General features: G+C 40.1%; 1 protein-coding gene across 1 annotated transcript; it reads left to right on the top strand.

Moving 5' to 3' along the window:
* Positions 1-18,982: 18,982 nt before the first annotated feature.
* LTK (leukocyte receptor tyrosine kinase) lies at positions 18,983-70,192 on the top strand. The gene is made up of 29 exons (XM_041403095.1): positions 18,983-18,998; positions 19,140-19,253; positions 23,112-23,267; positions 23,896-24,118; positions 31,007-31,146; positions 32,913-33,047; positions 33,932-34,084; positions 34,960-35,060; positions 36,654-36,820; positions 41,999-42,093; positions 46,850-46,951; positions 48,532-48,709; positions 49,226-49,376; positions 51,529-51,660; positions 52,198-52,354; positions 53,211-53,393; positions 53,908-54,006; positions 54,492-54,644; positions 55,392-55,502; positions 56,155-56,341; positions 57,032-57,122; positions 58,371-58,435; positions 60,467-60,596; positions 61,822-61,919; positions 64,189-64,281; positions 64,883-64,984; positions 66,915-67,049; positions 67,396-67,486; positions 68,112-70,192. Exons 1-29 carry the CDS (start codon positions 18,983-18,985, stop codon positions 68,883-68,885), a joined length of 4,332 nt encoding a protein of 1,443 aa, XP_041259029.1. The 3' UTR covers positions 68,886-70,192.
* The last annotated feature ends 1,897 nt before the right edge of the window (positions 70,193-72,089 follow it).

Here is a 72,089-nt window from a genome sequence, read left to right as displayed (position 1 = left end):
TATTTTCTTTAAGATTGTGATCAGGATCTGGCATATCATTTGGCTCCCCTTTCACCCTTTTTAAAATGTCAAGCAAATGTTCCCTTTCTTTGCATACTGAGATTCTTTCAGCATTTTGAGAGTTTGTAAAATGAGTGTTATGGCAGAAGCAACACCAGCCAGTTTGTTAAGAACTTTTGAGTTCAAGCTCTGGATTTTTAAGCTGTTTATACCTGAGGAAGTAGTGCTCCTACATTCTTACATGGCATTTATGCACTGTGGGTTATTTTATCCGCTTGTAAATACAGAATCTTCTGTTAATGGAACAATTTTCCTTTTCTGCATGATTATTGAGAGTTTTATTATTTCTGTTTAGTAAATATTAATTTCTATTTAGTAAAAAAATACTTCCTCTTATGCTCTGTGCTACCTAATACTAAGCAAAGTGCATTCAAGTCTCCCAGACCTGAGGCACCAGTGATGTTACACAGCATGTTACTGATTCATCTCTTCTCTAATATAACTTTTCCTTCCTATGCAGGTTTATAATCTCACAGCAGCCCCTCTAATATCTCAAGGGTTCTGGAAAGATGTGTACCCAGGAGCTAATTACAGTGACAGATACACCAGTTGCTGGTTCACTGGATATCTGTTAATAATTTGATACTTCTAACCTTGTTGAATGACCTCAGATTCTCTTTCTCCTCTGCATTAGAGAACATGTATTCACTTCTTTTATTTCTGTACTGTGGTTATTTTATTGCTCATTTATATCCTTGTGGTTATCTGATATATATCACTGTCATATGAGAATAAAATCATCAACCATGACTTCTTAAAATCAGTCAAGGAAGTTTTGTGCATGCATCAGCAAAGAAAAGGGAATAGAAAAAATGTCAAATGGTAGATTTGTCAGACAGTACTTGCTGTTGTATATGTGATCACACAGATATTGGAGTTGTGTCAGTCAGTTTGTAGTGCAGGTGTTTGATCACTCTAAACTGTGCAACACAAATGAATGTTAGTTTGTGACTGGGCAGAGGGTGAATGTTGAATTCTGTGCTGCAACATGCCACCAAAAAAGCTTGAAAGTGACCAGGAATGGTTAGACAACATCTGCTATACTTTGTGGCAGAAATATTGCAAAAAAATGCATAGTTTATGTGGAAGTAGGTGAATCAGCAGTAAAACCTTAAATGGAAAAGGCAACAATACAGAATATGTTAACATCTAAGCATAATAATTTTTAGGTTAACATAATCAAAATTATGTAAAAAGAAGTTCTGGTAGTACAACAGGGCTTTAATGTGCCTGATGAAAGAATAAATTAAGCAAGGTTTTTAATTATTTTTCACAAAACCTGTGGAATTGGGGTAATTTTGAAATGAATGGAAAGCATTGAGTGAAACATAGAGTATTAACTGCTGACTTCTTGAGGATAGATTCATTAACATTGAGGACAGCAAAATAGAATTGTGACCAGACTGAGGAAAAAAAACTTTACAGACAAAGTGACATGTGTTTGTTTATGGGTAGAAATCACCGAATACTCAAAGCCTGTGCTACAGATATTGTAACAGCATCTATGTTTCAGGAAACAAACATCATGTTGCAGAAGTACTTGCTGAGAGTAGAGATCACAGGTTGTCTTAGAAGCATGCTTGAAAACAGACAAGCTATTACATAATGGAAGGGTTAACATGAATTTAAAGTTTGGGTTTGATCAGGCTGATGTCTAGTTCCAGGAGTATCATGTAATGAGGAGTGCCCCATCCTGTCCTTCTCAACCTTTAGGCCTGCCTCTCCCTCCCAAAATAAATATGTGTCTTAAGGATAGGAACAAGTTTAAATCGAAGACTTGGAAGGAAGACTCTTTCCTGCAGTACCCATTTCTGGAGAAAATGGCAGCATTGAGAAAACCGAATGATCTAATATATGCATTTAAGAGAGTATTTTATGCAACTGGCCATACTTCCAAGCATAAAAATGTACAGTGCATAACAGTATAAAGTTGCTGAATATTTAATGACAGTATACAAATGATTATATGAAAACATAACATAGCATACAATCAGAGATTTCATATCTTAGCTTCACTTACTACTGAGAAAAAGGCAGAAACTTCTAAATTTCATCAGTGTTTGTTCTGTTGATGTTACAAGTAAATATCAAGGTTAAGAAATATGTAGCCAATTCAGGAAGCTACATTAAATTCCTAACAGTGTTAATCCATGGCTTGTGTTAGTCTACTTGAAAGAAACAGGAAAAGGTTTCCTTTTATTAGCTGTTACTCCAGTTTATTTGCAACTGAGTTGGAATAATTCCTATCCAAATGCATCTGGATAAACTTTAATTTACATAAATTAAATGACATACTGAAAAAGGTGAGAGAAAAATTTATTCTCTCTTAATTCAGATGAAGCTCTCTCTACTTCCCTCATTTTCTCAGGTGCAGTGATTGGGTGGTGGTTAAGAGGTGTGTGAACATGCATATGAGGTTTGGGGAAGGTTGTTTTATTTATTTTCAGAACTGCTAGTAGGCTGTATGAATTTGGGTGAAGGATGGAAAGCAATGGTTCAACTGTGAGTTATAGCTATGAACATTCTGGGATCCTTTAAAATCAAGTTCATGCTGTCTGTACTGTCCAACTGTTACTCCAAAGAAAGAAGAAAAGGAGCATCCTTGATATTGTTTTCTGTTCACCCTAGCTCAATAGTGCTTTTGTCACATTCATGGCACTGTGGGCTCTTCTGGCAGTGTCATTGGGATTCTCTGTGGAGAGACAGACCAAGGTTTGGCAGGCAAGTGCCGAGGTACCATGGGTTTGTTTGTTTTACATGTGTTTAAAACTCCGGCTAATGTAGCAAAAAGCAGGGATCTTACAAGAGAATTAGATCACACCAGCTATTTCTAGGAAGCAGAAGTCACTTACCTGTTCCTGGATTTGATATAACAAGGTTCCTAAATCCCTTAGCAAGTGGAAGTCCATCCCAGTATTGATAATTTTTATTTATTTTTATTCTTCAATGAAAAATTATGCTTATTAGGCAGAGGGGGTCTTTCTCTTTATTATTGACCACTTGTATCAGCAGAATAATATTTCCAGTTGACTTTTGTTGGCTGGGAGGTTAAGATACTTGTCCTTGGCTATATCAGTGAAACATTTCAGTCCTGAAACACTGAGATTCATCCCACCTAGCCTGTCCAGAGAGGGTTCAGTTCTGTCACTAACCCACAGCTGGCAGACATGCAATGAACTGCTTTTAAGAGGGATTGCCCAATGTGTGTGCAGGGAGCCTCTAAACAGACCAGGTGATTTGGACACTTCTGTGTCTATAGAAAAGAAATCCCATTTAATTTCTAGTTTATTTTTCATCACAAGCTACTGTGCATTTAACTGCAGTCGTCTGCATCAAAGCTTTCAAGATGGCAAAGAAAAACCCTCCAAACCTAAGCCTCATTCTCCCTTTCTTTAACCTTGAAGGATAGAAACTTCCTTGTTCATTACCCTACAGAAATATGTGGAATGTCAGGATGGTTGAAGTGGTGGGAAAAAATGCTGTTAATAGTTCCCTGCATGTCAATGAGAACTGGATAGGCCTTTTGGAAACACATGAGGAGGTGAAGAACTGTTATTCAGAGCTAGTACTGTGAGCTAATGGCCTGTTTCAATAATGACTTCCATTAAATGTTCAGGGTTTTGTGTGCAACATCAGAAGTAAGACTAGAGGAGTAAGAGTCTGTGTAACAACAATGTGATACAAGAAAGAAGCTTGCTGGTCTCTCTTAAATCTCGTTTAACAGTCTAAATTCATCCTGGAATGTTGTGTTCCACAGCAGCTGCACCATGACCACAGTGCTAGAACGGAACTAAGGTGCAGCTTCAGATCAAAGGAAAACAGCCATCGCTTTCAATCTCCTGGTAGAGGATTGATGAAAAGCAATTCTGTGTGTGTTAACTTTGTGATTTGATTTGATTAGCTGATGCATTCATTCGGTGATTTCAGAATTTGATTATCTAAGACACCACCATTAACCTATTTGATTTATTGATCCATATTCTTTGTGACCTGGCTATAGTTAGATTTTAATTTAGAAAATTTAAACTAGTTTTGGCTTAGTAATATCTTGGTTTGTTAATATTTTCTTACTAATTTTTAGAGAGAAAGTCTCTGCAGAGTGCATAGATCTATGTTTTGTGTATTATTTGTTCTTTAAAACCCAGAAGCCTTCAGGGAAAAAATGTAATTTAGGTCTGGTGTTTGAAAGATATGGCTCTCTTTAAATTAAATTCTTTGTTCCCACATATTGCACAATATTTCAAGCAGCAGGGAAGTCATACCCTGTAAGTTGCAGTTTGCTCATTATAAAATCTGAAATTAACTAATAGCAGGTAATTATCCACAAACTGTCAGTCACTCATTTCAGTAAATCTCTTAAATACATCAGTCCATATGCATAAACCCCAGTCCTTACTGTACCGTGAACTGAGTAAGCAGAAATATAATTAGCTAAAGAAAATAGCATCTAAAATCCCAGCATTTAGTTCCACTGAAATATATTAATGATGCTCAAAATGAATCATCAAAGGCACTTATTTGGAGACCTGGTTGGAGGTCAAAAGCTTTTGTATTTAACAGGCTTCTTCAGTGAAAGTCAATTAATCCTGATATGGTAGTGAGTGAATGCAGTGTGCAAAGGAGCCAGAACAGAGAGAGAAAGCTACAAAAATGTCATCTGTGGGTGGGAATTGAGACTGGATTTCAGTGGAGAGGTGAAAGGCTCCTACAGATGAGGGCTGGCTCTGTAGGAAGTGGGAATATGTTCTGTGTCTAGGAGGGCACCTTGACTGTCTATTGCTTGGGAATATGCAAAACATTGCAAAGTGTTGCTGTGTCAGTAATGCCGAAGCAACCTTATACAGCCTGCTTTGTTCGTGGCTCTGCCTGGGTTGGCGTTCACGCCAGACTACATGGACTTATGTAATGGTGCTGTAGCCTGCCAAGGCAAGGAGTCCTCAAGTGTGTGACTTACTGACAGCAGACTTACTTGAGCAGCCAAGCCTGCTGCAAAAAAAGTCCGAGGAGTACAGGACCCACTGAGTCCCTTGGGTTACTGAGTACAAATTGTCACAGATCCAGGCAGCCCTGTCATGAAAATTTAGAGGAGAAAGGACCACAAAACATTCAGCCTATGCCAGGAGTGTTGGAAATGCAAAAAAAAAAAAAAAAAAAAAAAAAAAGGCAAGAGCTGGCTGAGACAGTAAACTCAAATCTGAGGCAATGGAGCAGAGCTGCCTGATGGGTTTTCTGACCCAGGCCAAGTGTCAGAGCCAAAGATTAAATCTGATTTCATTTTCATGTGCCAATTGCAGCATTCCACCTGAAAAAAACTAGTTGCTTCATTAAATAGTGATTTGAATTGTGTCACAAAGGCTGCCGTAGTGTTGCAGCAGTGTCAATTTAGGTTAACAGGACATGCTCTGATTGTGGGAGTAAGAAAAAGTAATTAGAATACTATGAGCTCTTTTCACTAGCTTGACTTTTCTAGACATCAGAAAACAATTTTGGGCAGCTTAAGTAAGAGCATCCCACAAGCTAAGATTCTTCCTGTTTAATGGAATATGCTGAAAGGAGATTTCTTTGCTTAATTTCTAAAATGCTGGTTTAAAACTTCTCGAGAAGATTTTTCTATATACCAGTCCTACCAGGAAGGAAACAAAGTATTAACTGTGCAGCATGCCTGCTGCCCTGGTTTTTAAGATAATAAAGAAATTAGGGTCATCTTTCTTTGTTCCTCTGTAACTCAGTTATTAGACTGATTTATAAAGAAAGAGCAGGCTTAGGATCTAATACCAATAGCAATGTTTTCCATGAATGTCTCTGCTAATGGCATAATACAATGAAAAAGATGAGCTTTTTTTTGCTGATCCCCATGCTATGAGCTGTGAGTTCAATTGGATGTTGACTGATCTGCCTCTTTCCTTCCCAGTGTCAAATAGCCATATTACAGGAAATAGCAGAAGCAGCATGGGCAGAAGAACCTTTATTCAGTCTTGGTTTATGTACTGAACGCAAAAACCATCAAGACAGGTTAGAGAAAATTGATCACGTGAATAAAATTAGCCTCTGCCTAACTACACGTTTTCATTACTTTCTGTTTTACCAAAAGCAAAAAGTGACAGGGTCTCAGTCACTAGTAGTGCAGACACACATAGGCACATTTACATGTGTGCTCAGTGATACCTCTAGGCGAAGGCTAGGAAATGTGTGAGCTGCAAGTAACAATACATACTCAGATACTGCCTTCTTGTGTGGAAGCCCACCATAATTACAATGTGGTGTATTTTTCCCTCATCAATGGGTTTAATAAAGAGTGGTGGGTGGGGCTTCTGAGACAAAGAATTCTGAGGAAGTCAGTATGGCAAAAAGCAGATGCCAAAGGCAGAGGTCTTGTACTGCTTTATGTGGTTCCCAAGGTCTAGCAGCTACAGCCTTTGGATGCCTGAAAATGAGAACCTGATGAGTACCTACTTGTGAATGAGAATGCAGCTTTGCCACCATACAGCAGTCAGTTTTATTAAGTACACTTTGCCACTAACACTCCTGGTGTGTTCTGTAATTTCCAGCAGGTACTTTATCTTCTACTTGGCAAAACAGGATGGCACAGCTTGTAACAGTTGGAGATTATTCACTTTAGGACTCACAGTGATGTATTCTTAAAACAATGAGCATTACCTGGGGCTCATTGCTCCAGGTTCTTAAAATCAAAACAAAACAACCCCAAACAAACACAACAACAACAAAACAACCCACAAAAACAAACAAAACTAAAACAAAAAAAAAAAACAAACCTCCCCCAAAAAAAGAAAAGACAAAATTTTTTAATATTTGAGTGCAATTCAGTTGTGTATGCCTCTTTTCCCATGTGAGTTTATTCTTCTTCTCTCCATGCAACTTTGTTTGCAGTGCTATTTCTTCATTGTTACTTATCTGAGAATGTGAGGTGTGAGCTGGGAATTTGGCTTCCTCTACATTAGATAGAGCCTGATTCTAATTATCTGTGTTATCTCTGTGGAATGTATTGTTGATCAGTGCTTCTGCCTATGCCTAGACTGTTAATAATCCATGGAAGAGCTGAGAATGGGACCCACTTCTTCAGGTCTTAAGGGTTTCTCTTCCCGTCCTGAGTTTCATAACAGATGTTTCATACAGCTCTAAGAAACCACAGTCTCATATAGCTTAAAAAGAGGTGGCCAGCAGCCAACTTTCAAATAAACAACCTCAGCTCTTTCATTAAAAGAAAACATTATCATAATATTAAATTACATGTCAAATGGTGAAGGTATCTTTCCTTGTGTACAAGATATTATCCTTTGAAGTCACAGAGCCCAGAGTGATTTTCACATGAGGGTGACCAAATAGGAAAGAGGGGAAAAAGTAAATAAAACAGTAACACTGGTTGCTTTTCACATTCCTCTCCTGGTTATAGAAACACATATGTTTGGATAACAAGTTTCTTGTTACCCACATCTTTTTCTTCCCCTGAACTTTAATGCTCTATATTCTTTATTTGTTATCTAGGATACGTTACATTTCTGGTATGCTTCTCCATATTGAGAAAAAAAGGTTAACTTTGCAGCTGTACCTTGGTGACATATTTTGAAGTCAGGTATTCTGCCCAAACTCTAGTTGATGCTGTTGGGGGAAATAGTAGGAGGCTTGCCAATGAATCTAGCTGCAATAAAGGAGAAATTTCATTAAACAGCTGATGAAAGGTCGATTTTTATCCTGGTGCTAGGTAGCATGCTTTTAGATGAAAGAGATGACTAACAACTAATTCTACTGACTATTCCTATTTTTCTTTATTTTCAAACTATGCAAATGAAACTGCTCACTCATAACACACCAGTACTTTGTAGAATACAGGAAAGTCAGGAAAGTGACTCGGCAAAGCAGTGTGAGAGTCTGCCTCCTTCTCCATTTGCACCAATAACTTATTTGAACTTTGGTTTCACACAGTTTCTTGTCCCCTGACCCCTTCCAGCTCAGCTGGGGGTTATTTCTGGGGCTGACAAGTGTTTTTGTTGGCAGCTACTGATTGACAGTCTGGATCACCAAGTATCACAATGTATTTAGCATTCTAGATGCTACAAGAAAAATAAATCTGGTGGTCCTTGAGTTTATTTTGTCTTTTTAGGTGCAGAAAGATCTCTTAAAAATTCTGGACACCTGCTTTTAATCCAAATTGTACAGTTGCTACCCTTTAAAGTTTGCTATTGACTATGTCTTGAGAATTCTGATATTCACTTCTGCTAACTGGGGAACTGAGTGACATTCTTAGTGAACTCTTTCTCGTTCTGGTTTCCCAGCATGTTAGTATTTTAACTACCTCCCATTTCATTTTTCTTCAGGGGTAAAGACATGAAATATAGGCAGTAACAACTGCATTGTCCTTCCTTTTGTGAGTCTGAATTGATAAGTCATGAATGATACATTGCAATAACTATCTGTCAAAATACTTGTTATTTGTTCAACTAACCTTGATACCTTTGAAATTCTTGTTCAAATGAATTAACCAAAATGAGCCTGTAGACATAACTATAGTAATCAAAATGCAGTTTACAGTGTTTTACTCTCTTAATGATGTGAAATTTTGCTACAGAAAAAAAAATTAATAGGACTAGCTCAGTAATAATAGGTACCATTTCTTAACAGATCTTATTCAAGTCAGACCAAAGCCAACCAGTAATGTCATGGTTCTAGCATGTCTCTCATTCTACACCCCATGGTCTGTACCTACTGCTGACTCCTCCTGTGGATGGTTTTTTTCTTAAGAGTATTTGTGTTATGATAAGAGTTTTGAGCCTCATTCTTACACTTCCGTATTCAGATCAGTACTTTAAATCACACATTGTGCTTCCGATACCAGACTACATTTCAGTACTGTCAGGAGGATTGTAGCTGGGAGCTTTTCCTGTTGCAAGATTTTCTGCCTTCTTTACAGAAGTTCATGCAAAAGCATAACATCAGGTGTAACCATTTAAGTATCATTAGAGGACTGATAGTTTAACAGCATTTTCCACAGTCTCCTAGGAAAAAAAATCAAGTATCTCGTAGCTCTGCATCTCCTCCCCATTTATTAACCACTCTGCTCAAGTTGTATGTGGGTGGGTGGGCTGTTGGCTTCTTTTTTGTTTTAAAGTTGCTTTTGGGAAGGGAAGGGATTTCTTGGGTTTGATTAATTTATTTGTTTGATGATGAATTGCAATACCTATGAGTTATACTTTTGCTAGGTTTATTTAGATCCTTAGTAAACAGTTGTTCCTCCTTGGATTGAGATGAACATCATCTCTGGGGCAGCATCTGGAGTGATTAAATCAAGATAAGTAGATGCAGCTAATTAGCAGGCTCTTTCAATCTTTGGTCTTTCTATAGGGGTGGTATAAGTTTTTCTTCTTCTTCCTTCTTTGTTTCTGCTCTTCAGCATAGAGTGGATTTTATTAAATTTTAATGAAAGTAGGAGATGATGTTATTTTTGATACAAAATGGATGGATTTATTTGCTGTATACACATTAGTTTCTGATCCCTCAGTAATCTCCAAACAGATTCATCAGAAGTTGAATTTTGGAGAAAAACTTGTAGGTTTTATTGACCAAAAGACCTGGAGAAGGAAATGAGTGTTGGCTGTGCTAGTTTTTTCCTTGTCCAGGTGAGCCAGGAGAGCTGATAAGACAACAGTAACCAAGTCTTTGCATCACATTTCCTTTGTTTTCTAAAACACCTTCCCCAAGAACTTGATCCCATCATTGTATTATTGCGCACAGTGGCTCAGAACATTAATAGCAGGATGGGAATGGGGACCCTTCTCTTGAGTAGTGTCTGCTCAACAATGCTGTACCTTGAGCCTCTATTCCTGTCTGGGAAGAGTTACCAGACAAAGGAATATACCCCCCCAAAAAAAAAATCTTTTAATGATATATGGGCATCCTTGTAGCTGTCCTGCACTGCTGTGCAAGGGTTAAGTACTCAAAAGGGAATCCTTAGATGATGAAGAGCTGTTGACAGTCATCCTTGTGTCAAAAGTAGATCAAGGAAAAAGAAGGGCAGGAAATGTGACTTTATGCTTGGATAGCCTCTGTGAGCAAAGCAGCCCCTGAGGGATTCTTAAAGCAGTGCATGCATTTTGAGCATTCCTAGGGTTCTTACTAGTAAAACAAGGATGGAAAGGGACATTAAGTAACCTCGAAGATCAATGGAGCTCAAGGACAGATTAAAGTCACTTTTGTCCTCTCCACTTATGTTGTGTGAAATCAAGTAATTGAAAATAATTTTATTTTTACTAAACTTAATTCTACAGAAAAAATTGATCTACAGGATCAATTTCATATTCATTGTAATAATTTAATCAATTCAATCAGGATCTGAAAATTATGGTTCTTTCACTTTCTTGCTGGCACACAATTCCTCTTTTTCTGTGAAATATTGCAGTGCTGTTATATGGAAGTTGAAAAGTGGGGAGACAGAGCTCCTGCACACACACTACAAAGGACAGAGGCATCCTGAAGATGGAAACAGCATCTCCTGAAGGACAGATGTCTAGCAATTATGTATCCCATTTCTCTCTCACCTATTTTTGCTGGTTGCTCTGGACAACATGCAGATTTTTTTTTTTTTTCCATGGGAAACTAATTTTAGAAATCTTTTTTCATTGTAATGATGATGAAGACTCATAATGTTAACATTTTTAACAAAACAAATTGTTCCAAATCGATGCATTGACTTTATCAAAAGTAGTCATTCAGTATGGCAAACAGTCTGTTTTGAGAACATTATTTTCCTTTAGCTAGATATTACATCATTTTACTGTATTAATGTTACCCCTAAATTCACAGCAGATTAGAGAAGATGACATGTTTCAACCTTAACAAAATGATGTAATATTTTCCACTTGATTCTTTGGAAGATAGTAATATTACATAACGGAACAGGCATTTCCATACAAATATATACCATGAGAAAATGGTCACTCGGCACTTTACTGTCATTAGCAGAGAGTGAGGCTTCAGGTAACCTTTTGAGGGATCCCATCCTTTCTGCTTTTGTCTGTGCATCCCGGTTTTATATCTTTCTTCACCTTCCTTTGTGATTATACCTGTCACCTCTGCATGTATGAATTCACACATACCTCCTTTTAAGCTGCAATTGAAAAACGCTACAGGTGCTGTTCTAAAACAATAAGCCAATTATATTTCTTCCTCTACATTTACGTGCAAGAGCACATCAGTTTGGAAGTGCTGTTCCCTTGGAAGGCAAAACATATTTCAGTCATGTATTCTTGGTTCTTTGTAGCTGCTTGAAATGCTTCATTAAGAATTGGACACATTCCCCTACATTTTATTCATCTCAGAGCAATACATCTAATGTAAGTCAGTCATCTAAGTTGCATTCCCTCTGGGAGGATGGGTCTTTGGCAATTTGCTATAAAGTAGGTGTCTTAGGGTGCAATTTCTTGTCTCTTTTCTTAAATGACAAAGCCAGACTGAAAGGCTTGAGTCCTTCCTCTCTCCCTGCCTTGTCGTCCTTCTGATTTTGCCAACAGCCAGTGTGGTCTGATGTGAACAAGTCTGAAAATATTGAAAGTTAATCTAAAACATTTAACCAATGAGAAAGGACAATTTTTCTTAAGAATATATAGTATTTTTATTGCAGAAAGATGAAAAAGTATTTGAGGTTTGAAAAGGAAAGACAAGTTCTTGAAGAATCAAAGAATTTAACTTTTTTTGTTCATTTAACACTTTTGATTTTTTTTATTTTTACTTTTCTTCTTTTTCCCACTTCTGTTTTTGGTCAGTTTTCAAGAACCCAAGAAGATCCATATTCCTTGCAGGGAAAACACAGTTATGCATCTCTTAAATTAATTTTTTTCCCTCATTAATGTGAGTGGAGAAGGAAGGGAGGAAAATGTACCAGATTAAGAGTTCAGGATGTGGAATTCTACTGTCTCTGACACAGGTGTGCCTTTTGCATGATGTCATCCCAGCAATGTCAAATTCCAGATGCAAGTCTGTAGTCATGTCAATGGAATCCTACCCAGAAGAACAGAAGCTGATTAACGGTGAAGCTGTAGGTCATATGGACAAATGCCTCTTTTTCAGAACTGACATTGATGCAACCTGTGACAGCTGTCAGGATCAAATCTGTACACAGGTAGCAGGAGGGCAGTAGGTGCCTCTTCTACCACTCACCCCAGCCTGAACAGAGGAGAGAAAATAAATGGAGCAGAATGGAGTTCTTCCAAACACTATATCTCAAATGTCCTTGGAAAGCCTTTGCGCTGTTGTGCAGCATATGATTGATTCTGGGCAGCCTAAAAAGAGGTGAGACACAGTGCAAAACCCAGCCCTCATTACCTGTAGTGGTAATGAGTAGTGATCAGTTAGTATTATAAAAATAGACATATGAGTACTGAGCAGCTTAGCTATAAAAAGAGATATCTTTCCAAGTTAATGTGGCAATATGTGCACACATAAGTATGTGCATGTGTACAACACACAACCAGCAGGATGAAGTAGATGCCGTATTTTTGGATTTCAAGAAATGGTTTTGGCATCCTATTTCTCAATAATAACTAAAATAGTAATTCACATCTATTTCAGGAGGTTTATATTTACACTGAAAACTGAGTAAGAAATCATAATTAGCAAGTTGCTATTTAAAGGCAATATGGAGAGGAGGACCCAGGAATTTCACCTTGCATCCTATTCAATAGATGAGATTTGTGAGAAAAATACAGATGGCACGGGGAAAATTTTTCTGGATGAGTTCTGTCTAGTAGCTGTAGCACAGGGGTGGAAACCTGCAATGTACTGTGCTTAGTGCCAGAGCTTCACAAGTCTTTGCTTTTGAAGGGAGACAGTCATTTTGTGAGAAACAAGTATTTGATGCATGAAGGGATGAGGATGCACTCTATAAAGCACTGGGGAGAATAAAGAGTGGTTGCACAAAATGATTCAGGAAACACCACTATCCAGGGAAGGAACTGGCCACTGAGTGACTGAATAAAGAAAGCGAGGAAATGTGAGACAAAGCAGCATTTTGTGTATCTAGGGGCAGCCAGGAAGCAGCTTGCTGTGAGCAGCAGGAGAGGGGACTGTAGGAATTTCATACAACTGTAAATGTCTAGTCATTCAGTATGTCATGGAAACTGCAGATGATCTTTGGCAATCCAAGTCAAAATTATAACAGGGACTTAATGGTTGTGAAAATCCCTTTGGATTGATCTACTTAGTACCCCTCAAGAAAGATTCTAGTCAGCAGGTGGGCAAGGAGGTGGTGTTCTGTCTCTTGGGATTGCAACATCTGAGAAAGTTCTCTGAAGTAAATATCCACCAAAACAGCTACGAAGTATAGTCCATACCATAAGTGACTGGGTTTAGTTTTGCAGAGTATAACTAACTTTTAGAAATTTTCTAATGGTGTCAAAGAAAGACGAACAATGTATGTTCTTAAATACCATTCACATTCTGCATATAAAGCAGGAAGAAAGTTAAAAACTGACCAAACAAAAAAAGGTCTTTAAGTATTCTTCTAGTCAGATTAAGTTGTATAAGAGTTGAGTCAATTAAATGCACGTCTATATTCTCCAGCCAGAAGAGACTCTGTAGTTTGACTGGCCTCCAGCTCACTGGAGAGGAAGCAAACTTCCAGACTTGTTGGGACAGATTTTTTCACATGGTGTTAAATTAGCAGCCAAGGGAAATGATAGAAAAGTAAGAAATAAAAACACTTGCTTAACAGAGAGGCAAGATATTGAGAATAAAATTAAACAAGGCCCCAAGGACTAAAAGAGTTTTTCAACTGCTTGTGACCAACATGATGAGGCTGGCTAGTAAGCAAGTAGCAGTGAAATGCAACTAATGACTTCTAAACCTACAGTGATGATAAACTAGAATTTCTCAGACTAGGAAGAAGAATTCTTGTAATTCAAAGGACAGAAGTAAGTTGGGAGCAGTGTTGTATGGCTAAAATGACATTGCCTCTTTCCCCAGCAATTGAACAAAATTATCTTGAAGGTCAATTAATACCTAAAATAAATGTCAATGTGGTTGCTGGTGATTGCTACACACTGTCAAACCCAGCTAAAGATCCGGATGAGATAATGACTAGCCTGTTGTGTGTAAGGGGCGGGAAAAAAGTATTTGTTTTATCCTTGTGTGTGTGTATGTGTATGTGAAGCTGATAACAAAAGTGGCATATTGGTGGTTTCATTCTGCTAGCATGGGAGCAGATTTGCAGGTACTGAATAGATGACAGTATCAGAATGAAAATTCCCCTGTCACTAGTTAGGGTAATATCTTGGATCCATTCTCAGCAGATATAGAATTGAGACAAGAATTGAGTTCAGAACTAAATTCAGATGTTCAACAAGTGGAAGTGGTTGTGGCTTGAGTACACTTTCTTGGAAATAGAATAAAAATTTTAAGTGATCGGATATGTACTTCAGCTGAGATATTAAAATAAACAGACTTCTGTGCCTAAATAACATCTGAAAGTGGTATATCTTGATAGTTCCAGAAAAGGTAAATCTCTCAGAATTTAAAACAGTGCCAAAGGAGCTCAGTTGAAAGAAAGTACGTGGACAGAAGGATTCAGACAATAATTGAGTTGCTTGTTCAAACAGCTAGAAAGCTACAAGCCTATAGCTGAGAGGGGAGGCTATGCTGTTATAAAAATTAAGGAAAATACTACATTGCTTGCACTAAAAGGAAGTTGAAAAGTTGAAAGTTTAGCTATAGATGAAAAAAGCAAAAGAAATTAAGAAGAAATCAGCAGGAAGTCTAAGGAAAATTTCCAAGTGCATTACTAGCAAAAATATTTTAGCAGTTATATGAATCTGTCATAAATGTGTGTGGTAGGTTTGTCAATAATAGAGACAAAAAGAAAAATTATTCAGTAAACATTAGTATTCTAGGAAAAAAATTAAACAATTGATTTTTCATTGTCACATAGAAATTGTGCAATGGTTTTCTGAACAAACAAAAAATATTGTGAAAAAACCTGTTATTAAAATGCCTACTTTGTAAAACAACTGGTTGAGACAGCTTGTGTTCGAGAACTTGGAAAGAACTAGTTAAGGAACTGTGAAACACATCCATGTGTTTATATTTTCACTAAGTGTGTCAGGATACAGAGGAAATTCTGCAGAACTGGAAGAAAGTTAATGCTGCATTAGTATTTTTAAAGGATAAATTGAATAAGCTGGATGGCAATACTTTATTACATCTGCTCTACTCCTGCAAAGTAGGACTACTTGGTAATATGAAGATTGCTGCCTTGACATCAGTCTGAGTAAAAATACCAGAATATTATATATAGGATCAAAGAGTTAGAAAAGGGTTTATAAATACTTGTCAATCTAAAGAGCTTTTTTGAAAAGACATCTTGTTGCAACATCAGTTTGTCAAATGTGTTTGCCAGTGTGACAAAAGTCCTGTAGGATATGCTACCTTCAGTTTCAGTCACATTCTTAAATTGATAACTCCACATGTGTACTTAAGTGAGTGCCTGGTGTAAATTGCTGTGTCACGTTTTGGTTTAAAACACAAGTATAAACCAGAATCATTGTCAATTAACTCTATCTATAAGTTTCTTGTAAATGTGAGTTCTGGGTTATGTTCTATTTAGGAGTTTAGAAATTAGTCAGAAGACAACTTTAAAACTGTATTCATGATCTGCTGACAACTTACAGATTAAGGTAGGAAAAAAAAGGCAGAATTCAATGGAACTCACCAATGAAACTAGGTATCTCAAAAGGAACTGCAGTGGAGTGGGGAATACATGTCCTGGAAGGAAATATGTCACAGGACACTCGATGTCATGGTAGACAATTGACGACAATAATTTGTTTTGCCAAAATGTGTGATGAGATTGGTGCATGGATTAACAGGGAGATCTCAGGAGAGAGAGAATGGCCGTTCTGCATAGCATAATATTACTGTGCACTGATGTCTGCCTTTCTGCTTTCATCCCTGGAAAACTGAAGAGGCCTGTAGAAGATTCCAAAGTAGCACCTTGTGAGCCTTGGGAAAACTGTATTTTGTTGTATTGCTCCCTTTTGACCATTACCTGCAATCTGTCCAGATAGAGTACAACAAGAGTGATGAAGTAAGCAAGGGACTTGGGGTTGAACCAACTAATGAACAAAGAGTAAGAGAGTTTAATAGCAAGCAGCAGGAGATCCCATGGATGTTTTCAAAGAGCAAGGTTAATAACTTAAGGCTGTAAATACTCATGAACAAGAGAGACTATTTATTGAAAGTGAAGTTTTAGGATCATTGAGAAATACTTGAAAATACTTGCTACTTTAGGTAGCAAACAAAAAGTATTCTTCAGGCTTAGTATGACTTCCTGACAGAACTATTAGTCTGTACATTACTTTATCTTCTCAGAGAAACAGTGAGAAATATAAAGTTGCTGTTTTGATATTAGAAGGAGAATACTACTAGAGAATGCTCCAAAGGAAATTCCTGTTTTGTCAGAAAGATGTCTTGGCTGATCTGGAATTGATTTCCCACCAGGAGTTCTGTAAGTATTTTCTGTAATTTTCTTCTCTTCTGTAAGGTAACAGCAGGATGCAGGAGAAAAATCACCCCTGCAGGTATCTTACTGCTTTTTTTTTTTTTTTTTTTTTTTTTTTTTTTTTTTTTTTTTTTTTTCCTGTAAGATAGTGAAAGAAATGGAATTACCTTCTCAGTGCTGGAGTTTTCTTATTTTACTGAAAAAGAGATGGATTTGTGCTGTGCTGTTAAAAGATCCCATCTTTTTCCTGTGGCAGTTGAATAAGTTACACTCTTTCTTCCTGATCACTTTATGTTCCTTAATTACAGACTTAGCTTAAAATCATTAATCTCCTTCCTCTCCATCTTATATTTCTTTTCACTTAAACCATTTACTTTTACTGATCAAGATAGAGAAATCATGGTGGTGAAAAGTAATATAATAGTCATTATTTTTTTTTTCATGCTGAAATTTATGTCATACAAAAATTACATGCAAATATGTGTGAAAGGACATGATGTGGGATTATCAGAAGCATTTGTGGATTATCAGAAGCATCTTAGTGACTATGTGCACTAGATTTTTCAACTCAATCAAAGTTGATAAAATGAGAAAGAAAAATAATTGGGAGATAAAGTAAGAGCATAAACTGGACTACAGGCTGCTAAGCTGCTACTGTGAGTCTTCTTATGCTCAGCCATAGCCAGAAATTCTTTGCTCTGATGAAATGAATGAATGACTGGGGACCTATTTCTGTGCATGCATTGTCTATCACTGAGTCTAGGGTCTTCTGTCCAAGTATACTTTGTCAGTGAACTTGGCTGTAATGACTGCCCTTCCTGCCTCTCAGATGTCCAGTTAGGTAAGCGGCATCTTCCCAGGACAGGTGACTATGGTTGTTACAAGCATTAGAATGAACTCCTGCTGTTTTTTGCCAAGTTGAGTAGGGTGCTACATTGTTTTGTATCTTGTTTGTCTCAACCACCACCAATGGCAGTGGAGGTATTTTCCACACTGTAAATTCATGTTTCAAGTAGCTTAGGGCTCCTTGGCTGGTAATATGCCATTGGATCTTGTGCTAGTTAATGAAAAACAAGAGGAACACCCCAAAGGTGTTTGTAGGGGAGGAGCGTTGGGTGTGGCTGTGTCAAATATTTTGTTTAAGTTTTAGTTGTATTGGGAAAAATGTCTCTAGCAGAACTTCTGCTATGACTGTGCTATGTTTGTGGGTCCCATGATACTCAGGCTATTTCCAAAGTATACAAGCAGCTTGGAGTGTGTGAGGAGACGAGTGGGTGGAACAGAATTTCCAGAAAACCCTGAGGAAAGTAAAAACTGAACATATAGCAGTGCTGAGTGAAGATTGGGAGATAGAAAACTGAGCAATATCTCAAAAGACACAGAACATGAGTTGATAGGAGCAGACTTCTGTTGTCAAAAGCCCTTTACATAGCAGAATTTCTTTTAATATAATGAAATAGATTTATTTGCAATACGTGATTGTTTATTAGCAGGGATTTTTCATAAGCCTGGCTAAATTTTGGCCACATAATTGCCATTCTTTTTGTGGATTTCATCCTGTTACTGAAGATACCTTGCTTATCAGTGCAGTGCCTGTGTCTTATATGCAGTGCAAAATCAACTTTTCCTATACTAATGTCCCTAAATATTTAGAAACAGAGGTGGGAAAAAAATATAGTGTTTGACAATTGATCTGTGGAGACCCTAAATCTGTCATCAGTACAGCATGTGTTTCCTGCATCATAATGCTGTTCTGTTCTAAAATTACTCTTCCTTGGAACCCCTTGAATTACTGTCTTTAGTAACATAGCAAAAGATGGAAGGATGCAGCATTTTTATGCTATGAAACATTTCATGGCATTTTACTCACTGTGTGATGCATTGTCATATATACTAAAATTAAAATTGTCATAACAACTCAAAATCTGACCAGATATTGCTGAAAACTTGTATGCAATAGTGAGTGAAACATATGAAGATATGTTCAAGTTTGAGGAGTTTTTCTTTTTATAGATACTGATGCAAGTTTTCATAGTATTATTGTTCAAATTATCTCTGCTTAAAAGATCTTAGATGTTATCAATGGCGTGTCTGTACATCCGTATCTCAACGGCATTTCATGTGAATAAGATTCCTGTCCCCTCTGACATGATTTGATATTTTTATATTGCTGAACTCATAACCCAAAGGGCCAAAGTTTGAAAGCAATTCATTTTGCATCTTGCTGCCTTTGAACACCTTTTGACAACAAATATTTTTGGTTTTGCCAACTTGTTTGACTTCTAGAAAAGACCAGGGATGATCTTAGATACGAAGTACTCCAAGCGTAGTGCGGCACTTGTGTATTTTCACGTGCACAGGTTAAATAAATAACAGAGCTGTTATTGGTATGAACTGTTGAATTGTTCTGGAAACATCAGCATGCATGGCAATGAAGGTGAGAGTGATGTGGCAGGGCTTTGAGATATATATATATATATATATATATATATATATATATATGCTGAACTTTATAATATGGGAGCAGTTTTGTAAAGCAACATCAAAAATATCCCTTCCTCTTTTTATTTTGTTATAGCTGTTGTCTTCTGCTCTGAATCACATGAAGAAAACTCTTCTTCACCAAATCCAACACAGAAGCTCTCCCTGGTAAAAAATAAGATGGTTTCATTGCATCAATCTTCTACACCAGGTACCACAAGTCCTCTTCTTTACATCCTCCTTATTTCTTCTTCAGAATCTAGGTGTAAGATAGGTGCTGGCATTTACAAGCACCTCTTACCAGAAAGCTATGTCACTGTATTTCTGACTGCAACTAGAGCAATGTCTCAGAAAGGCCAGTGAAAACTGAAGGGAATTCCTTATTTCTGTATTAAACAAAAACAAACCCCCCCACCAAACTCAAAACATAGTGAGCAGCCAAACCACAAAAAAACCCCAAACAACCCTCCACAGAAGAAACTTACTGCCTCCCCCCTCAAACCAAAAAATCCCCAACACAGCAGGAAAATGGAAAAGAAAGAAAAAGGAAAGAAAAATAAAACTATTTCCATCACCACACTGAAATCTACCGGATTTGGGATTGGGAGTTCTTGAAATAAAAGCTAATTAGTGGAGCTCCTTTCCCACTACTATAGAACAAATTTTATTTCTTTTTGATACTGAATGAAGCTTTTCTCCAAATGGACTTTTATTTTCAAGGCATTGTGGAAACCAAGTGAGCTGTGAGGTTTTTTAACATGTGTTCACTGCCTCTTGTCCTGTCAGTGGACACTACTGAGAATGCCAACTTCCACTTCATTCCTTGTCATCAAAGTGTTTGTACACATTGATAAAATCCCCCTGACTGTACTCTTCTGCAGACTTAACAATCCCAGCTGTGCCCTCACCTCTTACACAAGATGCTCCAGTTCCTCAGTCGGGACCTGTGCTGGACTTGTTCCTGTAGGTCAGTATGTCTCTTGCATTAAGGAGCCCAGAGCTGAGCACAGAACTCCAGCTATGGTCTCACCAGTGCTGAATAGAGAGGAAGGATCACCTCTCTTGATCTACTGGCAATGCTCTTCCCAATGCTGCCCAGAAGGCTGTTGGCTGCCTTTGGTGCACTGCTTGCTCACAGAGAGCTTGCTGGTCACCACGCTCCCAAAGCCCTTCTCTGTGGCTGCTTTCCAGCCGTCAGCCCCCAGCACATACTGCTGCCCAGGGTTATACCCCCAAGGTGCAGGACTTGGCTTTTCCTTCAAGGGGCTCCTGTCAGCCCAATCCCCAGCCTGCTGAGGCTGCTCTGTGTGGCAGCACAGCGCTGGGTGTGTCAGCTGCTCCTGTCTTTTGTAACCTCTGTGATCTTGCTAAGGGTGCATTCTGTCTCCTTGTTCAGGTTGTTAATGAAGATGCTAAACAATAAAGAAAGGCCTCTGGGTGTTAGAAAAGCCATACATTCCTTCCAGGGGGTGGCAAGGTGACCTAGCCTTGCCAGAGGAATGTTCTTGCAGTAACATCTTCCAGATGTATCTAATTCTTTAAAGTCCTTTCTGACATACCCTGGACTGTCCATAAGCTTTTTTCAATCCAATCTTCTTTGGAGCATTTTTGTAATATCTTAAAATATATTCTTTGCTGATTGTAGTAATATAGATCTATTTCTCTATTATACCTTTTTTTCCTTTTAATTTGTCATGTTCTTTCTTTTTTGCTGACTTGTACTTGAGGTTCTCCAAGTTTATCAGCAAAGCTGGATATGAAACACCTGTAAGGTGGGACATAGTGGTGTTAGAGGTTTCAGTTTTCAGTGTTCCCTTTCACTGTAAACACAAGTGTACCCTGTTCTCCTACTCTGTGGTTTGTGCTAAAAAGCAGCTTATTGTTAATCCATCACAATGCAATGCATATAATCTATTCCCAGAGAAAACAGTCTTTTTTCTACTGGATGTCAAAAACTTTCCTGATCAGTTTCAGACTCTTGCAGGTATTCAGATTTCTTTGGCCTCAGGTTGTGGCAGACAGGCATTATGAAGCCCAGAGAGTTGGGAATTACGTGCTTTTCAAGGGAAATTTGCGTTCACCTATCTCAGCTGGGAACCACTTTTTCATGTAAGACACAGTCAAAGGACTAAGTCTGCATTACAGTCCTTGCCAATGCAAGCTGAGTTATTAGTAAGGTTTGATGAAATTATTTTGTCATAAAAAATAGTTTCAAGTAACTGTCTTCTTGAAAAAGGAAATTTTTCTTTCCTGGGCTTTCACTTTGGTCTCTTTCATGGTTATGCTCTTGTGAGAGAAATTGCTTTCTGGGTTTTGCTGCCAACTGAAAAAAATTATCAGACAAAAATATTATTTCTACTAACAATAAGTCTGTAGGTACTGAGTTAACCTGTCAAACCTCAATAAATTTGCAACAACACAGCAGGTTTGGGTCAGGACTCTGCTTTGTCTCACACACCTATGGAGTTTCTGAGCTATTGAAACCCCTGACTTTTTTTTATTGGATCATCAAACTGTAGCCTGGAGCTGTGCACAGACATTTTTCCCTAGCTCCAACAGAGCCAGGAGAGTGGCTGGTGTCCCCATTCCTGTGTGCTGCTGGAATCTAGCATTGCATACACACAAGCATACACAATTTGCCAGTTCATCTGCTTGTGGTCTCCTTGTAAAAATGATGGGCTGAACAGTGCCCAGACCTTTCCTAAGCTGTATGCATTATGAAGATATTTGGATTGTTGGCCCAGGTGTCAGTTTGAGAGAGGCAGCAAACTCCAGTATGAGCAGGCCAGAAAGAGTTGGGGAGTGTCCAAAGCAAGGGAGGAGAAGTGTTTGGGTGGGAGACCACAGTCTATGCCAACCCAAAGTTATGTGCAACTCTATAACATCTGTGTTTATTTTTCCCCTGCTCACTGAATGTTGTTTTATAAAAATGAAGTTAGAATTAACTTCAGTAATTAGGAGAAAGTTAGTCTGCTTTTGCTGTCACATTCAAAAGATGCTTCCTTTTCTCCTGTATCTGAAAGTTTAGTTGAAATATAGGCAATCTTCTGGAGGCTCTTATGTTTTTATTTTTGCCGTACCTGTGCAGCCACATTTCCTTGTTATATCCCTGACCTTAATTCTGCCCTTAATACCTGCCTGTTGTCCTCCACAGGAATAGGACTACAAAAGGGCTAACTGTGCCATTCATGTTTGCAAGGTTTGAATACCCTCTGAACATCAGGACCCTAAGTGTGAATGTTTAGTCTCTTAATATTTCTTACTTGGCTTGGGGACACTCCAGTTATTACTGTAATATTATTATTACTACTGAAAATAAAATATCATGCAAATTAATATCAGCTCTATTCAGCTCCACTCTGTGTGGGAGAGCTTTGTGCAGCTAACATCCCTTCAGGGAGTTTATATTAGATTGATGAGAGAACAGTGAATTACTTCTTGTCTGGTTTATAATATGCTGATTATGAAAAATTTTGGCCAAGATGATCTAGTGTTTTTAATACTGTGAGCAAACTCTGGAGTTTGTTAAGAAGTTAGTCTTATCTATCTTGCTAGAGGAAAGTAAAACTCAAAAAGTTAAAAAACGACAAAAATAAAAAAATTATGTAAAACTTGCATTGCTCATCTATTTTGATTGAGACCATGTCCATAGATCCCTGTTCTATTGCTAGGAGAGGTTTGCCCTTAGAGTATCAGTTCTTTCTTTCTGCCAAAATGCTAAATCCATACAGTTTCAATATCCTTGTTGATATTATTGGTATTATTCTCATTTGGGACTTTGAGTACATGTGGTCTAGACCTTCAACTGATATAAATTCATTGTTGATACCAGTGGGAGGAATTCAACTTACATTCTGCCAAGAATTTGCAGGTTAGTTTTTCATTCTTTTATGTTCCTTGACCTGCTCTGGGAGGGATTCTGTCACTATAGCCCAGGACAAAATTTCCTTTTTCTCTTCAATTCTTCTATTTCTTGGGAGATATAGCCCCCATACCCTGTACATTTGGTCACTCATGTGCCCCTTGGGCTGGGATAGGCCTCACTGAAACCTTTGGTTGCTCACAACAGAAATCTCTTGTATCATCGGCTCAAGCTGTTCATGGGTGACGTCCACAGACAGTTTTGGAAAACCAGACTGGGTGTTATCTTCCATTGGTGTCCTGGCATCCCAGGAAAGGCAGCAGATACTTCTAGAAAACAGTTCCTCCCATGGAGATGTGGAAGGTAGGCAGAGCTACAGCTCCCCTCGAATGGATGCCTACTTTTGCCCAGCCCTGGCTGCAGCAGGAGTCAGCAGGCTGAGGCCTCAGGCCCATGTCACTAAAAGTGTCACCATGTGCTGGTTCTGGTGCAGGGTTCCCAAAGTCACCGTCATTGCCCGAGAGTCAATAAGAAAGGACCATGTAATGCATGTGTGCTGCCTCAGTTGTGTATGGATGTACCCTCTAAAGAGCCGGCCCCTTTATATACTCATTTTCTATCTCCCCATTTTGGAATAAGCTGCTTTTATTTACAGGGACTGCATTTTTCTCTGGAAATTCAATCCTATACAAGCCAGAGCTGGCTCCACTTGTCTGCTGTCTGACTGGCAGTCTTTTATTCTGTTGGACACATCTTCATGCTTTTTTTAGTTTCTTCTCTTCTGATTTCTTCTATCATTTCTTTACTTAAACCCATAATTTTTACTTTATTCTCTTCCTTTTTTTTTTTTTTTTGTGCATAGCTGTTCCTTTATTCTCATGACTCTTTTCTTTAAACTCCTTCTCCATTTCTCCATTTTCCTCTTATTATTTCTCTTCCATCCATGTTTTGTCTCTCTTGTTTTGTTGTGGTTTTTTTTTTCTTTTCACAGGGGACATTTTCCTCCTGAACACCAGTAGACTCCCAGATAGATGTGAGTTCAGCCTGCAAAGCCCCATCCTGCCTGGGAGCTTGGATTCTTGCTTGCTGGAGCTGGCCATACGTTCACAGGACACAGTTCCTCTTCTCCAGAGATTCACAGTTGAAATCAAATATGCAGAGACAAACAAAAATACAATAACTTCTCTGAGAGCTGGCCATGAGGAGAATGCCAGGTAAGCCAATCAATTTTTAACTGTTGAGCCTTTGAATTGCAAGGTAGACTGGTGTTTCTCCAGGCTGCTGTTTATCAGTGTCTTTTACCTTCTTGAGATCATTGCTGCTATTACAGAAGAAAATAAAGGTGTGACTTTCAGGACTGAAGCACACAGCCTCCTGACAGGATGCCTGTAATAGATATAGGTTTTGTGTACCCCCTTAACAAAGAACACACTACCTTAAATCTTACTCTTCTTCCCTCACATTTGGAAAGGTGAAGAATGATTAATTTTTTTCACTGATTCTAGGACTGCAGCTGTAAAATGCATTCAGTCCAAAAACTGCTTTGGTAATATGTCTGATATCTCTGTGGATTCAGTGGGTCCTATCAATGCTACAAGGGTCTCAATTCTCATTTTGAGATGGGGTTAATTTTACTTCTTTAATTATTTCCTCCCTTCTAGTAGGTATAGGAGTATCCACTTCTGCTCCAATTGTAGAGTTCAGGGAGGGAAAAAACTGAGGTAAGAAGAGGTGAAGGAAAACAAAAGAAGGTATAGCAACCCCAGATTTGTCCAGTATTCCCTTTGATCCTGACAATGTTTTACTTCTTTATTCCTGTGTGTAGCAGAATGCAGTAAGGAAGAGAAATGGGTAAAGGGAACAAATCACAACAGGAAAAGAAAGAGAGAAGTCCACGTGTCATCTAATTTTTCCATTTTCCATGTGCTTGTTTTTCCTTTGCTGCGATCCAGCTTGTAAGAACCTGGGTCAGACACATAACAAAGTTTTTTATTTCCATCACCTGACTGACTCCTAGGGAGAACTTAAGCAATAGATCCCAGTTCTTGTTTTCTTTGAATTCTTTGGCACTCCCCAGGCTGCCATGGAGATCTGCAGCGAAGAGTCCCCGTCAGCCAAAGATAGCAGACTGACTAAAAAAAACTTTCTTTTTTTTTTTTTTTTTTTTTTTCAGATCTCTCCCTCTTTCTCTCTCATTTTCAGCTGTTGCTCAGTTCCTTCCTGGCTATTCTTTCCACATGTTCTTGCTAATTTCACTGGTAATCTGTTGGATTTTCTGGGATTAATTTCTAATATCCTTTTTTACCTACTCAAAGCTGCCCTTGGTGCTTTTTGAGTATTTGACAGGCCTCTGCAGCTGCAGCTCCATTCCACAATGTAAACTCATAAAATGCCCTTTTGCTACACCTTACTGGTCAGACCAGGCTTTTCTGGTCATCACTGCAGCATCTCTGAAACAGATCATAGATGTTGTTTAGCAGTTTATTTGAGCACTGCAAAACAATTCTATGTGAAGTCAAGATTATCATCTCTCTAAAAGTGATGGCATTTAGATTTATTAGAATGAAGTTAGCTTAATTGGAAGTCGGCACAGACACTGGTATAACTTTTTTTAACTGAATGAAATTAAACACTGGTAAGCTCAGAGAATTTACTCTTAAGATTTTAAACAGGGGAGGAGACCAAGTCCTGTTTGAAATCAAGATAGAAAGGAGGACAGAAAAGAGATAAAACCAAGTTAGGAACTATCAAATACCCTTCCTTTGCTCCCTCATTATAGGGGAACTTTAAAATCTTGGTACAATTAAAAAAAATTGACCATGCAGGCAGAACAGAATTTATTTCTAACACAGTGATTGAGCTGCTTCTTGCTAGGCAGATAGCCTGAAAAGAGCATGCTCTCCATGATTAAGATTTTAACAACATGGGTTGTTAAACAGAGATTACCCTGAAGTGTTCCCACTTTACAGGGACTTTCCACAGGGAGTAAGGAGTTCTGCAAGCTTTTCTGTCTTAACCAAACACTGCTGCACAATTTAGAACACGAGGGACAATGAGCAGATCACCTTGAGATAGATGGAAATGTGCAGTACCTAGTGTAACTACTGAAAATTACTACTAAGTGCTGGTCTTCAGATCAGAGTAAAAACTTGGACATAGAAAAAAGGTAGGTAGTACTTTTTTCAGACAATCAGACACTCCAGGAAATCCTGCTTGGGTCCCTTTTGTCACCTCTCAGTTCCATGACCAAGCTATATGTCATCATAAATTCCAGCTGCACCAGACTACTTCAGTGAAATCTTCTCTTTCCGGACCTAGAAATATTGTCCTGATGGTGTTTTCTCCTTCAGGATCCATCAGTTACACAGTTCCCAAAAGCTTAGATGTATGTCACATGTAAGAGAAAGTTTCTCTCCTGTTCAACTCACTAACTAGCAGGATTAATCATTACATTAGTAGTATTGAAGCTGCCACTACTTTTTCATACATAAGGTTAATGAAAGAAAAATAAACAAATGGACTTTTAGTACCATGTTCTCTGAACAAGTCACTGTTCTTTGAAAAGTCACAAAGTCATGACGCTTATTTTTAAATACCACACCTATAGATCATGGGTGTTCTGAGTTATTACCATTAGAAGGAGAACTGCTGAGGGAGTGATGTGTTTGAGTTTCTATGTATTTACAAAAATATATAAAATTTAATTTCTCATTATGTCAGTAAAGCTCAAACATCAGGAGCCTGTAGCCTTGCTTGCAAGGCCAAGCCTTCTTTGTCTGGCACTTAAGTGAGAAAACTGTTTTCACTTCCTCAGGGTTATGGTTATGGTGCTTATTCAGGTCACATCTACTATATGTTTCTTACTTTTTTTAAAAAACTTTTTTTTCTTAAATGTTTTTACTATTTTGCTTATTCCACCTTTTCATCTTTACCACACAGAGCCAGAATCAGCCACAGTTGAAAATTCTTGAGTCCTGTGTGGTTTTGGGTGTTTTCATATGCTTGTGTTTGTTGTGGACCACAATTATTTCAGTGTTCTTAGCCAAAACTGTTTCAGTAAGAAGCTAGTTTCTTTCAACTCTAAGTACTCACACTTTTTTTATTTTATTGAAAATAAAAAAAGCATCATTTGGAGAAGGGATAATATTTTCACTTTCTGTAGTCAATAAGCCTAGCTGATTTTGTTCTGTTTTCTTTCTGGAATAGCCACAGTAATCTCGGTAGATCAGAAAACAAAAAGTTTGTGGCCATGTGCACACATGGATTTTCAGTTAGCCAACCTCACAAAACTGTTTATTGCTTAGTTTTTTGTGTCTTCCCCCTTTTTTTTGGAGGGTGGTGGTGATAAAATGCTCCACCATCTTCTGAGACCCTTGAAAAAGCTTGCAGTCTTTGACACTGCTACTAATGTGGTTGTTTTTATCCACAAAAGTTATTTAGCTTCTCCTACTGCACAGATGACAAGGGAGTAGCCTGGTAAGTGTTCTCAGATAATGTCTAAATGCGTGCTGACAACAATGAGCAGAGCCCTTTCGATTAAAAAAATGTATCTAGAAAGGGTGAGGTTTTCCAGCTGCTGTACATGACTGTGAATTTTGAACACTAAGCTGGGAGTATGATTCAGTTAGTTAGTGCAGTTAGTGCCTCTTGTGCCTCTCTTGAAGTTGCACCCAAAAATATACTGTGTCAAAGAATAACCCTCTAAGAGTTTGGTGAAGGCCGGAGTGGTAGGCATGTGTTTTGCGCTCTCTATTTCCTTTTAAGTCCAGTGGTTATCACTGGATATATGTGAGGACTTGCAGACAGCAACTTCCTGTGTGTATAAAAGTAAAGTAAGACTTCTAATCTTTATGTTCACTGATTGAGTCTAGAAGCATCTAGCATACATAGCTTTGTGCAAGAACCCATGCAGTGAGACCCCCTAATTTAGAAAATATTTCAGCTTTCATGTTCTGCTTTATTGCATTTTTCAGTCCTAATGAAGAAATGGTTATTCTTTACATAAAATATTTCCTAAAATTAATCATCAGTTACCTTTGTTGGATTTTTCATACCCAACAAAGGGTATATTCTTATCACATCATAGAAAGGATTGGTAAGAAGAGGGTGGAAAACATCTGTTTAGCAGAGAAGATTGAGGGGCTAATGAAAAGTGAACCCTACAAAATAAGATTTGGAATTAAAAGTTTTCAGGGTGAGTCTTGAATTTTCTTGCCTTAAGCATTAGATAGCTTGCAACACCAAACTTTCTACCCATGCAAATTTCTCCAAATTTTGTTGAACCCTAATAGTTTTTTCATGCGTACAGATGAATTTTAACATCTCTTTTTAGAAGAAGAGTAATATTTCCTCCATACTTAAGATCTGATTTGATGTAAAATCAATAGTAAAGTTATTGCCAAGCTTGGTTTATCTGAAAGCCTGCTGCAATGATTCATCTTCTGCTGGATCAACACTGGGCTTCATTCCTGATTCCATTAAGAAAATTACATTGGCTCTGATGTGCTTCCATTTCAATGGTGGAACCAAGCAAAGGAGGTGTAATTATTTACATCATTAGAATTCTTGCTGCAGTTGGATCTAGGCTGGGAGGCTTTCTCTGAAGGGGAATACCTTGATGATGAAGAGACTTCATACACAAAAGCACTCTATGTGATGCAAAGCCACTTGTCATTTTTGCAGCCTTTGGATGCTAGACAGCTTTTTCTGCCATGTTATAAATGGAGAAAATTTCAGCAGCAGAGATATTTCAGTGCAGTACTGGGATGTTTCGTGGGAACTTAGTGCTCTGGCTCAGAAGAGCTGCCAGTTCACAGAAGCAGTGGCTTAAGACGGTGGCCTTGTTCTTCCACCAGATACCACAGCTCTCCCAGCAGAGATGGTAGAATGGACAGTCTGTCTTCCCAAGTCATGGCATTTCAGAACTTGGCTTATTGACTTAGATGACTAGTAGTTTTACTTATTTATTTTGATGTATCAGTCTAGAAACAGCAAGTTACAAAGTGTCTGGCTCATAAAGCATATAGGATTAAAGTGCAGCAGCTGAACTAGTCATTCTTTTCAGCTGTGGGGCTTTTTAGTTGCTACTGCTAAATGTACCTAGCTGTGAATCACAGGTTGTGTGCCACAGGTTCTGCACTCAGTGTTGTGTTAACACTGGCAATACTGTGATGTCTCAGATGGAGTGTGGGTTGTACCTTCGTAGAGGTACTAGAACTATGCCTAATAGCTAAATTCAAAAGACTTAAAGATTGTCCTTGCCGTTTACTGGCTCATTGCACCAATTTGATTATGGCTCATTCATTCTCATGGTCAACAGGATGCAATGGAGTGATGAACAGAGCTGTGTCATGTAGCAGAAGTGACTCAGTTCTGGGTCAGTGCTGGATGGTCTTGGATGTTGTCCCACAGTGTGGCAGGGGGGATGTATCTATAAGAAAATTTATGAGATATATTTATAGGTGCTGGATGTTCCCAAAGCTGCACTGTAATACAAATTGAAAGCAAATCAGTTATTCTTCCATGTTGGGAAGTAGAGATGGTGCTGTTGCAATTCATGGCTGTACCTTTCTGAAGATTAATTAAGTTATTATGAACTGTATATTATGATAGGACAGAAAATAGAGGAAATAGGGTCATCTTTGTAAGAAGAGCTCAGTTTCATACGAGTTCAGGATATCTGTGGGTATTTATGTGTGTGTACAATTGTGAAACTGAGATGTGGGTAGATGCCATAGAAGGGATAGTAAAAAATTATCCAGACAAAGTTATATAATTATGGAGGGAAGAACACAAGAGAGGGTGATAAAAAATTAAATTTGCTCTGGAGTTTTTGCAAGTTGCAAGTACGGTTCTGTGATTTTTATATTGAGTCCAGAAGAGATGTGTTTGTAATCTGGGTGTTGCCTTCTAAGGTGTTTCTGGTGCAAGACAAAGGCTACATGACCACTTCAAGGCAGCTGAAGGAATTTCCTAAATGAAAAAGTAATCCTAGGAGCAGAGCTGATCAACATGTCGTAACACTGGCCTGGCCTTCTTATTACTCCACTGGCAAACACTTAGGTCACTTGTCCAGAGTGGCCCCAGTAACATCAGCAGGGTATAGAATGTGGGTAAAATTATCTCTGTCTGATACTATTTTCAGAAAAGAGCTTAGAGCAACGATTCCTTTCTCACTAGCCTTGCTCCAATCCATTTACAAAATAATAACACATATATTTAACTGCGCATTGCTGTCTTGCTAACATAAGATACAGGAACAGAGTTGGAAACAAAAATAAAGTAAAAATATTTTTAAGAATTCTGCTGTAGTTTTTAAATGATACCTGGATACACTGACTTCCATCAGACTTAATTTGAGTGAGGTACTTCAAAAATTCCCTTTTGGTATTTCTCTCTCTAACTTTTGATGTCTGACAACCATCTTTAAAATTAGGGTGCAAGGGACCATTTGGCTTTTTCCAAACTGCCACAAGTGCTGCACAATTGAGAAACCTTTGCAGTCTAGATTTGCAGGTTATGGCATTTACTCTGTAGTGAAATGTAAATGGCACAAGTAATCTGCATTTCCTAGAACAGCACTTCTATCCCTTGCTTTGTGGGTGCACTGTGGTTTGCTAAGGTGGAAAATCAGACAGAAAAGACACAGATAAAGGTTTTAATTCTTGGCACAACCAAGAAATATTCAGGGTCAGACATTTACTTCCAGAACATACAATGTCAGTGTTGTCTTGAGGAGATCCAGAGTCTTGTGCAGCTGCTTGGTTGATCTGTACTTTCAAGAGCAAATAGAACACAGCCGTGTATGTGGAAAGCACATATTGGGTAGTGTGTCCAAAACTGGTGATAATTTAAGATCCATTTAAGAATTATTGGGAATGGTTGGATCTCTTCATCATTAGCAGTAGGCTCTGCAGCAAAGATAACCTTACATGAGCTTGCTAGGTTGAACAGCACTCATTTTATTTTAACACCATTTGTTATCTTGGTGTTTGCATTCATCGATCCATTTCCCACATGGATACTATTAATTATCTTTGGTAGAGAATCCATGGAATCCAATGTGCTGTGTGTATGTCTGATAACATTCTGTTGTCCTCTAGGATGAAATGGAAACACCTGGTGGCCCAGATTGGACGAATAGAAAGACCTTTCAAAATCACCCTGGTGTATTCAAACTGTGGAGCACAGGAAGTTGGAGTACTGGCACTGGGGTCCTTGAAACTCAGGAACTGCTTTCATGGTATGCTGCAACACAGACAGGTTTGGAACAACCAAATGCATCCTCACCAAAATAGGGGATAGGATAGGACTTAGAAGAAAGATGAGAAACTCAGAATTATAGAACTAATTCTAGCAATTCTCTCTGCTTTTGAGCTTTGCTTTGTTTGAGCTTTGCTTTGTTTGATCTTTATAGGCAAAAAAGCCCAAAAACAACTAGACTTATGCTGAATCCAACAAGGATGAAAAAGTCTTTACCTAGATTATTTAAGCATTTAGTGTTTTTCTCTCTTAAATAATAAAGAACAACTGTCTACCCTATGTAACCAAAGCCTTTTCCATACTTGGGTTTATCTAACAACTCTATGAAGAAAAGAAACATTTATCTGCCCCTGGTGGGGTCTGTTTGCTACTGCCAGACTGAGAATTTCTATCTAAAATGAAAATAATCAGAATGTAATTATTTTCTCTAAAGTACAGAGTGTTCAGGTAAGACCTCAGTTTTACCTGGAGTTTACAGTTTTATTCTGAATGTCATGCAAATGATCCTCAGTGGCAGTGCAGAACCTTGCTAATGTCATTTAGGCTTCTTGGAAGTGCAGGAGTCTGTCAGCACAGCAGTCTTCAGGTTGGGGACATAATCATCTTCAGTTCCTGAATTTCATGAATTAATATAATGTTATTGTTTCCATTTTGCAGACTCTGTAGAAATAGCCTGGAATGTAATGTAAAAAGAAAAAACTATTGTGAGCATGGTTTTGATCATATTAGATATTTAATTCTAGTCATTATTCTTTTAATTTAACATGCTATATTTTTAATGTAATTTTTTTGACAGTCCTAGAGTTTTGAGGGGATGCATACAGCCTGAAGCACTGTGCTCTCCGTCTCTAAATAACCTCGTGCATGTATCTGGCACAAAACAGTGTAATGAAATTTTTTTTTTCAGAGTATGTACCTGGATTGCTGCAGAGGTGTTCCTTTCTCTTTCTCCTGCAACTGGTTCCCTAACTTTTGCATTTTTTTCAGAGTAGTAGTGATCCCGATGTAACTGCTGTGCAGAGCTCTGCTGAAGGGCACCAGGTCCATAACAGGCCTAGGCACATATGCATCCACAGGACAGGCTGTGGGTGCATTGAGAGTCATGCTTTTTGGGAAATATCAAACTTAAAAGTCATGTTCAGCCTGGCAGATGGGTACCTGTGAAGTCAATCAAATGCTCCCAGACTAGAACTGACCAGACTAGTTCGGGTGCATGAATAAAATCTGTGTGCAGCAAGCCAGCTTGCTGGGGAAGCAGCTACCTCATGGGCTGGATGCCACAGCTGGAAGCTGGCACAGAAACGAGTCAGCAGCCCAAGTGCTGGTTAAACCTGAGCCTCAACAGGGCATAGCAATATGTATATCAGGGCTGGAGATAAGTGGGTGACCCTGCCTCCAGCAGCAGGGTGCCATGCAGCATGTCACAGCTGCCTGGCAGGTGCACAGTCATGTGTGCAGAACTGAGGAGCACATCACAGTAGGAAACTGCAAGACCCTTCATTATAAAAACCCCAAAATGGTCCAAAGATAGAAAAAACACAGCAAAAGCAGCACATCAGAAACAAAGGAGGAATAAATTTGGCCCAGGAATCTTATGCTGGAAAGAAACCTACATGAAAAAAGTGGAGATTTATTGTAAAAAGGACAATGTCCTACATGTGAAAATTAATAAACATGAAGGATCATACACATTCTGTCAACTAATCTCTGGATTTAGTTCTGGGTTTGTTTTTTTTTCCCCATTAGATAAAGAAAATCAAGACCTTTTTGTATATGAAAAAGGCTCAACCTTCCCCTGCTTTCATGGAGGCTGTGTCAGCCACCTACAGATCTGTGAGTTTATCAGTGATTGCCCTACCAAAGAGGAAGGAGTGAGGTGTGGTGAGTATCTGGCATGACACTTCATGGGAACCTTCATTCCATTAGAATAAATAATTTAGAATACAAAATAAGCTAAATTGATTCCATCTTTAGATTAATTCAGTATTTCACCTCCTGAATTAATTTGTCCCATTTACATTAATTGGATACCAAGATTCTCTTTGAAAATTCACCCTATATAGAACAAAATGGATTTTTTAAAAATTGATTTGGTTTCTTAAGTATTGCAGTAAGGAGCTCAATGACCTTCCCTTCACAGTTATTGCTACTTCAGAGAAAGGCAAAACCTTATTTACATGTCTGCAGCTGGGTGAGAATTTCCTTCTGGACCCAAGATCTAAGCCTTCCCTTCAGGGAAAGGTATTAATCATCTTTCCACTCTTAGTTACCTACAGTGTCATAAATCTTTCCTTCCAAGATCCCAGTTCAGGAGCTCTTGCGCATCAGGACAGAAAAATCCCCTACCAGTATATGAGGTGCTAAGAAGCAATTTTAGCTTTAGCAAGTACAGTGGTGATTTAAAATAATCTGTTGATTTGCCTTCCTTTACATGGACACAAAACTTTGTGATGCCTGCAATTTCATATGTAGCAAGACCTTTACCAATATGTGGCAGTGATTTGCCATTCGTGAGATTACAGGGGCTGCAGTTTTGTCCAGAATTTAGAGTAGGACAGCACCAAAAAGTCTCAAATGTTTACAGAAGCAAAGTGTTAGCTTTCTAATGGTGACTCTGGAAACAAACAAATGAGACCTATTTTGATAGTGTAGCATAGGTTGGATAACTTGGACAACAAAAATGGATTTTCACTTTTGCTTTTTTTTGTGTTCTTCCACAATCAAGTTGCTCCTATTTTCCTACTTTTTCTTGTTCTCAATTGTAGACAATCTCCCAGAGGGTTCACACTGCTCTTTTGAAGAAGGTCTGTGTGGCTGGACACTGAATGAAACTGCAGCATCTCCTTGGTCTATTCGGGGCTTTTCCAAAATTATTCAAGAAGACTCATTTGTAGGGTCTACTTTGCAAGCCACTGGTGGTAGGTTCTTCATTGTTCTCTTTCCTACTCTCTGTGCATGCATGTACACAATAACCTTGAATTTAAGTTTATTTAAATTGGTTTAAAATTTTTGACATCATTGTCAAATCAACTTCAGCATCAGTATTATCTATAACGACTTCAAATGTAGTTAAAATTGACTTTTGAACATGATGCAAAACTTTATAGTAAACAAGTTCTGCAAAAAAGTTAACACAACTCTCAAGAGACAAGGATTCTTAAAGAAATTATACAATGCATACTTCTTCCCTCTTCCTTCCTCTTATGAGCTGTGCAGTTGCTGACCACTTCAGCAGCAATAAGATAACTGCTGCATCACAAGGTAACAATTGCCCAACAGAACTGCTAACTTTCTAAATAAGAAGGGGGGAGGCCAGACCCTCACCTGTTCAGGCTGAAAGTCTGAAGTGTTAGCACACATGAGTTTTACCTCACAGTTTCCTGCCAAAATGAAGGGTTTCCATACAAGTGTCCTGTTTGTCTCCTGACAGCTTGTGTAAGCTCTCCCTGGAAACAAAGACTGTAAATAAACTCTTCCAACCCAGAGTTTTACTCAGCAAGTGTCACTGAAGCTAACGGTGTAGGAATTAGGAGTGTAGATTGGTGAGAACCTCTGTATGGGAAGATCTTGCGTGGTACCTGAGGTTTATCCACTCACATTCCAGTAAGGGGTTTGTTGACTTTTGTGCTGCTGAAATCTACCAGAGTGTTTACTATAACCTCACCACAGATTTGCTCTCAGGCCCTGCTTACACCTACATATGCTTACATACCTGCAGGAATATTAATGATGTTAAAGTGTTTCAAATGATTACACAAAAGAGCAAGAGATCATTTTCTTTTTGTGTTCACAGGACACTTCCTCTACCTGCGAGCAGACAGCACTCAGACAAGTGGTATGGCTAAGGCTTACAGTACCAGCTTGCCAGCCACTCTTGCCACAGAAGACTACCAGGTGTGTCACTCTGTCTTTGCACCTTTGTGGAGTAAATCATCAGGCTGTAGGCACTATTTGCACAATTAGCCTGTTCTCCTGTCCCTCTGCACACTCTACACAACACTGGAAAGCAGAAGAGCTGGCTATACTGCCTAGCTGGCCACTTGTTCAGAACTGGAAGGGAGATGTGTGGTACCTCCCCAGTAAGTGAAAGCAGAAGCCCCAAATCAGTCACTCCTTGTGGAAAACTCCCCAACCTAACTGTAGCATTTAAGAAGAGTTACTGAAAGGTAACTCTGAGGGGTGCCAACAGCTTCATTTTATGGGGCAGCCAGTGTTTGTAGAAAAGGGAGCTGTCTGGCTGGGACACTGAGTCTTTTAGTATATCTGCTGCTGAGATTTTTCTTCATAAATTCTGCAGGACTTAATAAACTTCATAGTTTCACTGAGAACAGGAGTGTGAAGTTAGAATGCATTAGATTTTCCAGAAATAGTTGAGTATAATAAACTTCTGATCACATTCTTCAGGAATTTCATAAGGTTAATGCAACCTGGCCTTGATAAAATCACACAACTTGCCTTGCAGCTCTGAGATGCTGGAATTAAAAATATTAAATAATATTATAGTCATAACACTTAGGAAAATTAAGCTGCAAGTTCAAGCTGGAGTCCAGTCTTGCTAGGGGAAAAAGAGAAAGCTTTGATGCCTCCTAATTAGAGCTGGGAAAATAAATACAGTGCAGGTGCCAGAAATGTAACTTTGGCATTTTTATTTATTTATAAATCCAGGTAAAATATGCTGGGTACAACATAAGCAACAAAATAAAATGTGTTTGGAGGCAGATTTACAAAACCAGGAGAGGAGAAGCTATAGCTGTTGGTTGTTGTGTAGAGGCCACAGGAATCTGGATCCATTCTCTCCTCCACTGGCAAGGATTTGAGGCCACATGGCAGGATCAAGGAACTTCTGTGGTTGCTCTTTGCAGAATCTGTGTGTGCTCCCTTTCCTGCCAGGACTGGAGCTCTCTGTGACATTAAGGACAACTGGGTATTGACAGCAGTGGTAGAAACAGCAACTTTCTCTTGCTCTGTGGCAAATTGGAAGTGGTTGCTCCAAAGAAAGAGGAACAAGTCCTGCTTCAAAACATTCTTTGGCCTGCTGATTTTGTTTTTCACTTGCCTTAGGAGTGCTGCAATTCAGATGGTGCCTATGAATTGGAGCAGGTAGATGGACTGAGGTGTCCTGCCTCTAGAGACAGTCCTTGTTTAAAAGGTATTTGGGGCAGGAGAGCTCTCCCCTCAGAGAAGGCAATAACAAGAAAACCAGTCCTTTCACCAGATGGTGTCAGAGGCTGTGGATATTGTCATCAGTGGTTGAAGAACAGCTGCTCAACAGGAGTACCAGTTTGGGTCTTCCCTGAGAATATTCTGTGCTAGTAACAGTGCTGAGTCAAATACAGTCAATGAGTGGGAGCTTAGTGATTTCTGTCATTAAAGAGTTTGACCCAGACTTGGAGGTTTGGTGTCTCAAATTCCCAGGGAGGGGAGAAGTTACTACCTTTCCCTTTTGTCACAGACTACCATTCTTTTCCTCTTCTTCCTCTGTTACAGATTCAATTTTCAGTGCATGTTTTTGGAAGCTACAATGGTACAGTCTCCTTCTCTCTCAGGGAAGAGATAAAGGGAGCTCCAGTCACCTTGCCAATGTGGGAAAGGGCAGGGAGCTGGAGCGACCACTGGTTCCTCATCACCTTACCAATGCCAGAGCTTCAGAACCGGTAAGAGCTCCACTGTCAGCAGCCAGGATTATCCCCATAGGTTTAGTAAATGTTCATATCTTTATTGTGAAGTGTCACTTTCATTCCTGCCTTCTTTCAGAGCTGTTTTTGAGTGACTCTGCTTGCTTAGGAAGTATTCTGCCATAAGTGTGTATCTTTGTGCACATGTACAGCTTAGCTCAACACAAGCCCACAACATGTGACTGCACTTCTGTGCAGCCTCAAACAGTACTTAGGTTTTGGGAACAGCAAGCATCTGCACTAAAAACCCTTTAGCAATCTGAGCAAGCCAGTGTACTCACAGGGGCAAAGTGCTCCCAGCAGGGAAACAGCTGCATTAGCATAGCTGCTCTCCATACTCCCACAGTTAAAAACACTCACATGAGTCAAAGAGATGGTAATCCCACAGTTTAGCCAATAGAGCTGTCCAGTTTAGGATCTATATCAGTGCAGGCTGGGCAGCTGGAGATCCTTCATTGCCACATTACTGATGCAATGGTTTCAGAAAAAGACTGTTGCCTAAATGAGCCTTGCACTAAAGTTTTCATGGGGTTAGATGTAGAAATACAGTGCAACATTGGTTTTCAAATGAACTGAAATATTGAAGATTTAAAGAATTTCCATGCAATCAAATTTAATTCAGGCATTTTCCTCCCTCACCTAGAGTCACTCAGTCTCAAGCCATGTAGCTGGTGTTGGTAGTTGGTCATTTTGCACAACATACGCTTTTATTTTTTTTCAATTTCTCCAATCTGTTTTTTTTGTTTGTTTTTTTGGTTTTGTTTTATTTTGTTTTTTTGTTATTGTTGTTGGTTTGGGGTTTTTTTGTTTGGTTTTTTTTGCATATTCCTGAGGAAGGCTTGTTTCACATGAAACTTAAGGGAAAAAAAACCCCTGCAAGTCTATACAGTGAATATTATAAATGTTGCTCTACCCTCTTTCTGGTTTAATTTCCTGATTACCTTTTGTGCCAATATTATCAAATGATCACCATACACACCTTTGCCATGAATGACTCCTTTAGGGTAGGATTGATCTGCCTGCTAGCACTGTATTTAAAATTCTTGTCTGACACTATCTGAAGCCCTGTGGATTAGTATCTGTTTAGTTATGAATATGTAAAGTATGGCCAGAGAATTAGTGCAAAATAACTCTTTTCTCTGGCCACTCTACTGTGGACCTGTCTGCAGCAGAGACCAAGGGGCTCTTCAGAGCTATTTAAGACCATCTGCCTCCTCTGATATATAGTCCCTTATGCTTGTTCCCTGAAGCCTCCAATTTTTGTATTGGCCCTTAATTCTGAAGCAAAATGGATCTTATGTGGCAGAAGGGAATGGACAGCAAGACACTTTTTTTGAGCACTAGCCAGAATGGCGTGAAATACAAATTGATATTCAAATGTTCAAATACTGTAATGTTTGAAAAAGTTGAGCATTTAGGCAAAATGAAAGATGTAGTTAGGTTCATGCATGCATTAATTATTACAGTCTGTTTCAAGTAGTTCTATCTTGTTTCACTTCATGTAACCTTTCTCTATGACATTTTCAAATTTAAAACTGAGTGGCACAACAGTGACGATCACTGTGAGTATGGATGGAACTGTTCAGTCCAGAAGGCAAATCTGTACCAGCTGTGATACCCAGTGACTGGCAGAAGTAATAAGTTGCCATTTGCTACACTGATCTGTAACAGAACAAGCACATACTTTGCTAGAAAGTGCTGAAGCTATTTCCCCAAGAGAGGAAACTCTGTTCTCCCAGGACACAGTCTCCATCCCAGTCCTCTTGTCTTGTTTCCATGCTCTACTCCTTCTGTCCTGTCTTACCCACTGCTGTGGGCACTTGTTGGCTTTCTTCCTTGTTTTCATATACTTGGTCTCTCTTTCTTTTGCTTCAGCCTCCCATTTGGGAAACCATTTTATCTATCTCATGCCTCTGGCTGTAATTTCCTTTCTGAACTCCTCCCTGCTTCTTGTTTCCATCTCTCTTCTAGCAGCTGCTGTCTCTGTGTGTTGTTTAGTTTTGGGGTTTTTTTATTATGAAGTCTGAATCCCTTCCCTGCACTTCCTTTCTCCTCCTAGCTATCTCATGTGTGCTTTCATTTCAATGACCCCAGACCTACAGTAAAGGTTTATTCCCAGTACTCCTCTTTGACTGGCTATTTAATTCTTTCTGTAGATCTTGGGCCCAAATCCCCTGTACACCAAGTCCAAGCCCCTCTGCTGTAAAATTCCCAGTGAGTTCCCAGTCTCTCTCCAGGATAACCCCTTGTTAACTCTGGATTCAGCTCAGGCAGCTTTTTTTTTTTTTCTCCTCTTTAGCCAGAATCAGCAATAGAAAGTAAGGCTGGGGAAGAAAATGTTTATCCATTCATTTGGAAGGGTAGTTCTCACCCCATGTAGCTGAAGCAGGACCTGACATGGTTCATAGCAGCACTGCGTGGAAAGTACCATTTTGCCTGAGACTTTCAGATATCCAGGGAAGAGGAAACTGCAGGATTAAAAAAAATACCAAGCATGGAAACATCAGGGATTTAAAAATTTCAAAGAAATTTTCTTAAAATTTTTGCTGCTTCTCATTACCGGGAAAAAAAAATCACCACTTGTCTGCCATGTGACTCTCTTCCTCCCAAATTTCAGATCCCACTTCCAATACCCAGTAGCACAGAGTGCTTAAAAAGTTACCAGCATTTTTGAGCATGGTCAGAATCACGAATCCCTGCATTGCCTCATCCTCATCACTCACAAAATTATTTGACTGCTAGAAAAGTCATACCAAATCACCCAAAATAGAAAAGCTCAGCCTAAATCGTTTTAATGTTAGTGAAATTGAAAACAATTGTAAACAGAAGTATGTGATAAATATTGCTGGACAATTTTACTACAGTTTGGTATAAAACTTCATGAATGACTATTCTGTGTATTTATGGGTGTTGTCAGCTTTCCTGGTTATTCAAGCTCTAGCAATGCAGTGCTTAGGTTAATTGTTAATGCAGATTTTGAGCTGGCATGCTGTTCTTCTGTATGCCAAATCTTTGGGAAACTCCTGTCTTTCTCTGGCTGTAGGAAAGTGCTGTACTTTCCCCTCGTTCCTTAAGGGAATGGTAGGCAGTAGTAAAGTGGGTAGGAAGGGGACAGATCACCCAGGGAGAAGAGTAGGCATGAATTGAGACATAACAAGTTGCAGTCCATGAACTGCTTCATGGGGCCAAAAGTAGAGAAACCATAGCAAAAAGAACAAGGAGGATATGAAGGCTCTACTTAGGTATTTTTTAGCAACACCTTCATCCAATGAATTTATTTCATAGGCAAGAAGGAAGACACAGTTTGCTGATCAGCCTCCCACTTGGGCATCTAGCTCCTTTGGAAAACTGCTTCTGGTGATTGGCTGGCAAATTCATTTACTTGGTTCACACACAAGGAGAAACAATGCTATCAGGAGAAAACCAAACAAGCAGAAGACCAGACAACAGAGAGCTGGAGAACATAATTTGTTGGAGTCAGCAAAATGAGATCAATGAACAGGAACACTGGAAGCCCCTCTGGCTAAAACAGCATTGAGTTCAAAAGACAAATTCCTCCCCTTTTTCTGAAGTTAAAAGGAAGGGGAGGCATACAGAGCCTAGAGGTTACAAAATGTCAATTCTCATGCACTGAGGGCAGAGGGGGGTGTCATTTCTCAAGGTCCCTCTTGCACTGTTGTTCCTCAAGATCCCCCTCGTACTGTTCTGCTCCTCCTTGTGGAGCAGTAACCTACCTTGCAGTGCAGTGCCAGGGACCCTTGTCTGCTCTGTATCCATGGACCAGGCACAGCAGATTGACCTGACCAAGGGTAGAATGCCATGTGGGTGCCTTAAGTAAGGGGTAGGATGTGGTGCTCTGCCTGTGGGTCCTACAAGGGCCCTTGGTTGTGGGCTCAGGGTGCTCTGACTCTCTTCCACCAGATAGACAAGGGAATTATTGTCATTTGTCAGTGGACTTATACACAAGGTTTGAAAATGCTCTTGCTAAGCTTGCTATTAAAGAGGAGGGTTTCTGTAGGAAGGGGATCTAATGAAAAATTCCCCCACTAACAGCTAAGAGATCTTTCAAGAGATCCTTAACTTGCATTTGCTGCACTTACTCCCAGAGTGCTCAGATCCTGAAGGTGTGGATACTTTCATTTAAGCACAAGGGGTCATTCTTGAGTTGAGGTAAAAGCAGTTTATCCCTAAAGATTTTTATGCAGCCATGGAACTAACTGTGGATATCAACCAACATTTGGTTGGTGGGTGGAATGCACACACATATTTTATTGCCACTAATTTGGGACAAGTGTGTTTCTAGGCTGAATGATTAATGTGTTAGGCAGGTCAGTGCTTGATCTCTCATAAATCATCATTGAGTTTTACCAGAGACAGCAGTAGAGGACCTGCCCATATGCTTTTAATAAGCTCTAAATGGACTGGACATCAGACATCTGTTTATTTCTGAAATTCAGTGAAAAACAATTCAGTTCTATCCATTAGAAGGATGTCCCTCAGTTCCTTTTCTTTCTTCCTTGTGAAATCAGAAGGTAGAAATACACATGGACGTGACAGAGCTCCTAGATAAGGAACACCTGGTCATAGTGGAAAAAGATGAGACAGCCCAGGGAGCTAACTCTTCAAGGAATTATGGCTGAATTTATAATGTCTTACCCTTCTGAAATAAACTCATGTCACCTTCTGAGTTACACTGAGGATCAGGCCCAAGACATTTGGATATTCTGCTCAGTTTTTACTCTATCTCCTTGGGGGTGGAAAGTAAGATAATTTTTTTTCCCCCAGTCTAATTCCCTGGTTTTGGTAATTGAATATGGATAGTTGTTTGTGTATAAAAACTAGTGGGAGAGAGTTGCTTGTATGTATGTGCAGACTGCAGGGGAAGTAGGGCTCTTATTCTTGTTCCCCATTAAATGAGAAATTGTATGAATGTTGTGGCACTTACAAGGGGTTTATATGTGTCTAAGACTTAGAGCAAACCCTTTGGCTGCTCAGCTGGAGTTGTCTGGAGGAAAAATTCTAAATATTGATTATGTTTTTTCCATTATAATTGAACATTGTATTTTTAGGGAGGCTGTTTGTTTGTTTGTTTGTTTTGGTTTTCCCTCTCCTTAGTCCTTTGTCAGTTTTCTCTAAAATGTCTGTCTTATTGCAAAGGTTTCAACTGGAACTCCTGGCAACCTGGGGCTGGAATTCCCAAGCTGACATTGCTATCGACAACATTACATTTGGCCTGGACTGCTTCACTGATGGTGAGCCACAAATGTTGCAGAATCCTCCCGAAAATTTAGGCAGTGTAATCAGCACTACCACAGGTCCAGGACACACATTCTGTTCTCCTCACAGAGTGTGCATGGATCTTTTGTGTCAGCTTTTTCAGCAGAATGCCATTTTATCACAGATATACTGAAGATTGCAAGTAGAGGCAATTTTACTCTGTGTCAGAGTCTCCCAGTGCTCTTTTTTTTCCTCTAAACTGGGATATTCTGTATCACATAGTTGAGACCTGTCTGTGTGTCTTGGCAAGAAACATTAAACTTATTCCTTAGCCTAAATGGAGGGATTACATCACACTCTTTTTCCACAGTCCCTGCTGATCTATGCACCGTGGTAATTGATACCTGAAACAAATTTGTTGAAGTCAAAGGCAAAAGTCACCATATTTTTGTGGAGAAAAGGAAAAAAATGAAGGAGTAAATTGACTCTCTGACAATAAAATTTAGATTACTCCAACAAGTTTGTTTTAGTCTGTAAGGAGGTGCATTAGCTATCACTGCCAGATATATAACAGCTTTCCTTTGCTTCATTGCTGTGAATGTGACTGACAACTATTCCAGAGAAAAATTGAGCCAGTGCTACCATTTGAAACATGATAGCAGGAGTTGTAGTGGATTTTTTAAGCAGACAAGGGGAAAGAATTTAGGTACTTGAGCTATTTGCAAATATTAGAAACTACTTTCTTTTGTCCCTGTCAGAAAAAAAAAAAAAGCTCTATTGGAAAGAAACTGGAAGATATACAATACTTGAATGGTGAATTCTGTTGCAGAAGAAAAATGTGGGTTGGTGATACTGTGACACTCTACATGCCACTGCACACAATATTTAGGGTCATAGCATGTCCCTGGCTAGCTGTAGCCTAACATAACATATGGGAAGGCTTATGTCAAAATAGATGTGTTAAAAGCTCATCAACAGAAGCCACTATTCCTTTTCATCCTTTTCTGATTCAGTGTCCTGTTCTCTGTCCCTTTGTTCTGTGAGCACTGAAACTACTCTTCTATAAAATGCTGAGTATGCACAGTTTCACTTGAAATTAAGAGGAAAAGCTGATCCTTATGGTAATTTCATTTTTTCACTCCAGCTCTTTACAGTCCTCTCTCCCAACCTCCATGCTAGCAGTTTGTTTTGGAATCTTGAGGAAGATGAAGGGGGTGACTCCAGATGCACTTGGGCCAGCTGATGTGCACCCAGCTGCTGGAGTTTACTGCTCTCAGATCCTCCAGTTTAGCCACAACATTTTGCTGGGAGTGGTGTAGGTGTTTGGCAAACAGGTGGGGTGTAAATGCCCCTGCAGCAATGTTATCAGAGCTTGTCCATTAGACCACCCAGGCTACTCGTTATTTTCAACTGGGATGAATTGCACCGATGTCCAGGAGCAGCTGGACTTACCCCATCTGAAGGCACGACCCAGAGATGTGTGAGTCATGCAGAAGAAACATAGCACAATGGAAGCATTTCTCGGAAGCCTTGCACTTGCCACTGTTCCTTGAATCCTCTTTGCAAGTTGACGTTTTCTCGCCTCTGAGAGCAGCCCCCTTGTATTTGTCTTCTCATGACTTTAATTCAGTTAGGTTACAGAGAAGCCCAGGAGCTCTGCTGTATTTTCAGTAATGAAATTACTTCTCCCTGGCAAGGACAGGTTTCAGATGTCAGAGACAGAGCCAATTAAAATCCAAGCAGTGAATTCTTTTCATGAGGGCAGCAGGAAGGATGTATGGCAGGAAGGAAGGATTTGCTGCTTGCTAGGATGTAAATATTATTTTCTCCATCTATTTCAATCTTGTAGTTCAAGTCTACAAAACCCAGTGCTATATGAAAGCACTGTTTTTGTATGCAAGGTGGGAAAGAAGGTGAGGTTTTCCACAGACCTTAAAACTGAGAAGGTTCAGTAAGATTTAAGTGAACAACTGAGTGGTGAGGGCAGCTCAAGAGACATCAATAAGGACAAAACCCAAACAGACCATTCTTTGGATGGCAGCTCCTGGGCATTGACAGATGTTTTTCCCTGTGAAAAGGGTGAGGCGAAACCACATATTGGCTTATACAATCACCTTGTGTAAGACAGTGTCACAGTCTGGATGGCATGTCTGGTTCATTGTGAGAGCTTCAGGCAGACAGGCATAAAGATTTACTTAATAGTTAATTATAATAAGTTTCACTGAAACTTAATAGTTTCAGTGAAATAGTGCTTATATAGGAAGAGGTCTGAATTTTGAGTGTTTTAACATGAAAATGTGGACTAGCACAGCAAATAGAAAGCTGATAGTTGGGTTGCCCTTCTCACTGCTTTTACTATTATCTTTTGGTGCGCTACATATTGTATTATTGTCATTAAGATCACAGGTCGGTGGTCTATCAATATCTACTGCCCTGGCCTAGAAATTTCAGTCTGTGCATAGTTTTCAATTTCCCAGGAGATTGCTTTATAAATGGCAAGACTGTCCAAAGAGAGCTTTTGTACAGATTGCCTCTACTTCTTGATTTTAGGGTCCCTGATTCAGCAAAGTCTGATTTTCAGGAGTACTGCAATCATCATTAGTGAGGTGGGATCTCTGAGGAGACCATTCACACCTTGAGGATCCTGTGAGGCATCTTACTCTGATTAATCTCAGCCACCAGATCTCTATCTCCATTTTCACTACAGTCACAGAGATATTGAAGCAATGAACGAGTAAATTATTTTAGCTCTCAGCCTGCAGAAGATGTCTCTTTCTCCTTTACACTTCCCTCTGTCTCATTTCAATGGGGAAATCAGTGTTAGCTAAAACCTGGAGTAAGGAAGTCTATGCTCTTTGCATTTTTTAATATAGATACACCTTAATATGAATCAATTCTTATTCCTTTCTATTCACTCTACTGTCAATATGTTGGCTGTTAGAAGAGGAAGTGGAAACTAAAATAGACTGAAGAACCAGCCCTTGGGTCCCAGACTACGCTAGGTTTGTAGAAAATGCCACCTTACAAGCTTGTGTCTGAGAGTGCATAAAACATCAGCTTTTGAAGGATTAACAGCTCATGCGGAGAGGGCGATGCTCAGCCTGTGGTGCAGCTGATCTGCTGCTTAGTGTGGAGGAGACAGAAAGTTTCTCCAGGAGAGCAAGTGTTTGAGACTGTTTGGAAAAGGAGGAAAGACTGTTTGTTTGGAAATGAGGCATTGTCTTAGGATACTCATTGGGATGCCACAAAAAAATCCATGCAGACACACAGATCAACTATCTGTTTCACAGAGTGATTTACATTCCTTTGCTCTGGAAAACATAACTAGACTTCTGGTATATCGCTAAGTGTCTGAAACTGTTGTGACCTTTGGAATTTGTAATTCAGTGCAGGCCTTGGGGAGCATCTTTTCTGGCCATGCATTGTATTTTTCATTCTGTTTTCCTCCTTGCATTTGATTAATTTCATTAGTTTTGGGTTAATTTCATTTTTCACTGGCTTGACCACTTCCTCCATTGAAGTTCTCCCTCTCAGTATGAGCAGAGTGTGTCAGTACAAAGCTTTCTTTTATTTCCATACATCAATGTGCTTTCAGTCAGACCTGGGGGGAATATTCTCAGGAGTAAAAGCTCAGCAAGGTCTCCATGCTTCAATTAGTTATTTGGCCTTTCTGACACAGCTAACAAGGGTGTTAATTATTGCTATTTAGAGCAGTGGCTTTGTGGCAGAGATAATTGTCCATCTGGAACTGAGTGAGTCTCTTTTCAGTAGAATATCAGACAGCTGTTAGATTCTCACAACTGGAACAAATTTAAATATTTGTAATGTTTTTCAACTGATGAAAAATGTTCAGTATTAAATTAACTGAGGGCTCACAAAATTGAAAGAAGCCTGTCCTTTTTCTTAGAAATTTTCCAATCAAAAATCTGCATGAAAATGGGTAATTTTACTATTGAAACAGGATGCTTGCAGATTATGAGGCAAGGCTTCATTATTACTTTTTCCTGTTCTAAGGCAGCATTGGTGTTGGGGTGTTCTCAATGCATTCAGATGATTTGGATCAGCAATTGATTTGAAATTGCTCCTCTCTAAGAAAGGGCTGGTTTTCAAAGGTCTGTCTCAGTGGTCAGAAATGTATGGTTTTGCTCTGTGATTTTCAAAAAGGTTTGTCCAAAGATTAGCAGCTTGTGACAAGGGTATGCTTCTGTTACTTAACTGTGTATGTTAGTGGGGCATGTAATTTTATTTAGTTATTTGTTCTCTAAGTGAGCTCTCAGGTGCTCAAAGTTGGTTGCTGAGGTGGGAGTGATCTGTTAAGCTGGGTTACTTGCCATGGCACTATTCAGAACCAAATACAATGATTTTTTGTCACCACTCTCCTTTACACCTCCAGTCATTTGACTGTCCAGAATTGTCACCTGCCTGTTTGACCAGCAGAACATCAATACCTGGTATCTGTTCTCCCACACTACATTTTCCCTAAAATCTCCTATAATCACAACTATGGGAAATTGCAGACTAAGGAGCTTATCCTGCATGGGATAACATGGAGGGTCTGTGTTTATGTGAAGACCCACTGCTTCAGCACAGATACAAGTAGCTTACCTAAGACATGGGCTCAAAAGAGTAATACGAAATTATGATTGCTCAAAACACCTTTTCTATCCAAGGTAATAGTTACTTATCTTAACCACATGGTTGTATTTAATTAATTCATGTAGTCTTTCAGTTTTCCATTGCTCTTTTCTACCATCCTCCAACCTCTTTCCTCTGTTCTACAAACTATTACAGGAAGACAACTGAATCATTTTGCTGGGAAACGCCAGTACCCACGTGAGATTAGTATCCTGGATGAACATCTTCTGAACCCCCTGGAAGAGCCCTCCCTCCCAGGTAAATGATTCTGTACTGAAAAGCTGTCTCTTGCCTATAAAAGGTGGCTCCATTCCTGTCTCCTTTGTGTGATCTGCCTGCCTACAGCAGTGAAGTAACTATATATAATCCAAAGATGCCAAAGGTGTGGAGACTGTGTCAGGTAGTCTCTCCAGGTTTGGCTATAGACAAGCAGTTTGCTGGAGCCCAGCTCACCAGTCCTGAGAAGGCAGGTCCTCTTTAAAGAAAAGCAGAATCTCTTCAAGTGAAAACAGATGCTGCATGACTCAGATTCAGAGTGCATGGAAAGGCAGCTTAGGAACAAAAGGCATAGACCTGTATAGAAATTTGGGAGTAGAAATAGTGCTGAGCATTAAAGATTAATAAAGTGAGTGTAGAATAGTGGTGTAAAGATGAAAATCCAGGAAGAGGTAAGTAAGGATGAGGAAAGCCACTGAAGAGAAAAATTGGATTAAAAAGTAGGAGAACAAGGGAACACGGAGGACTAATTTACTGGTAGTGGTAGAGATCCACTCTGGAGGACAGATAAGTATTTTGTGGATGAGAAGAAGTCTCTAAAGGAGAAGGTGAGGAGAAGATGTTTTCTTGAGGCTGTTTGTGGCAAAAAAATACCAGTGTGTGGCTGTCCCAGCTCCTGAAGGCTGTGTCCACCTGGAATGTGACAAACAGTACTGCTGTCTGTTCCCATTAGCTCCGGGGAATGATGTAATGCAGCTGAAACTCATACTGCATAGATCCATCTGCATGTTCACAGGATGTTGGGGGTAGTTTTGCTTGCCGTTTCCTTTAAATAAGATTGGAATTTTTCTTTTAAAAGTCTGTAATTTTTACCTCTATTTTAGTCATTCAGCTCTTAAACAGTTCTACTTTTGACCCTGGCTTTTGTGCACAAACTGCATCACACAGTTTTTAGATACATTACTGAAAAGTTTTATTCTTAGGCCTCATCTAATTCAGTGGAGAAGACGGAGTTGTTTGGAATGGTTGTGAAATGGAGAACATCCTTATCTGCTGCACTGTTGTAGAAACAAAAGAATAATGCTTAATGAGAACGAGGAAAGAAAATTCTTGGGGAAGAAGGGTCCCTACAGATGGTAGCAAGAGGCTGTTCCCAGGCTGTTTCTGTTGCCACAGGCTTCTTGTGCAAGCCTGAGACAAGTCTCTTCAAACTTTCACTGTGTTTCATAAATGGTCACTAGCTGTAATGAGAGATGTTTTCAACCCTTGACTCTGTGTACATGGTTTAGTTCTCATTTGGAAAGTTGAATATCTTCTTGCTTCAAATTGGCACTGAGAAGAGGAATTTGATCATGTCTGTGAGACACTTGGATAAACCCCTTCTTAGAAGTTCAGTCCATCTTCCCTTTTCCTTTCCCCCCCTCACACCCAACTGATAAACTTTATCTTCAGCCCATGATTTATCAAATAGTGTGCAGGAAATAAGGTGAGAGAGGAGAAAAGCAAAAGCGACCATAACAAAGCAGTAGTTGTGCTATGACTAGAAGAAAGTGGATATAAGGTAAGTACTGAGAAATGCAGGGAAGCTCACATCTGACTCAACTCTTGCTTTTTGGTCACAGGGGACACAACTGTTGTTCTGTGGTGGTTCTCAACGTGTGGTGCCAGTGGTCCCCATGGGCCAACTCAAGCTCAGTGTGACAGTGCCTACAAGAACAGCAATGTGTCAGTGACTGTGGAGAAGGAGGGCAGGCTCCGGGGAGTGCAAGTCTGGAGAGTGCCAGCCACAAACAGATACAGGTGAGGATCAGTGTGTGCTGGGGGGCAGCCATCTCTGACTGCTTTTTGTTTGTGCAGTTTCAACAAGCACAAGTGTGGGACCACCTGTGCTGAGTGGGTGGAGGGGACAGAGAAGAAATAGGAGCAGTAGTTATTAGGATATATCTGAGCTACCGTGAAGCACGGAAGGATGAGCGGAGATGTAGAAAAGATCAGAAGAGGAGTGAGAGTGGGCATGCAGCCAAGGAGTGCTGCCATCACCTCAGTCCTGTAGCCTTAGACTTCTGGGCTATACCAGCTCATGCTATTTATTCCTGCAGTCTCTGCTTCCAGTACTCGGGTGAGGGTTGGTCTGTCCTCTTGTGCAGCCTAGCTACATGGGTCTCAGACAAAGAATAGTCACAAGCTGCTACAGCAGAGGAGCCTGCTCTAGAGAATTGTGTTTGGAAGTGAAGGCTGGGAGACCTTGTAGATGGATTTACTTTGGGGATGAGAATTGTGAGAGCTGTTTCTTCATTTATTTACTTTGTCTTGCAGGATTTCTGCCTATGGAGCAGCCGGGGGGAAGGGAGCCAAAAACCACAATAAGAGGTCCCACGGGGTCTTCATCTCAGCCACCTTCCACCTGGAGAAAGATGAGCTGCTGTACATCTTAGTGGGGCAGCAGGGGGAGGATGCCTGCCCTGGGGTGAGGGCCACGAAGCACATGTGGGCAGAGACCTTGCAGATACTATTCAGTGGGTGGCTTGGGGTTTGGTGGTAAAAGATAGAAATCCCAGAATCCAGCAATGAAATCCAGTCAGGAGACAGGAAAGACCCAATAAAAGAAGTTAGAAAGAATCTCAAAACGGATATAAAGTACACTGAAAAGAAAAACAATCCCAAAATGTACAAACAAATATGAAGCCCACAGAAACTTTGCTTTAAGCTCCTGGTGTTTGAAATAAGTTCTTCATCAGCTCTCTTGTGGTTATTGTAAGCGGGAAGCTCCTAGGCAAGTGATGTGCTCCCTCTCTTGTTTTTCCACAGTCCAGGGTTTTTGCTGTCTGCCAGGATTTTCAGAAAATTTACTATTATTTATGGAATCATCCAGCAGTGTGGTGGCTGCACTGTGTTACATACTCTCTAGGCTTAGAGACTAAAGTCTGAGTCCAAAGCCTACCAAAACCACTGAGAATCTTCCCACTAACTCCAGCAGCCCCTGAATTAGATTTTTGTGATGATGAAAAAACACTCAAGAGAAATGGAAATTGGTGACATGAACACTTATATGTGTGTCCTCAAAATGCTATACCAAATGATCTGAAAGTCCTTTTGTCACTTAGGTCACCTCTTTTCAGCATCAGTTTTTGATACTGCCTTGTTCCAGAAATGCTGTTAACCCCTGCCCAGGAACAAAGCTGTTTTTCCTCACACACTGTGTGTTTGGGGATGCATAAACCACTCCTGTAGGCATTTGAAATTACTGTTTACTTTCCCACAGGAGATTATGTCTTACCCAGATGCTGCAAAGGACTCTAAACCCACCCTTTCTTCACTTTATATAGTAAAAGAATGGTATTTATTTAAATAAAAGATACATTTGTGTGTCTGCAGTTCCCTTTTCAGTGCACCCTCTAGTCTTAGGTCACAATCCGAAAAGTTGTTCATTAATTCCTTGCATTTCATCATTTGTTCTCCAAATTGCAAATTACAAACCGCCACTATCTCCCTTTGGCAGGTGCTACTGGAAAAAGTTGTAGTTAATTTTTCCTACTTCCAAAGCCCAACTTTCTTTGGCTTGGAAAATCGTGATGGATCTGTATATTGGGTGACTAATGTTTGTTTTTCTTTCTCTGGAGAAGTTCTGCAGCTCCAAACCTTGATTCTCTCTCCTCAGATTTACTGCAGTTGTTTTTCCCTGGTCTTTATCTACCTTGCCATCTTTTGTTCTCCTGTTTAAATTAACCAGACAAATTGCTCCACCAACAAGAAAGGCCATGCATCATCACTAACAGAATTGAGAAAGAGCTCTCTCTCAGTCAATTTTCAATCAATCTCAGTCTCAGTCTTGGGATGAGATGCAATGGGCAGAAAATGTTACATGTTCCACCTGAATGTGATGAAGAACTTCTTTGCTGTGAGGTTGACTGAGAACTGGAACAGGTTCCCCAGAGGGATTGTAGAGTCTCCTCTGGAGATAGTCAAAACCCATCTGGACACAATCCTGAGTTACATCCAGAGAAGTCTGCTTGAGCAGGGAGGTTGGACTGACTAGATGACCTCCAGTGGTCACTTACAGCCTTCCCCATTCTGTGATTCTGCATGAATGAGAAGACACAGGCAATAAGACTGGTGCAGGAGTAGGAAACTGTGTCTCCAAATTACTCTTCTAAGATGTATCAATAGATTATTCTCAACTACCTGTGGGTCACCTTTGTGTTATGCATTTATCTCCTTGAGAAATAAACAGTAAATGTGTCAGTAACAAAGTTCTCAGAATTAATCCATAATCCAAAAAATTTAAATGTTTTTGTTATAAGAAGTTCTAAACATGCAAAATATTAATTATATAATTAACGTGAAATTAACAATGAGTTATTACATTTTTTCCTATATGCATCTCTATTTTCATTTTCATGTGTAATGTGAGTTTGCAAATCAGAAGTTATAGACAGATCTAGCCCTCAGCTGTCAGTCCTAGCAGAAAAGGTCACTGTCTACAAAGACAATCTACATACTGGTTTTTATGTGGCTAATATACATGACAAGAATTATCACATTATTACACTGAAATACACAGACAAGTCTCAAGAGTTGGACTTTGCTGATGTCTGACTCCATTCCTTGTCTCCTTTCAGGGAAATCCTGAAACTCAGAAGATCTGCTTAGGGGAGTCATCTCTCATTGAAGAAGATTACAAAAAAAAAAGGGACCTAAAGGAATGGGCTGGAGGAGGTGGGGGTGGAGGAGGAGCAACCTACATCTTCAGAGTAAGTATTTCCTCTTTGCATCCTGCCTGACCAGCGTCCAGCAGAGCAACTAGCTCTCACTGTCAGTCATGGCATATGATAAACAGTTATTTTTAAAAAGATTATGAAAAATGAATCTTTCTCTTCTGCCTCTCTTTCCCTCTCCTCTTTCTGTCTTTCTTTGGTTTTTGTCTTTTTAGTTGTTTATCTCTTTTTATATCCCTGTTTGTATTTATCACCTGCATTAGGCTAGCTGAACTGGTTCTTCATTCCTTAACAGCTAAGATGTGGGAATTGCTCCAGGATCCCACTTTAATACTGGCAGCAGTTTTTTAAAAATGCATCACAAAACCTTGACATTCAGTTAAACAGTTACTTTTTTACTCAGGAACATGATGTGAACTATTTTTGTAATGATTCTATGAGACAAGCAGTAGCATTGCGCTGGCCTTAGGCCACTCTTCTTTGGGATGCTTTCATCATCTTTGATAAATTTGTGTGAGTTGGCATATCCAAGGGATGTGAAGTTGTTCTTATGTTTGATGGGGGGTTTTCCAGCAGAAGGATGGCATTTTCGAACCTTTGCTCATCGCAGCAGGAGGAGGAGGAAAGGCCTATCTGAAAGCTCAGGACAACTCCCTGGATGATGTACCCCTGGAACAATATGAGAACAGCACCTCAGTACCTGGAGTCAGTGGGAGGACTGGGGCAGCAGGTGAGACACTAAAACCACACAAGGTCTGAGTCAGGTGGCTGAATACACCCATTGTCCTGTAGGCATGAAGTGAAGGGCTTTTTTTTCAGCCTTTTGGAATTTTTCTGCAGCAGTAGCTGGTAGTCTGTAAGGGATATCTTCTTATATGTTGTGCCACTAGATAAAAAGAGAATGCACAGGACAGCTGATGAGTGCTCCAGTAGAGGCCATTCCACAGGAGGACTTCTCTCTTCTATGAACTGAATTGGAGAAAATTATGTTTGGGGGATGAGACTGCTCCTTCACACTGTAACAATGGCCTCTGAAGAGAAGACATTTTCCTCTTACTCCCCTTAAACTCTAACAACAACTATTCTATTATGGGATTTATATCAGAAATGGAAGCTTATCTATAATCTTGTAATGGCTGTGTCTAGAATACATTCCTAAGAAATAAATAAAAAATCTGCTGGTTGTCCATGTCCTGCTGTAGTAGGCTTACAAAGAGGCCACTAAAGAGAGACGTAGAAATCCAATTTATTTTTATTTCCCTGAGAAACTCAGCATATTACATGGTTGACTGCCCTAACCAGTTATCGTGAAGGGGAGTGGTAGGCTCCTTATTTTCTTAACACCACAAGAAACTGGTGCTGAGGTGTTGGCTTATGCAGCACATACCACAGGCTGTGCATTAGATTTCCTGGTTTGTTATTGCTCATGGCAGCAAGGAGCTTGTTTGTATATTCTTTTAAACTTAAAGAAAATTTACCTTGAACTTAAGAAATTAATAAGGACTCATCTCTGTCTCTCTACAAAGCATCTCTGCTTGTGCTTCTCTCACCTGTTCTTGTTTTCTTTTCTCACTCTCTGACTGAAGGTGGAGGTGGTGGCTGGCAAGATGAGAGTCTGCTTCCTCAGGCTGGGAAGTCCCTTCTGGAAGGTGGAGAAGGAGGTCAAGCTTGTCCCCAAGCACTAGCCAAGCTCCAATGGACCACCTCTGGTGGTTTTGGTGGAGGAGGAGGAGCTTGTACTTCTGGGGGAGGAGGCGGAGGGTACAGAGGTAAGCCTGCTGGGGCAATAGCCATGGTGACTAATTTTGTGCCCTTCAGAGCACCTGCAGGTCAGGGAGAGTGCTATTAGTGCAGAGGTGCACGACTGCAGGAGGTGAGGCACAGATACTTCAAGCTGAACAGCATGAAACCCACCCTGCTCTCCACCATCTCTCCATAACTGGGGAAATCAAGTGTTCCTATGTGATTTAATATTTGGAAGGTGTGATGAATCACCCCTTCACCCATTCGCAAGTTATCTGCGGGAAATGTTCCAATTTTTTTTCTGTTTGAAACAAATACATTTTTACCTTGCTGAACTGAGAAACCTACATTAGATGAAGTCACTTCAGTAACCTTGGTAGTGGCTGGGTCAAGTGAGGGTTTGACATTGTACTATCCAATATCACTGGAAGGTTGCAGAGTAACCCTAGGTGATAATGCGAATGAATGCAACCCTTCAGAGGCATCATATTTTTTGCAGCATGCAGCACTGATCAACTAGCCATACTTTTCTCTCTCCAGGGGGACATGCCTCTGATAGTGATGAACTCACAGCTGGTGGCCAGGATGGCATCTCTTTTGTGAACCCCATAGGAGAGATCTTCTTGCATCCCTTGGCAGGTACAATATGGTTCTTATTAATTACTTTTCTTTCTCCTTTTTCCTCTCTATTTCCGCTTTCTTCCTCCCTCTTCTGTCTTTGTTTTCTGTTCATTTCATTAAAGCTTATTTCACACTGCAGGTCAGATCTTTAGCTGTGGTCATTTCTTTAAGTATTTCCATAGTGCTCTTTTTTCTCTGAATCTCTAAACCAGGAGAGACACCAGTCATCAGGTTCAACCGCACATCCTCAGTCCCCGACTTTTCCAGGTCAATTCACTTCAAGGCTTCTCTGTTTGCTTAAGGAACCAAATATCTTCTTCCCTACTGATCCCCATCAGGCTTCTGACATGTCCACACTGTGTTGGACTATCTGCTCTCCTGCAGAGGAGGAGAGAAGTTGTAGGTACCTGCTGGGTTTTGTTCTGTTGTTTTTTTTTACCTTACTGGAACAAGATAGGAAAAACTGAACTAAGCCCACATGTTGTGTCTGATTCCTTGTTCAGCCATGGAGAGTCATGGTGAGGTGGAGGTTCAGATCTATCTTAACTGCAGCCACTGCCACTCAGACAACTGCAAGCGGGACCCTGACACCAACCTGCCAGTGTGCCAGTGTGAGATGGGGGCTGTGCTGGCCAACGACAATGTCACCTGCACTGGTAAGTTAAGAAGCTTTAGCCTCACTGGATAACACCTCTGTTCTTTATATCATATCTCCTTCTGGCTTTTTTGATGTTTAATTCCTGAGTTACAGCTAGTGGGTCCAGTGGACAAGGTGTTGTGAGAAATGTCAGTCAAACATAAGACTGAAAATTCCTGCTGACCTTTGCTTACATGCTGAGCTGCATCTCTGCCACTATCTCCAACATTCACATTTGGGTTAGGCAGGAGGTAAAATATCTGTAAAGAGACGTGGTGTGAATTTCCTGAATGGGCTCAGCGTATCAGATATTTAAGCATAAATACCTCTCCAGGATAACGTACCACCTACTGCTGAGTTATTTAATCCACAAATTGCTTCCTTCCACAGCAGTTTCCCACTGTGCCTGTCAGCTGATGCCTTGTACTCACACTTATTTCCTTTCACAGTCTCTTGGAGCTCCAAAACATCAAGACTGTAGACATTTTCAATTTATGAGTAGTGATATTACCCATTTATAGAAAAATGAAGAATAGATAAGAAATCTATGTTTTATCAGCTTGTGTTCTATCTTCACAATGATTTTTAAGTTATTTAGGTACTTTTTCAACCTTCAGGGCTATAGAGGGATTTGTAGTAATTTTTATGAGATGCTCTGACCATGATCTCTGTACTGTTTTCTGCAATATAAGCAACCATCAGAGGGATGTTTTACAATAGCTCTTGTTGCTTTCTGATTAATGCAGCCCTGTTTTTATTCTTCCAGTGCCCCAGGGTCCTATACCAGAGCGACAGCTGCCTCTCCCTCTCCTCTTAGCTGTGGTGTCTGTGATTGTGGTGCTTGGAATGATCCTCACTTGTGGCAGCCTGTCTATCAGTAAGATACACTTACTTCTTATCACCCTTTGACCTGGCTTTTTCCAGCTAAATTAGACAAAAGGAGACCACCTGGACACGTGTCAGTGCTTTCAATACTTGGAGCCAAAGAGTTGTGGTCTCCCAAGTGGATTGGAGGAACAGGGAAAAAGAAATGATAGGAAATATCACCACCCACAGTTAGGCACAAGCATAGTCCGAAAGGGCAAGGACTGCTCTTCCCCAGTATTTGCCAGATAATAAAAGTTAGGGAAGCCTTCTTAGCAGGTGTTTCTGTAGCAGCCACTGTAATAGCAGATGAAATCACAATCTGTAATTAAATATATAATTCATTCAAGGAGATGGTTTGCTTTTTGGGACTTGATGTCAGCAAGATGTCTTGTGGAGCACTCTCGCTCAGCCAATGCACAAAGCAGCATAGGAAATCCGAGCTGTTCCCAGGTGATTAGGTGTTTGCAGGAATAACACTGTTTACATATCCAGTACTAAATCACTGAAGACTGTGAAGAAGAGCGTGATACAGCAAGCCAGAGATGTTTCTGGACCATTTATAATTATGGGACTGGTGCGTTCTGTTCTGTGTGGCCAGCATTATCTCTTCTGTCTGGTTATAGATCTGGTTTGTGCATTTTTATTCAACTCTCCATCCGCAGTTTATCACCTGAAGAAGCAGCAGCTGGAAGGATCCAGAGCACGACTGCAGAGCCCAGAATATAAACTGAGCAAAATTCGCACATCTGTCATCATGACCGATTACAACCCCAACTACTGCTTTGCAGGGAAGGCTGCCACTCTGAGCGAGCTGAAGGAGATCCCACGGAAGAACATCTCTCTGCTTCGGTGAGAAAACAAGGCCCACCTCTTTGGCTAACTGCAAAGCACCCAGTCCAAGTCAGCCAAAATACAACAGATGTGATGCTAGCTACGTTCTCTAAGATAATTAGATTCCATAAAGTTCTCAAGCAGAAGTGTAAGATCGTGAGTCTCCTGTTCCATGTTCCCACACATAGGTATCTCACCTCTACTGTGATTGTGCTGTTATTGCTCTTGCTTCCTGGCAGTAGCTCCCTACCAAATCTATAGCAGGGTGTCTATTTCAGAATTTCCTATCACAAGGAAATTTCCTGTCACTTGTTAGGCTGCTCTTCATCATCCAGATGATACTGATAAAAGTTATATAAACTTTAGAAGGAACAATTTGATCATTCTTATGTCTTATACAATCTCCTGAAGACATCAGTCTGCAGCCACCTTATTCCATCGCTCTCAATTTTTCTTGTCTTTCTTTTGCCGTATGTGGTGATATACCCTAGGATTGAGCAGGCCTACTTTTTTGTTCAGAACCATCAAGGATCTAACCTCCCTTTTTTAGTGATAGTGACAGAAAGTACTGATAAGCTACTTTCAGAAGCTTTGACATGAAATCAAAACTCTCTTTCTGATTTGTATTGGACTGAATGAATAGAAGAGCTTGGCCAGCTCTGGATCCAAGGACATAAAACATCTGTTCCCCCTCTTCTTTTCTTGCAGGGCACTAGGACATGGTGCATTTGGTGAGGTTTATGAGGGAACTGTGGTAGGCATTGCAGGGGACCCCAACCCTCTACAAGTGGCTATCAAGGTCAGTACCCACAAATTTCTTCTACAGCAATAATTACCCACAAGAGCCATGTTATCTTATAATTATTCCAGCTGGAAATGCACGTGTATCACATGTATAATGGCATATGCTCCTGAGTGATTCAGGCTTGGACACATTGCTGCATCCAGGTATTATCAGTTTTGATTTGAGTGTTTTCTCACAAGTTTTTCCACATGATGTATTAAAAAAAATCTGTGTTGTTTCTCAATTACTTCCCTTTATACTGAGAGTAGTGCTTTTCTACTGTATGTGACGTTTTCTGGTAGTCTTTTGATATTGCACAGTGTTAAGGATGCTGTTGTGAATATATATTGCAATTTCACAATAATTTCTCTGTCATTAATGGCAAGGAAAATAGGCTGGTTTTCTCTGAAATTGCTGCTGTTGCATCAGGATTTGTCAATTACTCAGCCCTGAAGTTAAGGATGCTCATATTCTGCTTCAGTTATTTTATAAGCTTGTGACTCAGAGAAACAAATCTGCTTCTCTGAGTTCTGGTCAAGAACATAGCCTTCATTAATTAAAAAAAGTTCTACTGTTATTCATCCTGTCTTTCATGTCATGAACTTCTCTGTGCCACTGTACAAATGTGGGTGAAAACCCAGGACACTAATTAGCAGTTGGAACTGTACAACTCAGTTTCACTATCCAGAATGGAAGAAGCACCAGAGCACAGTGGCAAGCAGAAGGAGAGCAGCATGTCATTCATTTGTGGTAATCCAGTTCATCTGTATCAGCAGAAGATGTCCAAATCTGCTGGCAGGAAAGGAAGCTACAGGGGCATGTGACACAAATATTTAAATCAAGCGGCTGTGCGTGTCATATGACATGCAAGCATGTGCTACAATGTGGACACAAAGAAAGGGGAGAATAAATAACAATTGTCATTCAAAAAACCTTTCTAGGTCTGAATGTCCCCATCTAATATTTTTCTTGACGTGCACCTGAAGATATTTTTGTTCCAGAATTGTGCATGGAGTTCAATTCACACACACACACAAAAAAAATTTGAAGTAGGTCGCTGTTTCCTATCCTGACTTTAACTAACAGTTGGGTCACATGCAGTGCAATAAACTGGGCACTGAAAGGACGAGCCCCTGCTCTTATGTTCTTGAGGTGATTTACATGTTACATGCTCATTCTTTTTTTTCCTTTTTTCTCTGGTGGTCACACAAATATTCTCAATTCTGTGATGGGATGGCCCTCACTGCCTTTATTTCTCAACAGACCCTGCCAGAAGTCTGCTCTGAGCAGGATGAGATGGATTTCCTGATGGAAGCATTGATTATCAGGTATAGTTTAAGGGGCTTTTTAATGATAGTGGGCAGGGAGAAAAAGAGTAATGCAGGTTATCATAGAATCATTTATTCCCTTGCCTGTGTTCAGAAAATAAGTTCAGTCTTATTTTTCACCAGATGGCATTTTAGTAGCATATGAGGTACTACTCGTTTATCTCAAACAAGATAACTGAGGTTCTTTTGTTGCCTGTTTCTGGTGCTTTAACACCAGTAGGCAACTTGGCTGCACACAGCAGAGGGATGGAGAAGAGAATCAGAAGGACAAGAAAGCTCATGGTTGAGATAAAAACAGTTTAATAGGTAAAGCAAAACCTGTGTGAGCAAACCAAGAAGCATTGAAGAATTCATTCCCTACTTCCCGTGAGCAGGCATGCATTCAGCCATCCCAGGAAAGCAGGACTCCATCATGCACAGCAACTTCTTGGGAAGGCAAATGCCAAACTCTGATTGACCCTTTCCCCTCCTCCTCCTTTCCCCAGCTTTTATAGCTGAGCATGACACTATACAGTATGGCTCTCTGGATGTCCCTTTGGTCAGTTGGAGCCAGCTGTCCTGGCTGTGTCCTCTCACAACCTCTCGTCCTCACAGCCTTGTCGCTGCGGGGGAGGTGTGTGTGTGTGTGTGTGTGTGTGTGTGTGTGTGTGTGTGTGTGTGTGTGTAAAACCTTAATGCTGTGTAAGCACTGCTCAGCAGTAGCTAAAATATCAATCTGTTATCAACACTGTTTTGATCACAAATACAAAACATAGCACCATATGAGCTACTGTGAGGAAAATTAACTCTATCCCACCCAAAAATCATTACAGTTTAACAAAAACTTTGCTTGATTGGTTCTGCTGATCCTGTTCAAAGGAGTAAGAAGGTACAACATTTTTGTACAAACATGTTCTGCATTTGATTTGATGTCTTTGCAAGCTTGACAGAACCTCTATAACGTCCTATGTGCATGACCCTCTGACAGTGAATTATAAGATCTATAAAATCTTCTTGGAAAAGATAACAGACAGCCATTCCTATTACCACCTGTACTTTAGGTATTCCAGCCTTAGAATTTACTTTATTAACAGAAATCCATAATCTGAAAACAATAGTAGGATCATGGATGACTTTTAAATAGTAGCACAGTCAAGGTTAATTGTAAGTACTTGGAATTTATATATTTTGAATTTGTGCAATGTGAAGTTCCTCTTTTCATTGTCTGGCCCAGCTCATACTTAGGTGCTGGTATTTCTGCTATTAAATCATGAATCTCATGACATAGTGCCACTCCCTACAGTCTGCAAGAAATTTGGTAGCTGAACAGGAGGTAACATTGATGTGTTTTTTTTAAAGAGCAATTTTAATCAATTAAGGAGTGCCTTGATTCACTTAGTAGCAAGACTTTTTATCTTCCCCAACTTCCTTTCTATTTTTAGTTCCTTTATTATCCAGGTAATCATTATCTAAGGGAAGATACTGCTGTCTAATGACTGAGTCTTACTGTGCTTCGTGACAAGCTCAGCTTCCTTTTATAAAAAGCAGAATCACATAAGCAGCTGCTGCAGTAGGTATTAGTGGTTTAGTCTCCCTCTGGCAGACTAAACATTGAACTGAGTCCCCCAAACTAGACAGCACTATGTCTAAAATAACCAGTGCTAAATTAAAATTCCTTCCAGCCAGGACTTTGTATCACAAATGCCAATGAAATTTTCATGCTTAACTTTCTTATCCCTCTCATGTCACTCTCGTCTTTCAGTCAGTGTGTCCATGAAATTCTGTCTTCGCAGACAGAAGACTCTGCTTTGCTTTCAGCTTTTCATACCTTCTTTTGAAGGCTTTTCATGGGCAAAGCCAGGCATAACCCTGCTCTTGGGGCTGTCATAACCAGAGAGGCATTTTGATATGGCTGAAGATGTTTCGATAACCGCATCAGGACCTGCTTCAGTCCAGATTATCAAATCTCAAGGCAGAATGAGAATGGATGGATGTTGGCCAGGTACTAATGCTGTGTTTCTCTTCCATGTGCTGTTTGACCTTGGCTTTCAGTAAGTTCAATCACCAAAATATTGTACAGTGCATTGGTGTCAGCCTACAGACACTGCCTCGCTTCATTCTGCTGGAGCTCATGGCTGGAGGAGACATGAAGAGCTTCCTTCGACAGAACCGACCCAGGATGGTGAGAGAGCTTCCCTCTGAGGCTTGTGGTTGATTTTAGTATGACTGCTTTTATGTTTTTATCAACTGGACAAAAGCACTGAAGCCAAGCTAGGCTGTGTGTGTGTCCCAGCTCCCACAGACTTCTGGATACCAGTGTCTGTTTGCTTGATGCAAGCAGGTGTCAGTGAGACAAAATCAAAGCATGGCAAGAAACTCCAGTAACTTAGGAGTCAAAATCCTGTCCTGCCATTCTAGACTTCTCTGTCAATTTGACTATAAATAATTGGTCTTCCTTTTTTCAATACCTGCTTTGTTTTCTGTGTACTGTGATGGCACATGAGGAGATAAAGTTATAATCAGAATTCATAGCACTAAGTCCTCAGCAGGTGTGCATCGGCACCATATAGAGAGGTACAAATTTATACCAGTTGAAGAGCTGAGCCTAATTTATTTGATATATCTCAGACTCTGATTAGCAGTGTAGTAATTTCTCTTCACCCTTCCTGAAAGCAATAAAGAAGTTCCTAGAGAAAAACTGACAAAAATTTCCCTATGGAGAACTATGTAAAGGGGGTGAAAATAAGCAGGGCTCCTGGAAGTAGTTTTCTTTATTGGTCTTAGGGAAGTGCACATGGTGAAGGGTTAGTATCAGTCCTGGAGTCCTGTAGTAAAGCATCCCTTTTTTGCATACTGCTCCTGAGCATAATCACTGTTCTTCTACCAGGTACAGACAAGCTGATGAATGCTGATGTTGGTGTAAAGATGTGCACTTGTGCATTTTTACTTTCTCTCTCTCTCTCTCTCTCCTGTTCATGCACTAATTTCTGTTCATAATTTATTGACTCACTCTTTAAATTAGGTGCTTTTTTATTCTCTTCTGTCTCACCTTTTAAACCTGCTTGTCTTTTGATTTCATGTAACACAGTAGGGAATAGTTCTCTCCCACCCCCTTTAACAGGCTATTCACACCAGGCCATAAATCTCTTGCCAGATTGCACTCATGTGCAGTGCTCAAGGGAGGTGAAATCTCCTGAAAATTTTTGGGATTAAACAAGAATTTACTCATTTTCTAATTCTTTGCTTTGATCTACTTTATGTTCCTCTTTGCTCCTGACTCATTTAACCCTTCCCCCATTCTGTATGTATGTCTCTCTCTTCTTCTGTCCTTCTCTGACTATACCCTGCCTGAATAGATATTCTTCTCCTTCACTATCCTTCCCTTACCATTTTATGTCCTTTTCCAGAATCAGCCATCCACACTAACAATGCAGGACCTGCTGAACATAGCTAGGGATATTGCCTGCGGCTGTAAATATCTGGAAGAGAATCATTTCATCCACAGGTGAGGAGAAACAGTCTCTTCTAATGTGTCTCAAAGCCCATCAGGCTCATACACTTTCTATTTGCAGTGGATTAGACAGGACTTATTTCTGCAGGGGAGACAGATTATTTCCTCTACCAATACAGGCTTGTGCTCAGATGACCAGGTGGTTGTCCCTGGGGATTTTTAGGAGTTAGGCACCGCACTGCTCTTCGCAGTCCTGGAGGGAGGGCAGGCAATGTTCTGTTCCAAGTGAGAGGGCTTAGGTACTAATTTTCAGGTGCCTGCAATGTAAAGACAGTTGCGATTAGCCCTGTCGTCCACTAGATGGTAGTGTCACTCTGTGCTGCCTGACAAACAATAAGTTATTTATTTCTTTTCTCATCTCCCTATCTTGACTTAAAGGCTTTCCCTATCCCACCAGCACAGGACAGTCCATAATATTGGAGCCAAAGACTAGAGAAGGGTAGAGCAAGGATGACAGGAGATAAAAACACATCTCAGGCTTCCTTCTCAGCGCAGTGTCTGACCTGCTTGCATGGTCTCAGGATGCCCATATTTGTTTCTTCAAATTCCTTTTTGCTCATTTGTTGAGCAAAAATGTTGATATAACATGCTTCAAGTAAGACATTATTATAGAAGGGATAAAGGTCATATGTACCCTTTTAAAAATTTTAAAAATTTTTGGTTTAGAATAGTTTCAGCTCATAATGTTCCTAGGCATAGTGGGCAGCTGGATTCCTTACTGTGAAGTGCATGCTGTGTTCAGTGCTTGTGTGTAAAGGAGAGAGAGAGCCCTTGCACACCAGAGGGTCATACAGGCTCTAACTAAACCAAGGTGGAGCTGTGCAGGCAGGAAACCGACTCACCCACATGTGCAGCACGTGTGAGGCTGCACAGAGATGGGAAACAGTGGGCAGGGGCTGGAGAAATCCAGGGAAACAAAGGCAAACAGCCGTTGGAGCAAAAAGCCAGGAGGTTGAGATATGGGAATATGTTATATGGCTTTATGATTAGAATATCTGAAACAGTTTTATGCTGTTTATATTGCAACAATAAGGAAGTTCTGGTGGAAAAGGGTTAGAGATTTCTGTCATTAAAAAAGAGCAGTAAGAATGTGCAACAGGTTGTGGCTCTTAATAACTACATGAGAGGATCAGTATTGTAATTGGAAACCTCTGAGTTAATCACTACAGCATTATATTTTACAATCCTTACTGCAATAGTAGCAGGAGCGTGTGACTTTAAAAAAAACCAGAACTCTGGGTCAATCTTTGCACTGTTAGATCTCTAATATAAGTGACCTGGGAATGGATTCATTTTGTCTTAGCCAACAATTCAATAAATCTGAACACAAGGAATTTCCCTCAGGTTTTTTATTAATATTTGTTAGTGATGTCAGCATTGCTTAGAGTGGTTGGGAAACAAAGAAGGCTTTCATTCCAGATGTTAGGAATCCTAGGGGTAAAACATTGTAGTGGGGTTGTAGAGAGGCTTCTATAGGGCAGGAATTGTCATCTAGGAGTCACAGGTGATAATAGAAGAGAAAGTTGAACCTGACTTCCAAATCCTCAGAGACTTTTCGAGGTTGGCAGTGGAAATAAACATGTGAGTTGTTCAAGGAGCTTATTTTTCTTGGCAGTCAACAGGACCCCCACAGTCCTAGGATTCTAATGACTTTCTTTTCAGAATGCATGTTTAAAATTAACAGAAATATTTTAGCCTTGGCCACAAAGGTATCACTTCCATTTCTCACAAGCTAAACTTGCACCCAGCTAACAGCTGCTTCCATATGGAGCTTTGATTCCATGGGAGACATCCAAAAGTAACAAAGCAACAGAGTACCAAATCTGGTTCTACATGACTTTTCAAGCAGTTTACTAAGACTGTCCAACAGCATCACATCTGTAACTGAAGAGGATACTGCTGATATGTCCCTCAAAAAAAAAAAAAAAATTAGAGAAAGAAAGAAATCTGTCATAATGTGGTTGAAGCAAAAGAGGTTAGGTCTGTTCCTCTTCTGATACAGATGCTGTTTTCTGTCTTAGTGAAAAAAGGTGTGAATGGGGAAAGCTTGGCAGATGCTGGGTAGAAGATACAATTCAAATACAGTTTAAGAATTGTGGTTAACAAAAATGATAATGTAACTGGAATTCTTTTGTATTTTAACAGGGCTTTTCACATTTATTTAAAGATCACTCAAGTAAGATTTGCAGGACTGGGTCTAATACTTTTTCTTTATTCCTTTAACTAAAGAGTTTAGAATTAGGTTTTGTTTTTTTTTTTAAAGAGATATAGCTGCAAGGAATTGCCTTTTGACCTGTACTGGAGCAGGACGAATAGCCAAAATTGGTGACTTTGGAATGGCCAGGGATATTTACAGGTAAGTGAAGGGCAATTTCAGTTCTGTGAGTAACTCAGTAATCTGTATAATTTTGACAGGTTTGAATTGTTTCATGATATATGAAGCAGTGGACTCATCCATTAGGGGTCTGAATTTGATGAGCAGTTAACTAACTTGTGTTAACAGACTGTAAATTAACAGATCTACACTTATGAACAAATCCACTTCAACTATGGTCCCAGGAAACTACAAACATTTGCAGACACTAAACCAAGCATAGGCAAATTGATTACCTATTTGATCATAAATAATCTTAAATTGAAATTAAAATTAAAAACCCCCAGCAAACATAATTATCACTTGATGATGTCAAGAAGGCTTGCTGCACCCTGTGCAAAGCATTGGCAAGTTTGATGTCTTTAGCTGTGCAAAAGAACATCCTTGGTTTCCATCTCAGTTGCAAAGAGGATATAAAATCCTGCTTCAATGCACTATTTGTGTTGATGACTTTTCCATTTTCTGACTTGGCCCCCACTGTTACTTGCAATCCCCAGCTGCTGTTACTGTGGTGATAAGATCTTTTCTGTATCAAAGCCCTTTCAGGCTGTGTGACGTTCTCTGTGTATTTCATCTTTCCCAGAGCAAGTTACTACCGCAAGGGAGGAAGAGCCATGCTTCCTGTCAAGTGGATGCCACCAGAAGCTTTTCTAGAGGGCATTTTCACCTCCAAGACTGATACCTGGTAATAAACGTATTTTAATTACTTCTTCTACCTACTGAAAAGCATCAAGAAATGTACTGGTCAAGAAAAAAAAAAGTGTGCCCAACAGTAACCTTAAAAAAGTCAGAATTGCCCAGAAAAATACAAGAAGTCTTCCCATGCATTCAGTAGAAGTATGGCTAAAGAATCTAGAAGAAGATTTAAATGTCAAATGTAAATAGAGGTAATAAAAATATGCTATTCATAAAAGGAGAATATCACAAAAAGCCAATCAAGAAGTAAAAGGCAATAGCAGATTAGATTCTTAGAAAGTCTCAGTTAAAAATCGAGACAAATATCATCAAATATGTCCCTCAGCCTTCAGAAGCTTCCAGTTTCCATCAGTGACAGGGTCTGTTTATATCCCTTGTAAATTACTCTCTCTGTACCACCCAGGATCACTTTCTTGTGTATTTTTTTCTTGTTGCACATAAAATGACAGCAGGTTTAATCAGAAGTCCTTGCTGGTTGCTGAGGAAAAAATATTTATATACTGATTTCTCATACAACTTGAGCTTTCTTTAAAATTAGCACCCCCTCAACAGTAGCACATTCATGCACAGGTGCTGGGGTATGGAAGCTTTCCAGTTGCTCAAGAACACTTCTTTCTCTGTACAGCAGATCCTTCAATATGCTGTACTGAGGCATTCCCTCAAATGCCACACTGACCCAGTTTCCTGAAGTTGTTAGCGATGCCGGAAGACAAGGATTGCTTATCAGCGCCTAACTGTGAGCAGCCAGCACTAAATATTTTGAAGGAAAGTGCCACAGTTCCTGTGATAGGCTATTATAAGTAGCGTGCATATACTGGAAATTACTTTGACCTTTGTAGCAAAAAGTGACTGAAAATTCTGACTCTGCTGATGTCCTGGCAGAATTCTCTTGACTTCCTTGTGTCTAAGTCATACATAATTCCTAGTGGCACTGACTATCTGACCTGTGGATGTAAAAAAAGCACAACCATATCAGAAATGCTGCTGCCTTTCAGTTTCACTGGATGTCTCTCCCTTGATTTTATACTTGAGCATCTTGTTCTGAAACATTGATTCAAATATTAAGGAAAAATTTGAAGATCCCTGTCTGACCATTTAGGAGCCACTCCAGAAATCACACTTGCACCACTTGACCTGGGTAGAGGCCCCTTCACAGCTACACCCTCCACACTCACAATCAGACCAGGTTTCCTTGCATGCTTGGCCCCAGGTTTCCCATTGCAGGGCCTCAGAGGTCGGGATACTTAATTTAATCAAGATGCAATAACAAAAGAACGACTTGAGCTCCTTCCTCTGAGGAGGGGCCCCAAACAAAGGAAGCCCTGGGCTTTTATACGCTCACAATCTAAATGTGCCAAAGTCTGGAGTCATTGGCTCCTGCTGTGTCTCTGAGTGTCCAGTCACCTGGCGATGCCACAGGTCCTCGTCCCTCGTTTTGCAGAGGGTCGGTTTCAGGTCACAGCTTCTTGCCTTGGGCTTCTGCCAGCCAGAGTTCAACCTGCAGCCAAGTTACCAGCACCAAATGTATTCCTCAAAACAAACATCTCAAGTTTTCCCTAGTAAGGCAAGAAACGTCCATGCCAGATCTAACAGTTCTTTTTAGTTTGACCATCCACAGCCAAGGGCGCTTTGGCATTTCTTGCTCTACTACTAATGAATGCAGCAGAAAGAACACCTTCAGAGTTACTAAATATTTTGAAACCTCTGCAAAACTTGTTTTGGAGCTTGAGCAAAGGTTTTGATTGATTGGGGTGTCTTCTTATGTAAACATTGACTCATAATCACACTAATTGCTTATTACTGTCTTTGGACTGCAGCTTTGAAAGGTCATTGCTGTGGTGTTGCCTACGCAGCTGCAAGCTAGGTTTGTGGAGCACAAATGGAACCTGATTGGTATTGTTGGCTGGTTTCTGACACAGGTCCTTTGGAGTGCTGCTTTGGGAGATTTTCTCTCTAGGCTACATGCCCTACCCTTGCAAAACCAATCAGGAAGTGCTGGAATTTGTCACCAGTGGAGGAAGAATGGATCCACCAAAAAACTGTCCGGGGCCAGTGTAAGTATTTCCTTACTCTCACAAGCCAAGGTGTAATACGTGTCAAAAATGTGGACAAAGACACTTCTACTCAGGGAATGGTGATTGCCCCCTGTGTTAGGTGGGTATTGCTAAATATGTCTTGAGGTACTGCCTCTTGTATACAGCTTAGAGCACTACAGGATTTGCTTTAAATAGCAGCTCCCCAGTCAGACAGGATCCAGGGAAATAGAAATTACAGATCCACTTTTGCACTCCTCCTTTGAGCCATGTACCAAGTGTGGTCCCTGGACCACTGATCACTTCACACCGAAACACTTTATACAAAATAATCTTGATCAATTTTTTTTTTTTTTTTAACTTTAAGGTACCGGATCATGACACAGTGCTGGCAGCACAGTCCAGAGTATCGGCCAAACTTCTCTACCATCCTGGAAAGGATCAAGTATTGCACCCAGGTACTTTGGTATCCAGGTGGATGATAATCCATTGAATGCATTATCAACTATCTAAAGGCATTAGCTTTAGTCCCTAAAGCAAGTGAAGGGTACTGGCAGACTAATATAATTACACTACTAGTGTGGTGGTACTGTTGGCTCTTTTCCAGTGTCCACCCTCACTCTTCCATCTTCCACCCAGCCATAATGAGCATACACTGTGCAAATGGGTGCTTTTAGCTCTCAGCTTGTTCAATTGCAAATGTCCTTAATTTTGTGATGGAAAGGTATTTAGATCTCTCTCAAGGTCCATATTCTGACCTTGCCTAATGTTGCTCAAAAGCCACAGCTGAATAGTCATGCAGTGGAGAGGGGGAATGAAATGGCACAGTGAGTTCATCATCCAGTAGCATTGAACAGCTACAGGTCTGGATCCAACCTCTCAAAAGAAAAATTTTATACTACAGATCCCCAGCTTAGTCACTGATTTTGATGAAGCATAGCCTTTTCTGAAAGGAGGCATATAAGTCTTAACAGCATGTGATGTCCAGATGGAATATAGCACCTTGCGTGATGTGCAGGAGTATTGCTTAAACCTGTGACAGTCACCCTGAAGGTGTATCAGACTCTTGTCTCGCTTTTGCAGGACCCTGATGTGATCAACACTGAACTGCCCATGGAATGTAGCCCTGCATCAGAGGATGAAGGGAGTATGGTCATGCGCCCAAACATTTCCAGTGGGATAGTGCCACTGCTGGTAAGCCCTTCTCTCACCCCTCAGACAACACCTAAGACACTGGAATCCCACCCTGCTGGGCACAAACTTGTGCCATGTCCACAAGAGCTACTGGTGGAGAACCTGAGCAACCGGACTGTCCGAGGGCCCAGCCTGCCATGCCTCAGTGATTTCAACAGTGGGTCATGGTTCCAGCAGGCCTCAAACCAGAAGCTGGAGCTCAGCAACCCATCTGTTCACAGACTTAAAAACAAAACAAAAAATCTTTGGAACCCAACATATGGATCATGGGTACTAGAGAATATCTGTCACTTCAGCCCCAGCTCCAAGCTCCAAGTAAATCCAGAGAGGGAAGATTCAGGCTTTGATGGGAATTGCAGTTCTCCTAGCTCTCGGGCATCTCCAGCATCTCCAAGTCAAAGTAACTGCCCTCACCTGGACATCAGTGGGATTGAACTGGTGAAACTGCAGACTTTTCCCTGTGGCAATGTAAATTATGCTTATGATGACCTGTGCTATAGTGTCGAGCACCAGCCATCAGCCTTGGCAGAGGTCAGAGCAGCTGTGCTAAGGAGCTCCAGTCTGCACAGAGATGATAAGCCTTTTTGTAAAAAAGAGAAAACATCAAGAGAGAGAGACTCTGGTCTGTCTTTGTCAGATGACCTGAGTGTTACTCCAGTATAGTAGAAATGTTTCTTCCAAAGATCAGGGAATCTGTGTGTCCGGAAGGACTGCTTCCTGTTTCACTAACTTCCTCCATTTTAGTTCCATCAGATGGGTGAAGTTTCAACATCAGCAATGTTCTGCTTCCTCTGTCTACCTGCTGGATCCCACCTGCTGGATCCCACATCGTTAAAGACACTTGCATTTCTATCTCTGTCCTTCAAATGTGTCCCACTGAACCAGCTGAGAAGTGGAGAACAATGGCATTGTTTGTCTGATTCAGAATACGGTTCCTAAGGAAAAAACTCCTTTTCAATGTGCTCAGGTGAAAAGAAATGGACCTACCATCTAGCTGCAGTATTTGGATGGAAATAATGACCAACACAGGTTGTGCTTCTTTCTGAACCAAGAATCTAAAAATGTGCGCTGTGCCAGCAGCAACCAACTTGCAAAGGCTGCTACATTCTTTTTACAGAGAGAGCTTTTTACAGTCCTGGTGAATTACTCATGCTTATGCACTATAAGGGAAGTTAAAAAAAATAGCAGCCACATTTGCATCTGTTTTATTAGTAGACCTTGTGGAAGCTGTTGCTCAAATTGGAAGCAGTAGGAAGAATGAAAAAAAAAAAAATAGGCTCCTTTGAGCATGTGCTTTGTAAACAAGCAATGAAGAGGACAACATTTACCATTAAAAAAGCAGTAGCTGGTGGAGCTGATAATATTCCTTTGAGTAATGAAGAAAATGTGCTTCTTGCCTCATGGTGTTGCTTTCCTCACAGCTCCTGGCATTGAAGGTGCAGGTGGTTTTTCAAGGAAGGGTGAGCTGCATGGTGTGATGAGAAATGGACTGTCTTTATCTTTTAATGGACTTTACTTAAAATGAACTTCACTTTTGAAAGTACTTTGATATTCAGCATTAGTTCTCTATGCTGTGCTGGTAACAACTTAGCTGAGGTTCTTGGGTAACTATCTAGCATTTGATATGATGGGGTTCTTGGTTTTAAAACTCTGAGGTAGAAAGTACTGCAAAGGAAAGGAATTGTGAAGAGAAATCTAATGCAAACCCCACTTAGGGCGTTCTTTCTGCAGGAAAGAATAGCTCAACCATTTGCGAAAGCTAAAGCCATGACTTGGCTTCACACAGCTAAGCAGGTGGTAATTGTTCCTTGCCTTGCAAGTGCAGACTTGCTTATAAAGGTAGTCATTTGTTTCCAAGACAGCTCATTTCTAAGGCTTTCTTCAGTTGTTTAGCATCTAAATTCATGTTTATGGATTAAAGCCGCAAAATAAGGAGACTGAAAAGGCAAATAATTTGGATTAAGTCTGAATAGTCCTGGAAGCATTCTGTTCTTGTACCACTCCTGAATGTCACACCTACAATGTGACCTACAGTGGCAAATTACATGCTGTCTTTGTGTGTAATCAAGTTGTGTAGTTGTAGACTTCTCCAGTTCCTTTCTAGGGCAAGAGGTTCTCTGGTGTATGCTTTATGCTTAGTGATCAGCTGTACAGTCTGAAGGTGCAGGCTAGCAGGTGATGGCTTGCTTTGACCACTGACTTCCTGTCCTTTACATCAGTCAGGGTGGACACTACTGAACTGTGGTAAAGAAAATCACAGAGCGAAGAGTCAATCCATCCTCAGTGAAAGGCATCTTCAGCACAGGTTTATGCTTTATTGGTCCGACTTTCTATCTGTTCCACGCTTTGTATAGTTTTAGGCCTCTGACTTTAGAATGGACAGTTTTATACAATGTCAATTCAGAGCATACAAATATCTTGAGAGCAGCTGTTGAGGATGGGAGCAGACTCAATTCAGTGGTACCCAGCAACAGGACAAGGGACAACAGGCACAAACTGAAACATAGGACATTCTACCTGAGTATGAGAAAAAACACTTGTTTACTTTGAGGGTGGGAGAGCACTGAAACAGGTAGCCCAGAGAGGCTGTGTAGTCTCCTGCTCTGGAGACACCCAAAACCCACCCAGACACGATCCTGTGCAACCTGCTGCAGGAGAACCTACTTGAGCAGGGAGGTTGGACTAGATGATCTTTGGAGGTCCCTTTTCACACCAATCCTTCTATGATTTCCAGACATAAAGGGTGATGATGGTCACCTTTCAGCAAAGACCCATATGGTGTGGAAATAATTCTAAATCCGTGGTGTTGTAAACTGACAGATCTTCAGAAGAGAGGGGTCCTTCTGTGTGGGGCAAATTTCAGTAGAAGTGTGGGGACTCATGGGTGTAGTGACCAAGGGAGATGAATGACCTTGCCTAATGCCCTTCTCATTTCACCTTTGCTTTAGCTCTCTAGCTTCTCTCACATTTAATTCCATGTCCTTCTTCTCATTTCACCTTTGCTTTAGCTCTCTAGCTTCTCTCACATTTAATTCATTGCCTGTCCTGTCTTACATTCAGGAGTTGCTACAGCCCAGTTAGATGAGGCAGAAGAGCCCATTTAGCAGGACACTTTCTCATTCTTTTCTCTTGCAAAGGCTAACATTTTTGGTCGTATTTCAAACTGGCCACCTCTGGACCATGCTAGTCAAAAATAAATGCATTTACTTTTAACTAATTTGAATTTCTGCAGTTTGTCCTTACCTTTCAGATTGTATTGATTTTATGATTCATACATTAGTAGATTTTTCCCCCCAGAAGATGACCTATCAAACTTTCCAGTAGTTGTGACTTGGTGCCATAACTTAGCCCCTTCCCCCCTGAGTATGAGATAAGGCCACAGCAGAGGGCAGTGATGCTGGCTCAGCTGCAGTGGACGTGGTGCCAGCGCACTCTTCAGCCCTTGTCTGTCCTGGGCAGAGCACTGGTCATGGCCATGCTTTTGCAGACCCATTATGACTCTGCCTTCAGTTCTCCTTAGCCATTAGCAGGGGCTGGAAACTGATGGCAATAGGAGTGAAGTACTGGCTTGTTCAGAAACCATGGGAAACTAACTATATTACCTTCTCTTCCCAGAAACTTTTAATGAAGTAGCAGATAGAAGACAGTTCTTCATATTTTTAAATTACTATAAAATACCCCAAGATTCCAGTGAGAAGCAGGCATGATCTCTACTGTCCAGATAGTTACCCAGCTTGAGCTACCACTGTTTGCCCTGTGAAGTACTTACCTCAACATACATAACTCAGAAATTTAGAAAGGCCAGTAGTGATAAAACCAGGGAAGCTATTGAAAAGTGAAGTGAGAGGAGGGCACAGTTCTATTACC

The sequence above is a fragment of the Onychostruthus taczanowskii genome, unplaced genomic scaffold (genome assembly GCF_017590055.1).
Source record: "Onychostruthus taczanowskii isolate IOZ18803 unplaced genomic scaffold, ASM1759005v1 scaffold1, whole genome shotgun sequence".
In the NCBI taxonomy this organism is placed as follows: Eukaryota; Metazoa; Chordata; class Aves; order Passeriformes; family Passeridae; genus Onychostruthus; species Onychostruthus taczanowskii.
The sequence above is the reverse complement of the archived record's forward strand: the minus strand, read 5'-3'. Positions and strand labels throughout refer to the sequence as shown.

Coding starts and splice junctions, on each gene's coding strand:
- LTK (XM_041403095.1), top strand. Junction 54,007..54,491: donor CTTCTTGCATCCCTTGGCAG/GTACAATATGGT, acceptor TTCCTTGTTCAG/CCATGGAGAGTCATGGTGAG. Junction 67,050..67,395: donor AAAAACTGTCCGGGGCCAGT/GTAAGTATTTCC, acceptor TTTAACTTTAAG/GTACCGGATCATGACACAGT.